Genomic DNA, 72089 nt, shown 5'->3' with positions numbered 1-72089 from the left:
ATTGGATGTGCCATATATAATTTTGGGGTAGGACGAGCTACCTTAGCCACCCAACCCACCATTAGGTCAATGGTCAAATTCCTGTTTTAATGTCGTTTTTACTCTTTATAGTAAGTTTTAGTTTGAATATAACTCTTCATCCATTGGGCTTTATGAGTTCCGCCCTACATTAAAAAGTGCTTAGAATAGTTAGAGCATCATGGTTCAGCCAAATAGGACACTTACTATTTTTGGCCGAAAACTATGCGCACTAGTTGGAATCATGACCGTCTATAAATAGTAAGTTTACTATTTATAACAAGTCGTGATTTATAAGAGTTTTTATTGTAGTTTAATTCCGAAACTTCTTCCAAAGCTTGGTATCCCTATTTAAAGGGGTGCAGACTCTTTTTTTTTTTTTTTTTTCAATTATCAATTAATTTATGAATTTTTTAAAATATTATTTCTTTTTTCATGCTTTTTTCTGCGTAAATTCGAGAGGTCTCTATGAGGAGTACAGAGAAGCTTCGTGGATTCGAAGTAGTTATTCTTGAGGAAGGCGCTAATCAACCTTATCACGTAAATCATGAGTCACGATACCTACCACTTTTGCAATTTTTAGTGCATGTAAATCAACGGTTATATACTATTTTAGTCATTTCCCTTTCAAGTATACGCCTCTCTACAGGATCGTTTCTCTATTTATTATATAGCTGTTGTGTCGTGGACATCTTATTAGAGAGAATTGATTACCTAGAGGCTCCTTGCACTGCCAGGGCAATGCAGTGCGTTTTCACCATGAATAACTAGAAATTGAAATAAGTGATTTTTATCCCATGCCCCTCAAATAACTTTTTGAGATTTTTACAGCGAAACTCTCGAGGAATTCCAGTTTCACCTAATATTGTATGATGCCTTTGTGACTGGATTTGGCCGCTGGTGATTTTTTGAGAGAGGATTAACAAATGCCATTGTATTATTATTTATTTCTCTTTTAAAATGCAATAAAATCAAGAATTGAAGGACCCATGTGACTTTATTTCAATGCAGTGCGTTTTCACCATGAATAACTAGAAATTGAAATAAGTGATTTTTATCCCATGCCCCTCAAGTAACTTTTTGAGATTTTTACAGCGAAACTCTCGAGGAATTCCAGTTTCACCTAATATTGTATGATGCCTTTGTGACTGGATTTAGCCGCTGGTGATTTTTTGAGAGACGATTAACAAATGCCGTTGTATTATTATTTATTTCTTTTTTAAAATGCAATAAAGTCAAGAATTGAAGGACCCATGTGGTTTGTGTATAACATTCAACCCGTCTAACATATGCACCCAAATACGATAATTAGCCAATAAAAAATAATCGGCATATTAAATTATTGGATAGATTAGAAGTGTATTTGAATTTTTTTTGTATGATTAAATTTTTTTTTTTTTAATGGTGTGACCATTTAATTATTAAATCCACTGTATTTTCTGCTCACCTGATCATTACTGTGGGGTGCATTTGCTGGACGCCTTGAATGTTGTATACATGCTAATTGGGAAAGTGGATTGTGTCCGAACCTTGGTTGGGCAATAAGTGGCCGCCCAAAGCTATTATGGGGCCCACTGTGATGTGTCAGTTTATCCATATTATTCATCAATTTTCTCAAATTATTTTAAGGTATAAGCCAAAAAATGAAACAAATCCAATGCTCAAGTGGGTATATACGAAATATTGAGCTTGGGTTGCATTAAATGCACAAATCATTAAATGCGGGGGTCATCTATGGTGTAGTTCGCTTGAGCCTTAGATTTGTTCATTTTTGTGCTCACACTTTAAAATGAACTAAAAAAATAAACCAGATGTCATGGATAAACTAATACATCACAATTCTCAACTTTAACACCTTCAAAAGAAAACAATAAATGAAGCATTTTGATAATATCACACCCTAAAATCACTCAGGAACTTCTAATCATGGAGGCATTATTTAGTAAAAGCATTATTTGGTAAAATCTCAATTGATAAGCAATTTTTCCTCGAGGTGATCAGTTATCTTTATCAAAAGCATAGGACAAATTTTCAAGGTAAAAAGGGCCCCACTGATCATCTGTAACATGGGGAAAACTTTGATACTTGGCTAAAGGGTAATGGATATATTACATAGGAACTTAGAAATGGCGAAAAATTAAGTCAAATTAAACTATCTGAATTATGGTTCATCTGGTAGCTAGCAATCAGACTAGTAGGCATTTATTCCACCATTAAAAATTAAAAAGCATCCAACGGCCCAATTTCAACAAACAAGTGAGCACAAATCAGAGGTTAGGATTATTCAACCAATCTAAATTTTGGATTATGACTTGGTAACAGTAACTTCTACAATTTAGTAAGTTTACTTTGAGTCAATATAAGCCAGTTACACAAATTTTCGCTGCCTGCATATCAAGCATGGTAGTCTGTCCGAGTATCATATATATACAACTCCCCTTGCTATCCAATAGTACCCACTTGCGTGGCATGGTCAACAAAGACAGCTGTTATCATGTGATAAACCAGAAAGAGGTTTGCTCGAAAACATCATCACGTGTTGCAAACAGATGGCCCGTAGGTGATTCACCAGGGTGTGACCCATATAGCATGTACCTGAAATCTAACCTGTGCACTGATGCATCCCACCGAGATGGTCAGACCGCCCAATTTGATAGATGTGTTTTATTGCTATGGAAATGAGTTTAAGTACTACAATTTGTCTCCATTGTACTCCAAGAAATTGTCGCATGTAGAAAAGAAAGAGCTGACTTGTAAACCAGTGTGGGTGTTGAAATAAATTCCCTCATATCATCCAGGAAGCGGATACGGTGCACTGAGTAAACACTGCAGGGCCCACCTTAATTTATGTATCTTATCAATGTTGTCGGTCTTTTTTACAGCTCATTTTAGAAGGTGGACCACACCATAGGAAACAGCATGAATCGAATGCGCAGCGTTGAAAACTTATTGGGGGCACAGAAGTTTTGGATCAAGCTGATATTTGGGTTTTTCTCTTATGCATGTCTGGGTGCACTTATCAACTGGTTGGATGACAAATAAACATCACTGTTAGCCCTAAGAAGATTTTGATGGTGGATGTCATTATCGCCGCTATTTCCTATGGTATTGTGAGCTTTGGATATGATTCAGGTTTAGGCTAATGGCCTAAAATTAACTGGAAAAGTGAATGAACGGCTTGGATAACATACATACATCCACGGTGGTGGAGTTTACTTAATATGCTATAGGTTTTCAATTATTTAGTATGACAATTCACGTTCTCTTATCCATGCTTCAGGTGGCAATGTGATGTAGAGTGGGTCGCAGACACTTTCATGGCAAAGATAGACTAGAGAAGGCTCGATCAGAGGAGAAAATGATCTAGGCCTTCAGAACCTTAAATATGTCGTATCTCATGAACTAAGATGAGTTTTTCGACATATTATATATGATTTTAGGGTAAGAGAACCTACTTAAGCTGACATATTATATATGAAGTCGTGCTCAACATGAAAATGACTTAGGAAAGTTAGGAGAATAACATGGTTGGTCTAAATTGGACAATTACTATTTTTTGGTCAAAAACCATAAAGTCCAGTAGAAATAGAGGCCATTTATAAATAGTAAGTTTACTATTTATAATAAGTCACGTTTTTAGTGTGTTTGAGTCGGAGTTTAGTCTAAAATTTTGTCCTAAGATTGAGCTCATTATTTATATAAGACTCTTATTCTAACCTGTACCATTCTGTAGGCTTTCGCGGTCCTCCCGATCGAATTCCGGCGACCCGCAATCTATTATCGGCATTTGTGCGCGATCTTAGGTCATATCCTGGAGATCTGAGTTGGCTTAATCCGAGACTTGTATCATTGCGACGGCGCCATCGCCGCGGTTCTGATGCCGCGTCTCATGCACCAAGACGATACCCGAACCGGGAGATATAGGCTCGCATTCAGTTCGAGGAAAAACGTCACGCGTTGCAATTCGTAGAGAATTCATCACATCAATCACTTCACTTGTCAAAGTACATCCATCAAGTCAAGTACCGTATCTCATCCCCCAAGTACACTACACCATCCCCAAAGTCAACATTTCCATCCCATCTCTTACACATCCCATCACTCCTCTCCCATCATCTCTTTCTCTTTCATTCTCTCTCATTTTTCCTCCCAAGCAACCCACGTCCAAGCTCCCCATGAGAGAGCTAGTGTGGCCCACCTTCCTATCTCCCATCTCCACCATCCTAAGTCGATCTCAACCGTTGAAGTCCATCCATTAGATCTTTAACATGCATTGATGGAAGAAAAAAGTCCAAGAAGATGTAAGGTGGTGTCTTCTATGGTTAGATCCCTCTTTCTCTCTCTCCTCTCTTTATTTCTTTTTATGATATGATGATATGTGTGTATGGCCCACCTAATCGACAATCTGGACTATCCAGATTTTTTGGATGTCCAGCGAATGAGGCCCGTCTTGCTGCCCGTTTTAGGCCAGCTAGGATGGAGGAACATAACAAATATCGGCTTGGTCCGTGTGGACCCCATCGTGATTGATGTATTTCATCTCTACCGTGTGGGGTGGCCACGTCTACGTGGGACCCACCTTGATTAATGTGGGTACGCAGTCGGTCCAGTGTCCCTGGACGTCTTCACTAAGGAGTGAACGGATGGTGATTCTCTATAAAAGAAAAAGAAAAAAAAAAAAGAAAAAGGGAAGGGTTTTGAGGCTTTTGGGAAGGGCTACCTATGTAGGCCCCACCTTGATGTATCGGTCAAATTCACACCGTCTATTCCACTTTCCAGCATGTTTTAGGTGTTGAGCCGAAAAATGGAGTCAATCCAAGCTTCTAGCGGGCCATAACATAGCAAATGGTGGTTTTTACCTTTGAAACCCACCCTCTTGGTTTTATACACCAAAAATATATTGAATATTGGGCTTGTTTGGTCCATCTTGACTCCTAGGATCCAATGGTTGGAGTGGATTCACCTGATATAGGCCGCGCATACGAAAAACCGTAAAATTTCTGTTTTTTTTTTTTTAAATGTAATACAATAGTAGCAGGCGCTGCTGCCACTGGCACCACAGGACAGCAGCGTCCTGCACTAGGCGTGAATGGGGCAGGGATGTGGTCCCAGCCGTGGGCCCCACGTGATGTGTGTTGAACATCATACCGTACATATGGTGGGCCCCTTTTAGCTGTGATCCCCACCTCAAAAATCAGCCTTATATGGAGCTCAGGTGGCCCATGTCACATGAAATAGTGGGATTGAACGTCTGCCACTGAAACCCTTCTTGGGTGTCCCTAATGTCTGGATCATTAAGAAATTTGTTTTTCCCCTTTCACCTAGGATCTGTGAGACCTTATCAACGGTTTGGATGGCAGATAAACATTATGGTGGGCCCCCCGTGGGACCCACCTATGTGGAAATACAGTGGCTGAGGTTTGTACAACAACTACAGAGCTGCTATATATACATCAGCGCCCCTTCTTGTGAGCCGTCCATGTGGCACGTGCCACATCTAAACCGTCCATCCATTTCCCACTTGTGAGCCGTGCATGTGGCACGTGCCACATCTAAACCGTCCATCCATTTCCCACTTGTGAGCCGTGCATGTGGCACATGTCGTATCTAAACCGTTCATCCATTCTTATGGGGGCCACCGTGATGTATGGGTCTTATCCACACCGTTCAAACAGTGGGCCCTCTCTTGATGTATGTGATGAATCCAAACTGTCCACCCAATGGCCAGCATGTCTTATGGCTTGAAATAAAATAATAATAATAATCATAACAAATCAGATCTGCTATCAAGTGGTCCACACAACAAAGGGAGCGGGGGGTTGAACATACACCATTAAAACCCCTCCTAGGTCACAGAAGCTTGGGACCTATATGAAATTTGTTTAGGTCCTTGTGACCTTACAAATAAACTGGATAATAAATAAATAAATAAATAAATAAAGTGGTGGCCAAGTGAAATTCTAACAATGAAAATCGTTATTTCCACTACTATTTGCGATGTGGTCCATATGATCCTTCAATCATCATTTTGCTGTTATTTGTGGTATGGTCCAAATGATTTTTGATTTGATTCATTGGTTGGATAATGCTTTAAAACGACCTCTGTAAATGGATGAATGGCTCGGCCCATCTGACTCGACCCATTGAATTGGCCCATTTGTGACGGCCCATTTGGCTCGGCCCACTTTGATATACTTGTGGCCCTTTAATGCGGCCCATTGATGCGGCCCACTTGTTGTATATGAGGCCCATTGGTGCGGTCCAATGATGCAACCCATTGTGAAGTGTATATTATACAGGTCGTTCTTTGGCTGGACCACTGGTAGGCCCAACTGTGATGTGTGCGCCCACTTGCTACATGTGCAAGGCCCACCTCTGATGAATATTTGAGGCCCACTTGTTGGCTATTTAAGGCCCACTTGTTGGATATTTGTGGCCCACCTGTTGACTATTTAAGGCCCACTTGTTGGATATTTGAGGCCCACCCGTTGACTATTTAAGGCCCACTTGTTGGATATTTGAGGCCCACCCGTTGACTATTTAAGGCCCACTTGTTAGATATTTGAGGCCCACCTGTTGACTATTTAAGGCCCACTTGTTGGATATTTGAGGTCCACCTGTTGGCTATTTAAGGCCCACTTGTTGGATATTTGAGGCCCACCCGTTATGTATTTTTGGCCCATATGGCATGGCCATTGTGATGTTTTGCAACCCATTTAACGATGCCCATTATGATATGCATTGGGCCCATGGGTTGTAGTCATGGGATGTATCTGAGGCCCATGTGCAGGGCCCACTTGTTGTGTATATATCCTTTGTATGAGGCCTAATGTGATGTATATTAGACCTTTGTGTGAGGCTATGGGCCCACCTTATGTTTGACTCTACATGGGCTATTGCTTTGGAGCAATGTTGGTTGAATATCCACATTGATGGGCAATGACAGTTAGATGTCCTCATTGTAACATTTCCTTAGGCCTTGTTAGGCTCATTCTCTTTGTGGGTTAACCCAAATAAGTGGGCCCCATTCGTCATAGACAGATGGCTCCGTGCTATCGGATTAATATAACCACAATCGAGAGCCGATCTTTACATTATTGTTGATTGGTTGTCCATCTATGGACCCCACCTTGTTTATATATGTTGATTATCGGTACCGATTATCAAGGCCGATCCCGAGTGTCGATTCCGAGTATTGAGGCCGATTAGCCATCAAGGTCTACTATCGTGACCGATTGTTGATTTCTGATTATAGAGATTGATATTGATTCCAATCCCGATTGTCGAGGCCGATTGTCAAGGCTGAATATCGAGGCTTATTGTTGAGGCCCAATGCGATGTATATGCGGCCCGTATTTGAGGACCGTTGTGATGTGCATTCAGGCCGTGTTTAAGGCCTAATATGATGTATATGAGGCTTATGCGATGAGGCCCATTGGGATGCATTTGAGGACCAGGCTATGGAGCCCATTATGATGTATGTTAGGCCCATGAGAAAGGCCCATTGTGATGTATTCATGGCCCATGATGCATGGCCCATTCGATGTATTCGAGACCCATGTGTAAGGCCCATATGTCATGTATTTGAGGCCCATGAGCAGGGCCCGCCTGTTGTGTATATGTGGCCCTTAAGTAAGGCCCACTGTTGTATATCAGGCCTTTGTGTGAGGCCGTGGGCCCATTACATGTTTGGCTCTATGTGGGCCATTCCTTGGGGGCAATGTTGGTTAAATGTCCACATTATTGAGGTCGATTGTCGATGCCAGTTATTAATACCGATTATGAGTATGTGACAACATAGCATTATGATACATGCCCATACACATCATCTGCATGTTTGTTATGAGACATGGTTGATCATTGCATATGTCATTAAGCATGTTGTTATGAGACTCCCTGATAGGCGGAGGTTATCTCACATGAGCACGCGGTATGCGCAGGATTGATGCATGACTGGATTGTATGACTCATGCATCTCGCATTATGATTACTGTATGCCCTAGCGACATCAGGGCCGTAACTTTCACAGGCATATCGTGGATGGCCTAATGGGACACCGAAAATGTTTGGTTTTAGCATACGGGCACCATAAATGTCCCTGGGTGAAAATCCTTAAACCTTCGTAGCCAGGAGACGCCCCGACGTCAAAACCGAGTGGATACATGAGCGCCCGAGTGTCGAATATCAGGAGGCCACGTCTCCCACTGTGTCATGGTGGATTGAGAGGGGGTGTGGCCTTACCCGCCCGAGGGAAGGGCAATACTAGGCTGAGTTTGACCAGCTCGTGAATGGGTCCACTATCGACGTGCCGAATTGGTATTGACAGACTATTGGCTAGGCAGATAGTGAGGTTTCTTACGCTCACTTGGACTGTGCGGCTGGGAGAGCGGCAGTGTCATTTGGAGTGTACTAAACACCAGTAATGATTTCAGAGATGAACTGTACTGATATGTTGATTTAGTGAGTAGGAGTTGCATACTCATTCATGTATTCATTCATTCACTATCCACTCGGGGTGGTGATGCGTAACTATTTGTTACGTGTACCTTCGCAATGGCCAGGATTTCGGTTAGGGCACGTGACTAACCTGAGATTAGGAGTTTATCACATTGAGTCTGACTATCCAAATTTAGGTATGAGACTGGTTTGGATAGAAGTCCCTTGTGATGTACCCCATAGCCTGCGATACTACGTACTATCATCCCGATTTCACACTCCAGTATGGTCATTCCATTCGCACCGCATATTACATGACATTCGCGGCATACGACATTTTGGGTTATTGTGTCTCTGCATTTATATGGTCTAGGTACGGCTGACGTTATTTGTGTTACTCATTAGGAATGCATATTGTATTACATCCTCTACATTTGATATTTAGCTATCTATAATTCCTCATTTGTATAGTTGATTTGTATTGCGTATTCTAATATTGGATAATTCCTGATCTTGTCAGTATTTTTACTTATTTCGATATTGTACGATTTATGGATTACCAGTCTTTTCAGTATTGTATGATTATGGTATTATATTGAATAATTGGCACTTACCTTGTGCACACACTTACACCACCCTTTAAGCTTTCTATAAGCTTATGCACGATAGATGCGTGCAGGTGATGTTAGGTTGCAGCAGTGTTGAGCTTGGAGCGTACAGCGGTCTTTTAGAGCATGATTTTTATTTATGTATTTCCTTCCAACATTGTACTCAACTGATTATATTAGTGGATATGTGATGATGATATTGCCTTTGAGAATTGGGTAATCTTGTGGTTATACTTATTGCGAGTTAAATGTACAAAAAAAAATCCTCCTTATAGGATCCCAAGATCGAAATCTGGCATATGGACGTTAGGAGCCGAGAATGGGGTACTACGGAGGCTGTCGGCACCAGATTCGGCGATTGGGATTCCTGTAAATCCGATTTTCGGGTTTGGGGCGTGACAATTTAAAGGGTTGCAATTTATTTATTTATTTATTTTATCATCAATCAAATTATTTCAAATTTATTAGGAATTATTCTTGCTTTTATTCCTTGCGGATTTGAGGAAGCTCTGTGAGGATTCCAAAGAGCTCCATAAATACGGATTAGTTATTCTTTGAGGAAGATTGTGATCAACCTCATCACGTCCTTCCCTATGCCACAATGGGCCAGTCGGCCCCACCCTATGGGGTGAAGACTTGGGCCCCTAAACTTAGATTGCGGGCTGGGTTCGTGCTTGAAATCTAGGGCTCACATGTGGTCTAGACTAGCCAGTCCAATGAGGTCGGCCTTGGCAGGTCCTATCATAAAGGAGGCTAATATTATACTAAAAGAATGGATGTTTAACGGAGTTTGTGTGCCCTATCATAAAGGAGGCTAATATTATACTAAAAGAATGGATGTTTCACGGAGTTTGCGTGCCCTATCATAAAAGAGGCTAATATTATACTAAAAGAATGGATGTTTCATGGAGTTTGTGTGCCCAATCACCATATATGTTTAGGATAAAGATCGATTGGATTCAGATCCTAATTCAATGATCCAAATTGTTTATATGATCAAACTCGTCATGATACTTAAATAATTTTCTTGGATGGGCTAGGGCTAGGGCTAACCTCTTTCTGGCCAGCTCGGATCGGTTTGGTCAGCAGCTCGGGCCGAGTTCACCATTGAGGCATTTTCACAAACACCTGGACTGCGCCTTCAAAATCTCACTGTATTTGGGATAGCAGCAATGGTTTTACAAGTATTTTATCAAACACCTTCTAAGCAACATAAAAATCAAGAAAAAAAAAAAGGTGTTGGTTTCAGATACATACCTTCCTCGCCACCAGCCATACTTCTTTAAGTCATTTTATTAAACACTTGGTGAGCAACATCAATATCAAAGTAACCGAGTCACCGAATTGGTTCTTTCTGAGTTCGATTAGAGCTGGGTTCAATCTGAGTCGAGTCGAGCTGGGGCTAGCTCGAACTCGACTCGAACTCATTTTCGAGCTCAAAAAATCAGCTCGACTTGGCTCAAATTCAGCTTTGAATCGAGCGTTTTCGAGTCGAGTCGAGTTGAGCAAGCTAACCAAGCTAGCTCGGTTCGTGTACACCCCTAGTTGTGGATGGAAACCATTCCATGCAGCTTGTTTCATTTGCACTCGCAGACATCCAGATCCAGCATCTGGACCATCCATTCGGTGATGTCCCTGCTTCCTTATAAGATGCCTTGAAAAAATGATATTGGTTACATGATCCAAACCATCCAGTCTTTGCAATGCATAAATGTATGAAGAAGATTGTTTATACAATATTAGCCCATTCATATATGAATTGGGTATTTCTAAACATCTTTGCCTTGATAGGGAAATTGCTAAAATTGTCTTTCAATTAATGTCTGTACAAATTCTATTGAGCACTTGGGGGAGACCTTTGCACATTCTACTCTAAACATGGACCATGTTTTTTCGACTCGCAGAAAGATTCTGTGAAAGACAAAGTATTTGATTTAAGTGTAATCATACTAACGCACATTGGCAATTGAAAGGCACTATTTATTTTGTATAACATATTACGGATCAACGATATTCACTATGGATGGGCGATACACTAGATGACCCATACACGTTGCGTCTTGCTGATACTCACTGTGGCTCGTCGAAACACACTATGGATCGCCTATACTCACTTTGGATCGCAGATAGTGCACTGTATTGGCGAATCGCAGTGAGTATCGACAATTTGCATTGTGTATCGGCGAACCACAGTGATAATGATGATCCCCAATGTGTATCAGTGATCCAAAGTACCTTTGTATTGAAGTGTTCTAAGCAAACACCAGGTTTTCTCATCATAAACAAAGATTATGTAGTGCCCGAAAGACAAATAAATAGATTTACGTGTAATCGCATCAATTCATATAAAGACATCATCCATAAGTTATTAAATGCGCAAGGACTGTGGATCGTCGATATTTGGTGTGGATCGCTGATAGTCACTTTGTATTAGTATGTCGGCAAGCCACGGATCATATTGGTCAGCCTCATATAATATTGGCGATTCACAATCCTTATCGGTGACCGCCAGACTCTCCCCATACATACATCATCCATATAAACACCACATTCTCCTCCTTTCTACAAACTCAAACCATTTAAACATGAAAGAAGCAAACAAAAATAAAAACAAACAAACAAAAACACAAAAAATAACTATAATGGGGATCATGATATCACACTTTCCTCCCTTTCAAAAACTCTCACCATTGCTAGCCACCAATAATAACAAAAACAACATACAGACACAAAATTACCTTTGGGCGCCGGCGCCGTAACTTCTAAAGAATGTAGTCGGATAACTTCAAAAGAAAAAAAAAAAAAAAAAAACATTCTTTTTCGCCCAAAACTTTCTTGTTGTTTCACGGAAATTGGTCAGAGTTTATCGTCGTCGCTGGGAGTGGGTTGTCCATCCGTATAACAACCAACCTTTAATAGGGATTCAGCCCTTCATGGTGGTCCCCTCCTCTTCATGTACATGTGGTCCACTGCTTTGTAGAGAGAGAGAGAAGAAAATGCCAAAATGGCATTTCATACCCAAGGGCTCCACCTATTGAACCCATCACATGTCTTATGTGGGGCCCACTTGCATGTTTCAGAACAATTTCAAGATGTCCACGTGAAATGAATTTTAATTTCATGCCATAGGACGAAGTTTGAGCGCATAACTCATGATGGGTGGACCACACAGGTGAAAATTGTCCGAAATTAGCACACAATGATCATGCAGTTGTGTGCCACAAACAGCTTAAAAAGAATTGAAATGATCCTAACGTGGGTTCACAACTATCAAATTAAAGTGAACAAACCAGATCGGCCGATGAGTGGCCTAAATAGCTGATTTATTGGAGCCCATGCCTCCTCCGACCCTGTTGACTTCCGCAAGACTATCATCAATTCGAAGGAACAATTGATAAAAGGACATTTTGATCCTTAAAAAATATAGAGAGTAACCAGGAGACTAATAAATAATAACTTCGTATTCTGACGTTAGCGCCTTTATTAGGTCTTAATTGGAAATTATTTTAATTAAAACGCTCCTCTGAAATGCTAGTTGAAAGCAACATTGGCTGCTGTGGTCTCTCCTCATAGGTTACATGCCTACGTGACATATATGTGAGAGACCCAAGCCATTCATCATGTGGGGCCCACAGTGAAAAATTCCCAGCCCAAAGACCAACCTGCTCAGAATGAGTCTTCCTTCCCAGGTGCATGGCACGTGACATTCACTTAGTTCAATATGATCTAGTAACCGAGTTCCTTAAAGGAAACAAAAAAAAATAAAATAAAATAAAAAAATCAATTAAAATCCATTCATCCAACTAATATTTCAACCCCATAAGCAATCACAACCACACAACGCATCGGATGGCTAAACTATCACGAAGAAAAGCTCGATTGCATTGGAACGTTTAACATATAAAAGCATCCTACGACACTCTACCATAATACGACGTAGAATAGTCATCGGTTAGCACACACCCACCTCGCTTGCAATATCTTCAGCCCGAGATACATTGATCTGATAATCCTAACCGTGTGATGAATTAGGAGCACCTCTCAGGGCTTCTCTGTCATTTGATTTTCCTCAAAAGCAATGGGCTCGGAGGCGGCTTTGGCATCCCACCCGAAGGGTTCGAGGTTATTAGGACCATTTACTAGCGGCATTCCTGTCATTTGATTTTTCTCCAAAGCTAAGAAGAGATCTTCCATACTCTATCAGACGACATTTCTGTCACTTGATTTACCATATTCCCCCATGAGGGTGTGTAGCTAGAGTTATTACGAACATCTCCCAGGGGCATTCCTGTCATTTGGCTTTCCTCCGAAGTTGAGAACGGATCTTCCATATTTATATCGCACCCAAAGGATGTGAAATCAGCGTTATTAGGATAATCTCCTTGGAGCATTTCTGTCATTTGAGGGAAAGTTCGAAACGAATCTTCCATATTCGCATCGCACCCAAAGGGTAGGAAATCAAGGTTATCAGGACCGTGTCCCAAGGTTATTTCTGTCATTTGGTTTTCCTCCGGTATTTCCATACTCGCATACTCAAAGGGTGAGAAATTTGGGTTATTAGGATTATCTCCCAGGGGCATTTCTGTTATTTGATTTTCCTCCCAATCTTGTAACCAATCTTCGATATTCGCATCGCACTCAGAGGATAAGAAATCGGGGTTATTAGGACCAACTCTCAAGGGCATTTCTGTAATTTGGTTTTCCTCGGAAGCTGGTAACAGGTTGATTTTCATCAAAAGGTAGGGACGTGGATTCTCTGAAATTCTCCGTAACCGCATCCGAATCAGAGTTATTAGGACCATCTCCAATGGACATTTCTGTCATTTGGTTATCAGGACCGTGTCCCAAGGGTATTTCTGTCATTTGGTTTTCCTCTGGTATTTCCATACTTGTATACCCAAAGTGTGGGAAATTGGGGTTATTAGGATTATCTCCCAGGGGCATTTCTGTTATTTGATTTTCCTCCAAATCTTGAAACCAACATGCCATATTCGCAATGAACTCAGAGGATAAGAAATCGGGGTTATTAGGACCAACTCTCAAGGGCATTTCTGTAATTTGGTTTTCCTCGGAAGGTGGTAACAGGTCTCCCATGCTCGCATGGCACCCAAAGGATGGAGGATCGGGGTTATTAGGACCATCTCCTGGGGGCATTTCTGTCATTTGATTTTCATCGTAAGTTAGGGACGTGGATTCTTCGAAATTCTCCGTAACCGCATCCGAATCAGAGTTATTAGGACCATCTCCAACGGACATTTCTGTCATTTGTTCTTCCTCCTCTTGATTTTCGTCGGAAGCTTTCTTGTTCTCATAAATCTTACAAAGAACAAAGCCCACCTGCAAATATATAAAGTTGAATTAGTAAATAACCTGCAAAAAAAAAAAGTGTAATCTCTTACCCACTACAGAGAAGGAACAATGTGGTCCACTGGATCAACGGCCCACATTCATATAGTCCTTCCACGTGTACAGTGGAGAGAGTGCTCTATCATATTTTAGTTCAACCATTTTCACCGTATCATTTTCCTGTATGAAATTGTAACCAATGGATGCAATTTGGGTGGGTCCCAACCCGAACCCGACCTAGAGGAGCCTGAGGCCCGGTACTACCCCACCAGGACCTAGCGAGTGAAGGATGGTTCTATCTTTCTGGGAATTTGTGGGGCCCACCGTAGTGCATATGTTTTAAACATGCTGTTCATTTATCTTTCATTTATCTTGACAAATCATTTTAAGGCATGTTTGGTTGCATGTAATTATATATAATTTCATGTAATATGCATCAAATCAAGTAATAAACATAAACTCTAAAACTTGGGTTTTAAGTTTTAATTAGGCGAGAAGTATCATGTTGGGAGGCACCTTCTGCAATCTCTTATCTACATTTTACTGTATGGATTATACTGACCAGTGATTGCATGACAATTGATTTCTTGTGCATTTATGATCTATGCTGTTTTATATTCAAACACTTTTAAAAATTCATAATTACGAATTTAACTTGTATCATTCTAAAAAATATATATATAATTATAAGCAACCAAACAGGCCAAGACATGAACTAAAAAAAAGAGGCAGATTGAAGGCTAAGGTGGATCACACCATAGAAAGTGGTGGGGATTAAATTCTTACACTTGAAAATTTACTACGGCAACCAAAATGTTTATTTTTCATCCATCCAGATCACGAGGTCATGTATACTGTACGAGAATGCGACTTCAGTGGATCCCTAATTGTGGGGCCCACCAGGATCGACTTTCCTTTCATCCATGCCGTTCATCTGTTTTAAAAGATCATTTTATGGCATGATCTAAAAAATGAAACAGATATAAATATCAGGTGTACCAGACCATAGGAAACAGTGGTGATTAACCATTAAAAACTTCTCTAGGGTCACAAAAGTTTTGGATAAATATCAGGTGTACCACACCATAGGAAACAGTGGTGATTAACCACCAAAAACTTCTTTAGGGTCACAAAAGTTTTGGATAAAGATGATATTTATTTGGTCCTTGCATATGCGTCATTGTAACATTATAAATAGGTTGGATGGCAAATAAACATTCCAGTGTCACCTAAGATGTTTTTAATGGTGAATTGGGTTTTGTTTGCAAGTGCCCAAAAAGAGAGAGAGAGAGAGAGAGAGAGAGAGAGAGAAGAGGTGCCCAAAATCCAATCTACAATTGAGCACAGTAGAGAAAATCTATTGAACCTACTTCGTATTGCAAGTGAGCTTAACACCGCAAAGAGCTAAATTAAGCACATTTCATTCAATGCAGAAATATTAATACATCCATAAATACCAAATTGTGAACTAAAAAATAACCTATCCTTGAACGTTGTCATCTACATATGAACAAGGAAGTAAGTACATTATATTAAAAGAGATTAGTTGAGGGTGTGTTTTGTTAAAGTTAATATCATGATATTTCATGATTAATCAATCTCATTTGGTGCAAATCTCAGGAAATTTAATGATATTTGGTGCAACCAAATGAAGATATGGAAAACTGAACAAAGAAAAATGAAACGAGCATTAATCTCTTGCATGGTTTACTACAAAATTAGCATCTCACCTTTACTTGCCCCTAGCTAGAATGGCTACCTTACTGTTGAAACCTGTGTGATTTTTATCACTGACCATTGAACTGGACTGCATTACTCTGTCGAATATTGAAATGACCAGATTTTGATTTGTTTAGCATTCCATATAGAACATCCACGTTCCAACTTTGCATCATGTGACTTTCATGTTGGACATGAAATAAAAAATATCTGCAATCTGAGTGCTACTAAGCCATATGTTTGCAATGCAATTCACTAGTCAATCCAAACACAGCCTAAATCAGCTCTATAAGTTGAACGGGGACGTTTGATTCCTAGGTTGGCTCCACATGCTAAAGCGAGACCTAAAAATTTCATTCCGGCCAAAAGTAATCTAGTCCATTCTAGTAAATTTGGCCTCATGCATTGCAATGTGAAAAAGGTATGTTTGAATGTACCCTAATCACAATCTTAGTGAATATGAGAATTGAGGTCACCCTCAAATCAGTCAGCATTGTGTTTGGGGTTGAACAGAAAAATCCAAATTAGATTATATAGTTTTTTATTTTCTCACCCTTTCTTACCCACATGGTTATTGTAATTTCAAGCAAAAAGCAATGCCATGAAAATGAAGCCCTCCACAGTTATCAGCTACACTAGATTGATACAAGCATTTCACTGAACAAAACCAGGTAATGCCTTCACAAATTATGATGTAGGACATGGATCAAGCATGTTCCTAATACACACGAACCAAAAGAAGCCCAATGAGCAATTGATAAAATTCAGCATAGTTCGACCAGTCAACAGGTCAAAATTTCGCTAGAAATTTCAGATTGGTAGCTAGACAATTTTTGTCTATTTCGTCATGTTGACAGATCTTATCGATAGGTCAAAGTACTGTTCAACAAGTCAATAAATTGGGTTGACAAGTCGAAATTCACATAATTTTAGTTTTAAGTCTCTGGACATTTTTTAGTCTGTTCGATTGATCGACTCATCGACTACTCGACTCGACCCATTGACGATAGGTTGACAAATAGTGAAAATTTACACATTTTTCAGAATTTATTTCCTTATTTGATTAAAACTCTTTTAGTTATGTTTTAGAATTTATTTAGGATTATTTAAGCATATAAATTAAAAATCTTTTTTTTTTCAAATTCATTCTATTATTCAATTAATTAAAATTTCTTAGAAACTTTATTATGCCCCATGGATTCAAGAGTTTTCTGTTGTGGATTCAAGTTGTTTATCGATCGAGGAAGGCGGTGATCGACCTCATCACGTCCTTTCCTATGTCACATTGACACTTAGTTCATGCATTTCTTGGGATAGTTTGAAGGGATGAAAAGGATCCACCAAGCATTTTTTGCAAAACCTAGAAGCTACTTTGAAACAAATGATTTTCAAAGAAGATTAAGCAAATTGATAATGGTAAAGGCATCGATTAAGCTATATATTAAGAAGATGAAGAACAACCACAATATCAACTTAAAGAGAAGAAAAATTAACCAACTAATAACAAAGGTTGAAATAAAAAATCTTGAAATGCTTTTATTATTTTCTTACCTTTTTCATTTCAGCACCCTCATAACTTGTTGGATCTATTAATGAACTTTCCTTCATCACCCAATTTGTTTTTTCCCGTTTTGGTTTGCATTTGAAAAAATTAAAGGTCCTCTTTTTGCCAATGACTACATGATCTTGGTCTCTTACTAGTTCAATATTTCCAGTTGACCTCCAAAAACCGTAACCATTTTCCACATTGCGCGGCATCCTAGATTTTGTCAAATCTCTTGTGACAAAGAAGTACAACTCGTTGCCCTTCCCATAGAAGAAATTTCCTGGAAATCAAGAACAAATCAGTCCAATTTAACAAGAAGTGGGTGAGAAAATCAAAGAGAGATTCACTGGCAAGCAAATATCAAAGAAGAGACCTAACGTAGCTTAAAAAATGAGAAAGAATAAATTATCAATAACCATCGAGCACTTACAATTTTATCACACTATATATATAATGCATGAGATATAGTCTAAGGAAATGGTCAAACAGCAACCGACCTGGAGCTGGAGGCAATGGTCAAACAGGATTGGTAAGCTGAAGCATAGAGGGCAATTTTCTTTTGGCCATGTCCTCAGATAAGGGAGTGCTATGGTGGACGGGATGTCCTGATTGGGTAGTAAGCATCTAACTTTTTCCTTTTCTGGGCAGGCCTCGGACCTCCCGCCTCAGATCTGGGGCCTAATTTTGCTAGACAAAGTGGGGTTGGGTTCCATTAGGAAATTCAGGAAGGATTCCTTAGGTTAGTGTCATATACAGGCTGCCATTTTTTAGGCGTTATGATAGGCCTCCTTAGGATCTTGTCGCATGGGGAAGCCCGAATTGTCCAGGTTCTATACAACTTATACATGGAATGAAATCTCCAGTTTAATTTAAAAGAAACTACAAAAAAGCTAAGGGAAAAAGAATGAAAGAACATATTGAACACACTAAGAGAGAAGGGATTGAAGCATTATGAAAGAATGTTGATGGTAATTTTATCTTTTAGAAAAGTAAGAAGCGGCTAATTGTTACCCATTCTTCAGCCAAGGATAAATATTGTTCTAGGAGCATGGTATAAGTAAAATTATTTAGCTTCGCTCTCTTTTGTTCAATCTTGGCATGGAGATGATGACTCCTATGCATTTGCAACATGATAATCAAGTAGCTATTTATATTATTTCCAACCTCATGTTTGATGAGCAAACAAAGTATATTGAGGATTATTATTATTTTGTTTAAGAAAAGTTATTGATTATTGCTATAAGTTTCATTGATCAAGGATATAGAAACAATATCAATATTGTTAATAATATTGTTAATTTTCATAAATGCGGGGAAACATTGGGAAAACATGGGGAAAATGATGAAATTTTTCAATAAACTTCAGAAGATGCTAAAATACACATCTTTGCAAAAAGAATGCACAGCTAATAAGTTTTCATTTAATGGGGCCTAAATGTATGTATTGTCGCAAGAGATTAGTCCAATAGTGATACAACAAATACAATCACTTAAATCTCATTCAACCAACTAGCAAGCAAACAAACATCCTGATGCGCGCATTCATACATTATATATCTACATATAAATAAACATATAAACACAATTAACATACATGCCATATTTAACCATCTAACCATCCATCCATACATCTAACCATCCCTCCATGCATCAAGCCATCCCATCCAATCATCCAAACATCCATCTATCCAAACACCCATCCATCCATCCATCCCATCTATCCATCCAATCATCCCATCCATCCATCCATCCATCCATTCATACATTTTTAATAAACAATTTTTTTTTTAATTTTTAATTTTTTTATGATATTGATACATTGGTTATACATTAGCGATAATATCGAAATATCACCAATACACTGATGATACAAGCAACACCTGAAATTTAGACAGTAAAAAATATTAACAATACATTGGTGATACAAGTGACGTCTGGAATTTACACAGGCGAAAATGTTGGTGATATCAATACATCGGTGATACTTAGAAATATATTGTTGATACCTGAAATTTCTAATACTACCTAGTGTTATCGGTATCGCTATCAGTGTTATTGGTATCACCGAGTTAGAGATACAAATAATATCAAAATATCAGGGATATTCTAAACAATGGGCCCACATCATTTTACTCCTCATCTTACATGTAAGGATTAGCCTACTAAAGGTTGTTCAAGCATCTCACCTGTCAATTATTTTATCAAAGTTGGGCGTCCATGATATTTGTGCTCCATCTTGAGGGTAAGTGTGGGTGTAGATTGTCCCTTTTTGGGTGTGCATGAATTATTTGTAGTCCCGTAGGTTTTTGGTTTTTTTATTCTTATAAATCTAAGGGTTGGACAGGGTTTTCTCTCTAATCTAATTTTACCTAATAACAAGGTATATGAAGAGATTATTAACAAGTGTAAAAGAGAATGATGGAATAAAAGACAAAGGAAATAGAACTTGTTCTTGGAATAAATAAGTTCTTACGTACTAATAATTAAATTTTGATTTGATACACTAATAAGAAAGAAAACAAAAGAAGCTTCAATGAAAAATTGTTGCGACAAGGAGCTAGTTTATAAAGAGACTTCTTTTTGAATCGAGAAAGCACTTGCTAATGGAAACAATTAGTCCTCTATTCCCATAAGGGAAAATAAGAAGAATTTCACTAGCTAATCGTGATCATCTTATCATCAACCATGATCAACTGGATCACACATGATCACAATGGAAAGAAGTAAACAAGATAAAGAAAACAAAATAGAAGAATGACAAACCTAAAATTATAAGACCAAACTAAAGTATAAACAAAGATAAATATACTGAATTACTACAAAGAAGAATGATATGAACCAAACCAATTCCATATTAGTTTTACATACAGGAAACTAATTATCCATTTTCTTGAATTGTTCCACAGAGATTCTAGAGACCAATGCTGTTGGCAGCATTGCTCCTGAGACAATCTTCCATCCCCTTCTCCTAATCTCTGTGTGAATGTTTACGCTCATGGATTTGCTTTTCTTTGTGTCAACTGGGCAGCCTCTGTTATTATTATTATTTTTTTTTTTTTTTTGAAGAGGCTCCTTCTCTTGTATAAAGCTGTTATAATTAGGGGTTGGGCTAAGCTTTTGCTACCACAGGTGGTGTACTCCCACCTTTCTCGAATATATATATATATATATATATATATATATATATATATATATATATATATATATATATATATACATATATATATATATATATATATATATATATATATATATATATATATATATTATATGCTACCCTCGTCAGGTGAAAATTTTACTTTTATTAACAAAATCACAGGTGGTGTACTCCCACCTTTCTCAGAATATACAAACACACACACACACACACACACACACACGCGCGCCTATGCATTTGCAACATGATAATCAAGTAGCTATTTATATTATTTCCAACCTCATGTTTGATGAGCAAACAAAGTATATTGAGGATTATTATTATTTTGTTTAAGAAAAGTTATTGATTATTGCTATAAGTTTCGTTGATCAAGGATATAGAAACAATATCAATATTGTTAATAATATTGTTAATTTTCATAAATGCGGGGAAACATTGGGAAAACATGGGGAAAATGATGGAATTTTTCAATAAACTTCAGAAGATGCTAAAATACACATCTTTGCAAAAAGAATGCATAGCTAATAAGTTTTCATTTAATGGGGCCTAAATGTATGTATTGTCGCAAGAGATTAGTCCAATAGTGATACAACAAATACAATCACTTAAATCTCATTCAACCAACTAGCAAGCAAACAAACATCCATGATGCGCGCATTCATACATTATATATCCACATATAAATAAACATATAAACACAATTAACATACATGCCATATTTAACCATCTAACCATCCATCCATACATCTAACCATCCCTCCATGCATCAAACCATCCCATCCAATCATCCAAACATCCATCTATCCAAACACCCATCCATCCATCCCATCTATCCATCCAATCATCCCATCCATCCAACCATCCCATCCATCCATCCATCCATTCATACATTTTTAATAAACAATTTTTTTTTTAATTTTTAATTTTTTTATGATATTGATACATTGGTTATACATTAGCGATAATATCGAAATATCACCAATAAACTGATGATACAAGCAACACCTGAAATTTACACAATAAAAAATATTAACAATAGATTGGCGATACAAGTGACGCCTGGAATTTACACGGGCGAAAATGTTGGTGATATCAATACATCGGTGATACTTAGAAATATATTGTTGATACCTGAAATTTCTAATACCACTAGTGTTATCGGTATCACTATCAGTGTCATTGGTATCACCGAGTTAGAGATACAAATAATATCAAAATATCAGGGATATTCTAAACAATGGGCCCACATTATTTTACTCCTCATCTTACATCTAAGGATTAGCCTACGAAAGGTTGTTCAAGCATCTCATCTGTCAACTATTTTATCAAAGTTGGGCGTGCATGATATTTGTGCTCCATCTTGAGGGTAAGTGTGGGTGTAGATTGTCCCTTTTTGGGTGTGCATGAATTATTTGTAGTCCCATAGGTTTTTGATTTTTTTATTCTTATAAATCTAAGGGTTGGACAGGGTTTTCTCTCTAATCTAATTTTACCTAATAACAAGGTATACGAAGAGATTATTAACAAGTGTAAAAGAGAATGATGGAATAAAAGACAAAGGAAATAGAACTTGTTCTTGGAATAAATAAGTTCTTACGTACTAATAATTAAATTTTGATTTGATACACTAATAAGAAAGAAAACAAAAGAAGCTTCAATGAAAAATTGTTGCGACAAGGAGCTAGTTTATAAAGAGACTTCTTTTTGAATCGAGAAAGCACTTGCTAATGGAAACAATTAGTCCTCTATACCCATAAGGGAAAATAAGAAGAATTTCACTAGCTAATCGTGATCATCTTATCATCAACCATGATCAACTGGATCACACATGATCATAATGGAAAGAAGTAAACAAGATAAAGAAAACAAAATAGAAGAATGACAAACCTAAATTATAAGACCAAACTAAAGTATAAACAAAGATAAATATACTGAATTACTACAAAGAAGAATGATATGAACCAAACCAATTCCATATTAGTTTTACATACAGGAAACTAATTATCCATTTTCTTGAATTGTTCCACAGAGATTCTAGAGACCAATGCTGTTGGCAGCATTGCTCCTGAGACAATCTTCCATCCCCTTCTCCTAATCTCTGTGTGAATGTTTACGCTCATGGATTTGCTTTTCTTTGTGTCAACTGGGGAGCCTCTGTTATTATTATTATTATTATTTTTTTTTGAAGAGGCTCCTTCTCTTGTATAAAGCTGTTATAATTAGGGGTTGGGCTAAGCTTTTGCTACCACAGGTGGTGTACTCCCATCTTTCTCAGAATATATATATATATATATATATATATATATATATATATATATATATATATATATATATATATATATTATATGCTACCCTCGTCAGGTGAAAATTTTACTTTTATTAACAAAATCACAGGTGGTGTACTCCCACCTTTCTCAGAATATACAAACACACACACACACACACACACACACACACACACACACTCGACTTTCTGTAGCTATGGATCAATGCACAAGTGAATCGAATGAAGTAGCCCTCAATTTGCAGTTACAAAACTTTCAAGTATAACTTGAAAGTAATCTAGTTGCAATTTGGAGCCTAGACAGCTCAATGTGAATGCTAATGAAATTACAATTTGGTCACGACGGCTTTATCAAAAGAATAAATATTGCAATTTAATTTGATAGAGCATCCTAACTCACCCTAAAGAAACAAGATAGAGAAAGCAAAGGTGCAGATAGAGGAACAGAAATAAAAGATCCCGAAAGAAGAATAAAAAGAATGAGTGAAAATGCTAAAACCAACCCTAGAACCGCACCAGTTCTTACTTACGTGGAAGTTGATCTGGGCGACATGTATAGATATTATATTCATGGATCAAATCAATTGGCTGTGGAAGCCCATGATTCTTGTTCTTGAGATAAACCAGCAGTTCCTGATCGGAAGGCGTGAAACGAATGCCTACAGGAAAGTTTTGGGGGTTAATTTTAGCCATAGTTTAGGAACTCTCTCTCAAATAACTTAGCTGAATGCTGGAGATCGAAGTCGTGGAATTTAAATAGAGAGAGGGGATGAAAAAACCCATACCCAGTGTACAAGGGAAAGGGTAATTTCAACCAAAAGAAAAAGAAATAATGGAAATAGAATCATACGACGTATATCCATTATTGGACGTTACGCGGGAAATTTCAAAAACATGCTTACTAATTGCTTTGTTTTTGTTATGTTGGGACGGTAGCCGTTGGATTTGGGTCGTTTTACGATGATCTAAACTGTTTATATGATGGGCATCACCGTGGATGGGGATGGACGATAGAATTTTCACGTCATGCCACCCGTTTATCTTGAGCCTGTCTCATGTACGGCCCATATTACCCACGTGTAGCCGGTTGCAGGGTAATTAGGGAGAACATGGCTAGGAGTAATATAATAACAGGGACCGATGATTTTCTAGGAAACGGATTGGCTACTCCCCCGGACACCAGCCACGTCGGTCCTCTGTGGGCCACACCATCATGTATGTATTTCATCCATTACGTTCATCAATTTTTAAAGATCATTTTAGTGATCAATTCCAAAAATGAGAGGTATATAAATCTCAGGTGGACCACACCGCATGAAAAAAAATAGTGATTGGATATCCATCATTAAAATCCTCCTAAGGCCCACTGTACTGTTTATTTGACATCCAATCTGTTTATTAGGTCATACAGGCCTAGATGAAGGGGAAAAACAAAAATCATCTCGGTCCAAAACTTTTATGGCCCCTAAAATGTTTTTAATGGTTAATGCACACTATTTCCTGTAATGTGGTCCATTTCAGATTGGGATATACCTCATTTTCATTGTTATGCCGTAATATGATCTTTAAAAATAGATGGATGGCATGGATGAAACACGTACATCATGGTCGGGCCCACAGAGCGCCGACCACCAGCCATTGGCTGGTATAGGGGGAGTAGCCAATCCGTTCCCCATTTTCTGATACCCTGGCGGAGTATGGAAGGTTCATACTCATGAACTTTGCACTCTTATGGCGTTTGATAGCCTTTTATTTTTTTTTAAAAAAAAAAATGTAAATATGGGTCTCACGCAGACAGTTGGACGATGGGGTGATCATCCAACCAGTGCTTAATTGCCCACGTGTCATGTGTGTACCACATCTAACCGATGCGGATTTCCTGCAAAAGCCTTTAGCAGGAAGTTCCTGCACAAGGATGCTGCGTGGGGCAGCATCATGTTTTTGGGAAATATACTCCGTTTATCCGTTTTGCAAGATAATTTTAGGAAAATTAACAAAAAATGGGGTGGATCCAAGACTCAAGTGGGCCACACAAGAGGAAACAGTAGGGATTCAATGAGAACCGTTTAAACATTCTTATGACCATAAAAGCTTGGTTTCATGTTAAATTTTTTGTATTTTCACTCCATCTATGTGTTAATGGCCTTATAAACGGTTTGGATGGCATATAAAATCAAGGTGGAGCCCAGAAAGGTTCCAACGGTAGGTATTTCTTTTTCCAAATTTTCATCTTGTATGGCCCACTTTAGTTTTGAATCCACCTCATTTTTGGTCGATTTTTCTAAAATGAGTTCGCTAAACGGCGGAGCCCAACAGGTTGGGCGGCCCGTTTTCTGCAGTTTTTTCGTCGAATGTCGAAAAATCATATCTCCATCGTTATAATTCCGATTTAAGTAATTCAAAAGTCAGATTGAAGCTTGATAAGTCTAGTTTCATATAAAAATAAGTAAAAAATATAATAAAAATTTTAATATAGTTAAATATAGGTTGTTGTGACAACTGTTCAAAAATTATTAGTTTGGACAACTGCTGCTTGTAGAATTTTTAAAATTTTTCTACAATATGAAACCTAATGAAATTTAGTAGAGATAAAGTAGAATTTATTATAAACTACTAGAAAAATAATTAAAATAATATAATAATTAAAAGTACCAGAAAGGGGCGTAGAACTGCCCTAGGACCTTATTCTGTCATAATTAGAGCATAATTTAGTTAAGTATTAAATTGAATAATCAGTAGAATTAGCTTGAACCACTTTAAATACGAACTGCAAGACCTAAAATGAGTAGAACCGCTAACGCTATGTTACCTAGAAACCTAGAATCAATCTCTAAATCCAGTTGCACCCAGGAGCACTTTGAAACTCCATATCAGACCTGGACCGCACGTCGAAAGTCCGATTACCGCGAAACTATACGGTTATGACCGCCTTACTAGACTTGACTACTATCTCGAAATCAAGTCCAGGTAGTATCCAGAAACGCACAACTTGAGCCCGGAGCGAAGTGTGTGATAAACGCGAATATCTTTAGGAAATGAACTAAAACTTAAGTGAATTGAGTTGTTTCACTTGTAGGCCAAATCTAAGGATTCAGACCATCAGAATCTGACCCAATTATACCCTCGGATTAGGAAAAACTTTCAATACATGTCAGTGCACTTGTGGCCCTGATCGAGTACCGGTGACCGTTGAACTAAAACTGGTCCGCCACGGTTGATCTGTAAGTCTGATCGGACCACAAAATTAACTCGACCTATATCTAATATCAGGGAACTTAAGTCCGACCACATGCAGAAAAGGGGCCTCCAGATGTGCCCCGTTGAACCAAAACAGATGGCTTTTGGCTATAACCCAAGTATACCATGGCCATGGGGCCATTCTCATCAATTTTGGGCCTATATAAGGACCTTAAACCCACCCCTCTCTCCTTCATACGAATTTCTCTAACCCTAGGAGAGAGAAGAGAGAAAAGAGAAGGAAAGAGGGAGGAGAAGAGAGAGTGAGTGAGAGATCGTTGCCGGGATTCGTTCCTGCCACTCCACGGGCTGAATCCCTTCTCCCATGTTGCTACACTGTTGTTTCAACTTTGTTTTTGGATAAAAAAATCCTAACCCTAATCTGATTTAGGAATCCAAATAGTAGAATCGGCAAAATAGCTAACCTATTTCGTGATTCAGGTAGCCGTTGTGCTGTAGGCGAAGACTTAGTGTACTAACCGAGTTCGATGCTTATTTACCGGTGAAAGGTGCGGACTATGAACGTTTAGGTTATGGTTTTCAAGGCTTTTAATGTCAGTAATGGTTTATGACTGACTTGATTGCTATCACATGTGCTTAGATACGATGTTTTCCCTATATTACATATAGATATAAACTATGTTGAGTATAATACGTTCTATGTGTTTGTTGAAATGTCTGAACGACTATAGAAATATGATTTGTGCTTGCCATGCTTGTAAATTGAGAATATATGATCGTTGTATGAGTGGCAACTCCTTTGTGAAAGATTTGTCCTAATGTCTGTTGAAACTAATATATTACACGTATGTGTAATATGTAGTCTAAGTGTTTGACAAAATGCATGTATGAGTAATTGGTTGATGTTTTGTATTTACGAGAGTTGTTGAGATAGGATTCTCAACTACCTTAGCTATATGTATACTTTTCTTCAAGTAGCTTTAATTTCAAGTGCATGTTTTATATAGCAAATGTACATGTAGAATATCATGTTATAGGTGTTGAATAATATGCTGAAATGATATTTACATTGGAATTGGTTGTTAAATGCCATATGACTATCATATATGCTTACTTCTTGCATTTGACTGTGATTAGGACTACGACGTAGTCCAGGCAATCGGTAACAATTCTTGTTTGAGTAGTCGAGCTAGTCTCGCCACATAAGACACGTTCGATGAATCCGAGTTGTACGATGGTTGTCTACAGTGGTACTATATCGATTAATTCAGCGTACGCTCGTACCAATCGAACTTGTCAGGTAACTCGATTGGCCTACTGTGTGTTTACCATGTATGGACACTACTGCTTGAACCTAAGGTATCCCTTACCAATGTAAAGACTTGTTTAACCTTGGTATCAAGATCCGCTAAGACTCATGGTGGTATGGGACACCATGGTCGAGTTGTCGGCCTACACTGGGGCGACAAGCCTCCCTGTAGTGACCAGTGAGTAACCCAAAACTCGCAAGCTAAATACGGTGGTATGGGATACTGTATTCGAGCTGTCGGCCTACACTAGCGCAGCCTGGCTGTGGTCCCCAGTCGGGTTGGTGACAAGCCTTCGAAAATATATTATCAGTTGGTAGGGCGTTGTTGGAGTGACCTCGAGTATAAAATGGGCCCATCCCAGCGTAACCTGGCTGTGGTCCCCAATTAGGTTGGTAACGAGCCTTCGAAAATAGACTGCCAGTTGGTAGGGCGTTGGCGGTATTGACTTGAACTTGCCTATCATATGTGATTAACTAGGATTGACGACCCTATCTAAATCATCGTTTGGATAAATGATATAAAGGGAGATAACTTAGCTTCCCAAACCTGATGTATAAATAAGTCTAATTAAGAACTTTGCTAATCACGTACATGCACCGCATTTGCATGTGCCTTTGGCGTTGGAGTTGAGCACAGAGGAAGGGATGCATGCCGCAATCGTGAGATGATGTCGCAGAGGGAGTGCAGGCGAGGGCATGCATCATTAACTCATATCATCCTTGCATTAACTAGAGGACTTAGGAATGTTTGTTGTATTGCTTTATCATTACTGCTTAACTGAATTGATAACATGTTAACCTTTGCCTCAAAACTCCACTGAGTTGATCACTCACTCCCACGTTCTGGAACGGTGTTTTAAAACACCAACCAGACTCTGTTTTAGTTGCAGATGGTGGTGATGCTTATGAAGTGGAGCTTGACTTTTACGATGACGATGAGGAGTTCTCCTATATGCAACTCTCTGGTGGGTCTATGTAAACCTGGAGTTGCGCTGACGGGGCTACAGGGTTTTGGATAGAGAACATTACATATTCTAATTTTGTATATTTTGAATTAAACTTGTAATTATTTAACCTAGTGACATTCATACTCTGAGGGCTTGTTATTACTTTTGTATAGTTTATATACACATCACAGTCTTCCGCTAGCATACTTTAATTTCCTCTGGAATATGATATGCTGTTTTAATATAATCTCATTTATGTTTAAGGCATTAATACGGATAACATTTAATCATCATTATCTATGTTGCATAAGTGATGCGTTGGACTCGGGAGTTGAGTCTATACTCGACCTCCAATTTTTAGGGTGTTACAAGTTGGTATTAGAGAATGATTTGGATTAAACTGGACCTGGGTTATGGTAACACAACCCACACTGATGCACTCTGATTTAAGAAGGGGGCGATGGAATTAGAGACGACATTAGGATCCCAAGGTTTCATCGACAGGCGAGACCAAATACTGTAACTTAGGCTATAACGTATCTTCGATCATGTGAATTGACCTAAGTCGCCTCTAGGCCGTCAGTCGACGGGTTTGAGTCGTTAGTTGACGAATTTCAAACCTGAAACGGATCCGAATGGCGCGAATACGGGCGCGTAAGACCACAAAAACGGACCCAAACCAAGAATTTCAAAGCGAAGTAATGAGATAACTAGGAACTTGGGGATGAGGATTATATAAAAATTTGACAGTATAGGAAACTCAATAAATTAATAACATGAACCCTAGGACCTCTCTAACTGGTATGGGCATTTGTGAAGTGCTCGAGCACAGTTAAATTTAAGTTTGGGCAACTCAATTCCAATCAGACAACTTTTGACCATAAGCGATAAAACAATTCTTTATATTAGAAATGGTACGAAATCATCTAGCGTATGAGCATAGACTTTGGATTACGACTATTGGATTACCGCTACTCCTAACTTAAGACTAGGCTACTAGTTATACTAGGGAACGTAAAAGATTGATTATGCTAAGATGATTGAAAGATAATTGAAAGAGTGACTGGTTGGGCTTTATCTGGTGATGAACTACCTATTGGACGTTGGATGGGGTCCCATATTTGAGGGCAAGACATGTGCAAATGAGAGCACTGTCTGAGCCTTCTACGCCCACATACGCGATCCACTGCTGGAGCCTCTACAGTTCTTTGGCTATCCCTGTGGGAAGGCTGGAAGCTGTTGTCGACGTAGACTTGATAGCCCAAGTCATGGGGATCCCGCGTGGAGAGGTGCATGCTAGCGATAAGAACCTCAGGAGCGTGCGTGAAAGAGATCGCCGCACACGATTCCTTTGTGGCCGACTGGTCCACTGGAATCGAAGCAATTGCCTCCTCACGTCCGAGATGACTCATGACTTCCGCCTGCTCCACCATATCTTCACATACAATGTGTATCCCCGATGGAGTAATCACAGTGAGTGCACGTGTCTGATGGTAGACTTTTTGTACCAAGCTGGGCAGGGAGACAAACTGTGCCTTCCTACGTATGTACTATTACAGATAGTTTATACCGCATGCTCTCTTAGGACAACCATTTCACTCCCATTTGGCCGACTTATATGCAAGCTTACGCGTGAATTCGGCTACAGACTGGGTGTAAAAATTCCTACGCCAATCCATTTCATCAATGACACCACTCTCAACAACATGAATATTGGGTCACGACAACGTCAAGCCCGACTCGATGAGAGTGAGAACGAGACGGAGACTGAAGAAGAAGAGAATGATGAAGAAGGTGGAAATGAAATAGAGAAAGAAAGCGAGGAAAAGGAAGAGCAAAAAGAGGAGAAAGAGGAGGCCCAAGACACTGATGAGGGCTCTCCTCCTGCTACACATGAGCGCGACAGTAATTGGGCTACTTTAAAAGCCCGTTTGGCTTAGATCGAGGAGGGTCAAGTTACCCTGTGACAGGAGGTTAGAGAGACCCGGGCCAAGCTTGAAGAAAGTCCGGGCCTTCGTGAAACACAAATTCAAGAAGTTGTCTCACATCGTGAAGGCTATCCTGTGCTGCATACAGGATAAGGGTGCACCTCCTCCACCAAACTCGGATGATTAGACATGTGTAGTCATCCCTAACGTGTTTTTGTAATAGCATTCTTTTGGGTTAGCCTGTGTGGGCTTGAATGTTGGATAGTATGTTCTGGTGTTTAAGGGCTTTTTAGAGTAGTTACATGCATTCTCAGTCATGATTCATGTAAGACTGTATCTCTCATGTATTGTGACAATTTTGCTTAGATGAATGCATAGAGATTCTCTGTTGCTATGAGATGTATGTGTATCGTTTGGAATGTGAGTGATGTGTGGATGTGTATTGGTACTTATTCTAACTCTGACACGGGTTGCTCCCTATATTGTATATAAGGAATGCCATCTAAAGCCACGCGGAGTACGGCACGTCTCCCACTTGGCGACTCGGTTGATGGGGCATCTCCCCTCAGCGATAGCCATATGAACCCCAGTTCAGGCCCGACTCACGTTGACACTATGCCGGACTCTCAGCCGGTCACTGGCCCCACTAATGAGCTGACACCTGTGACACCACCCGTTGTACCACTGGTTCCAGAGCAAAACCGCGCATCTACCTCGACACCATACGTGCCTCAGTCGGCTCCTCCTCCTGATAGGTTGGAGCAGATAATGCTCTTGATGCAGTAGCAGCAACAGTTTTTCGCCACCATAGCAGGGGCCCTTAACCAGAATGTGAGTGTGGTTAAGCCTGCACCACCTACGCACCCTGCTAAGAACATGAATACCAGTGAACTTTTTGAGCGCTTTCAGTGTTTTCGTCCTCCCACTTTTGCGGGTACTCACAAACCCGAGGAGGCTGATTGCTGGCTAGATCGCATTTCTAAGATGTTGAAGCCGCTACACTGCACTGAGGAGGAACAAGTTGAGCTGGCCACCTATATGTTCGAGAAAGAGGCTGGTTTATGGTGGGACAGCATCCTACGAACAGCTCCCTCAGGACACGTGTGGACCTGGTATGCATTTAAGACACGCTTTCATGGGAAGTACTTCCCCCTCACTTACCATGATGAAAAGGAGAGTGAGTTCATTTACCTCTGACAGGGAGGGATGACCGTGTTAGAATATGAGAACAAATTCACGGAGCTAGCCAGATACGCTCCTTTGATACTAACAGATGAACCGATGAAAATGCAGCATTTTTCAGATGGGTTGCGGCCCGATATCCACACTAAGACGTTTTGCTCTAGCATTTCCAATTACGCCGAGCTAATAACGTGTCTCTACGAGCCGAACAAGATGGAGACCGAGTTTCTTAGACACGTATACCAATGGGCCCGAGGCCTCAACCTGAATCACAACACCAGCCAGTCCTAGGTAAGAGGCCACATGCAGACTCACCTCCTAGGCTCGCGGCTCTACCGACCCAACAAAGGTGAGCAAAACATTGGTGTACATATTGAGATAAGGGCGGACACACTGACCCCTTCTGTTTCACCAAGATGAAAGACAATGATGTCACACCACCTCAGAAGATCGACCGTCAGCCACCATGTGGTATAACAACTCCACCCCTACGATCTGCACCACCAGCACAGCCATATTACCGACCGCCTGTACCTCAGAATAGGCCACCTCAACGACCTATGGCAGCGCAACCAAACCATCTTCAATAAGCACGTGTACATGCACTGGGGGCTGGAGCATCTGAGAAAGCAGCTGCAACACTCTTAGCCTTTGGAGACACTGCTCACATTCAAGGTACCAATGCCATAGTACACATTATCGATGAAAGGAAGATTAATGTATTGAGAGGTCGTTTCCTATTTCATGTCAAGGATAGGTCCTAAATTACACCTCGTTCCGACATACAGATCGAGACATAGATTCTTGAGCGTTGAGAAACTAATTTCTAAGGGGGGTAGAAAAGTTATAAATTTGGTCGAGTTAGGTAGGTATACTCATCTACCCACTCATAAGCGCAACGAAAGCTTGGTGGGCTAATAGCCCACTGGCCCAGGATCGAAGGAAAATGATCCAGGTTAGACAAAAGGTTAGGTCACTAAAGGGTCACTAAATAGGAGCTGAACCTTTCTTAGAATGTCAATAATGAAGTTACTAGAAGGAAAGCAATTATGGTTCAAGTAGTTAACCAATTCACATTAAAGAAAGGGCCTAACAATGGGTATGAGTTGAATTGCAATATTCAAGGTCAATCTATCCACAAATCCGCTCGCTAAATACAAATTTAATAGAAGCCTTAGCTAATTCTATACTATTAGAAACTTTTTTTTTTCTTTTGGATGATCTATAAGATATTTATTAACTCTTACCACGGACATAAATTAAGACAAGGACTCTCTTAGACCAAGACCTAAAGGACAACCTTATAGATAGAAAATTTGAACCTCTCAGTGATGGGCATTCCCTAAGTTTTTAGAGTAATCGGACTACGGAGTTACTAAAATATACAACTGTGAAGCATTCGCGGCTTTACCCAATTCTCAATCCTGGGCGACTACCAACGGACTCACTGCTTTGACCGAGCAGAAGACCAGAATCTACCAGGACTAGGAAGGGATACGATGAGCCTTCGAAAATAGACTGTCAGCTATCAAGGAAGTGGGTTGCCTGTCCCACATCGGAAAGGGAATGCCTAAAGATCTGGGCTATATGTGAGGCTTCGGCCTTCAAGGGTAAGACGCGTTTTGCAGGTGGTTCGCTAACCGCTTCCACCTGCGAGAACAAAGCCGTGAGGTGGACATTGTGCCAGCCAAAGCAGATAATTTCTTACCGTTGGGATTGGGGTGTTACAGGATCTTAGATACAACTTCAATCTGCTCTACAATGTATTCACGGATATTGCCTTTTCCATCATAGGATGAGCGAGTCAATTTATTCAAAAGAATGCCCACTTCAGATTTATCAGATTTCTTGAATCGTTTTTCCATTTCAGTCAGGAAAACTTTAGCCTTATCTGTTTCAAGCATGGCATTCTTCATAGATGTTGAGGGTCAAATATTGCATATCAGACCCCATTTATTGCCTAGATTTACGAATATGGTACTGTTTAACGGCCTAATTTAACTGTGTCTATGCTGCAAGGTGTGTTTAGGAGCTTGAACGGAAACAGGGTGCTAAAAGTATGGAATTAATGCTCAAAATTCACCAAGGCAAGGGATGGACTCCATGGGACCAAAATCAACGGATTTACACGCCAGGGATCCAAGAAGATCAAGCCGTTCATGTTAAAGAGACCTGAAATTGGTCCAGAATGCAAGATCACAGGGTTTCTGCCATCAGATTGACACGAAACTTCATATATGGCCTGGGGACCATAAATTAACGGTACATGTAAAATTTCAGCCATGGGATATCTCTGGAAGTCGGTCACCGGATGGATCAGCCCAGCAATTCATTAAGTGGGGCCCACATGCTATCTGGATAGCCTCAACTTCGAATTCAACGCATTAAATGAGGAGACAAGACGGATGGATGGAGCTGATTTCCCATAACCATCATAGTAGAATCCACCTGAGTTGGGTGTGCATAGTGCACAAGTGCACTAGCCGTGTACAGCAACGAGCTTCCTTCTTAAAAACGGAAACTCCGTTTTCGTTCCAGCGTGCGTAACAGGGACTTACGCTGTGATCTTTGTGGGCCAACACTGTGCATCAAAGGTCCGATCTGGACCGTCCATGAGACTCACAAGGTCCCTCTCAGCCACGCCTAGGTAACAGAATTGAATAAGACAATGAATATTGGTTTTTCAATCGTTCAAAAGCGGAATGGACGGTAGAGCAGAAAATCAGGTGGACCGCATCAAAAGCAATCCAAAAGTAGTCAATTCCTACTAAAATTTCGAGTAGATTCTAATGGATGGCATGGATTTCCCATTAGAATTTGATCATGGGGCCCTCTGACACCACTGACTTAAAATAGAAATTTTCGTTTCTTCTGGCGTGAAACAGAGCACCTTTTGATCTTTAGTGGGCCTCCATTATGGTCCAAATGCTCAATCCGAGCCGTCCATCATGTAGAGTGGCTTGATTTAATCAAACTCATGTTGACCTTGTGCACTCATGCACGCACACGTGCTAGTTTCAACAGTTACAAACGTACAGCCCTGCACAGATTGCAGCTTGATTACTACCTTTGGCCGCGTCAATAACATTCCAAAACCACCCATATCTTGCTGAAATTTCGTGTACAATCCAATGAATGGATTGGATCTTATGAGTAATTCCAAGAAATGGGTCCCACCAACGTCCAGCGTTAGTCAGTAGGCCATGCTGCGCACGTTGCTGCGTAAGCTTACGCACGTCACCAACTGACCTCCATCGACACAGCCTTGGTTATAAAAGGAGAAGAAAGGGAGAGAGAAGGGGACTTGATTGTGGACGTGAATGCAAGAGAGTTTTTTTTTTAAAAATTTTTTAAATTTTCTTTTCTTTTCTTTTTTGAATTAGTTGATCATGTCTGTGGTTAGCTAACCTCTTAGCTAGGGCTAAGAGGTGAAGCTTGTCGTGTGATGGGTAGTGTTCTACTGGTTTGATTCATGTTATGAACTGATTTGATTCTGTTTTGATTATTAAGGAATGCCTTTAGTTGTTAATGGTTTGTTGTGACTGAAATTACAATAGATCTGCGATGGCTTGAGTATTTCCTTTTCTTCATTGTGATTATGAAGTCAGGAAGTTCTGTTGTTTACTATCATCTCCTGAGCATGGTTAAATGACGGCACCCTTCCTACCGTTCATACATCTCTCAGATTGAAGTAGATCGGTTTAATTCTGTCATTTGCTGTCTCATAGGCATGGTTTTGTGATGAAATCCATTCTAATTTACTTCAATCTTATTTCTCTAAAACTAGATCAAAAGATGTTCAGATTTGATTTTCAGGTTATATCTTCCAACTGGATGAAGATGGGACTCGAAGTCCAGTTGAGTTCATGAATTGACCATAGTTCTCCCTGATGTAAGCCCCGTATCCTAGACCGTACCGTTCCTTAGGCTTTCGCGATCTTCCCGGTCGAATTTCGACAACCTTCAACCCTTAACTGGTATTTGTGCGCGAACCTGATTCTCATGCCGTCAACCTGAGTTGACTCAACCCATGACTTGTACCTTAGCGACCGCACCGTCGCCGCAGTTCCGATGCCGCGACTCCCGCACCGAGGCGATACCGTGGTTAGGAGATGTGGGCCAGCATTCGATGCGAGGAAAACGCCGTGCGTGCGAATTTCGAGAGAATCTCTACAAGATATCACATCAATCCCATCAATCCCATCATGTCCAGTACACATCACCTTTCACCCTTTCCCAAGCAAACCCCAAAAGTCAAAAAGTTTCTTACAACCCATGCTTTTCTTACAACTTTTGTCACAAAAGTCAAAAAAGGAGCTCTTACACTCATCACTCACCACATCACACATCTATCACCCATCCCTTTCTCTTTACAACTCTCTCTCTCTCCTTCATTTTCAAATTCAATCCAAGCAACCCAAGAGCTCCTCACGTCCAAGCCCTCCCATGGTGAGAAAAATGCATGTGTGAGGCCTACCTTTCCATCCCTAGATCTCCCATCCTTGCCATCCATTTTTCATCTTTCTCCATCAAAGAGAAGTACAAGGAGCTAAGGAAGCTAAGGAAGCAAGAAGATCAAGCGGTGGGTGCTTTGATAGGGTAGTTTTAATTTTTTTAAAGATGGGCCAAGTGAGGCCAACCGATCAATAGTTTGGATCTCACTTTGAACCCTGAGATGTGGTCGATGGCCCACTTGGATCATCATGATCATTCCATGATGGGGCCATTCTCCATGGACCCAATCATGATGTTTATTTTCTTACATATTTAGGGTCATCTAGACCGTCTAATTTAGTGGAGAAGGGATCTCCACCATTGGATTTTGATTTAATGGGCCTATGTGTAATGGGACCCACTTGATGTATGATTTAGTGCAAGGGAGGGCCCATAGTGCCGGGGTCCCTCCATCACGCGGGTCCCACTCTCTATCCCTCTCTCTCCCTCTCTATTTCTTTTTTATATGTGATGATAATGAGGTTGTGTGGCCCACTTGAATGGACCCCACCACGAGGTATGTATTCTATCCAAACCATCTACAAGTGGGGCCCACTTTTTGTGTATTGTACCCACACCATACCCCATTTGGTGGCCCACCTAAGCAGGGCCCACCTCAATGCTTGTGCCAGACCAAACCGTCCAGCGTCTATGGGCGCTGGACAAAAGTAAAAACGCAAATATCAGCTTGTTCCCAAGCTTTGGGGTGGCCCACTGATCATGTAGGCCCCACCTTGATGTATGTCTTCAATCCATGCCGTCCATTCCGTTCCCAACCTCATGTTAGGCGTTGAACCGAAATATGGTGGCAACTCGAGGTCTTGGCGGGCCATACCGTAGCAAATGGTGGTTTTCACCATTGAAACCTTCCCTAACACTTTTATACATCGAAATATGCCCAATATTGGGCTTGTTTTACTTGACTGGAGCTATGGAGGGCCGTTGGACGGAGTGGATTGTCTAGATGTGGACCCCACCTGTGAAAACCAAGAAAAAACAAAAAATAAATAAAAAATAAAAATTCATCACAGCAGCGGCAGCTGCTGTGTAAGAGAGCAGCAGGCGCTGCCTGCGCACCAGCGCCCGGGCGGGCTGGGCGGACGTACAGCCACCCACGGCTGTAACCGTGGGCCCCACCTTGATCAGGTGGCCCACATAATAGAAAACAGTGTGAATTAAACTCTACCCTTGAAACCCTTTTTTGGGTCCACAAAAGTTTTGGATCAGGGTGAAATTTGTTTTCACCCTTCATCTAGGTTTACTTGACCTTATCAACAGGTTGGATGGGGTATAAACATTATGGTGGGCCCCACATGGAGCCCACAGTGATTTATGTGTTTTACTGCCACCGTCCAGGCGGACGGTGGAGCCCACTGTGATGTTTGTGTTGAGCCCATAGTGGGTGTGTTCCTGTGCGTGCGTGTGTGGGTGTGTACGTGTGTGTATATATATTTATATATATATAATATTATATTATATATAATATTGTATGTACTATATATATATATTATATTATATTATATATAATTTATTGGTGATGGGAGGCCCATCTCAGTTTAGTTGTGGCCCGTGGTCGAGGCCCACTTTAATATGTATTTAAGACCCATCTTAGTTTACTTGTGGCCCATGGGTCGAGGCCCATTTGATACATATAAGGCCCATAAGATTAGGCCCATTTAATGCATTCTAAGGCCCACAGGTTATGGCCCATTGCAATGCACATAAGGCCCATTGGTGCGGCCCAATGATGTGGCCCACTTGATGAATGTAAGGCCCATATGATATGGCCCATTTGATGTATTTAAGGCCCAATGGGATGTACCTAAGGTCCATTGCAATGTACGATCCCAACATGGGTTATGTAATGATGTTTATGTCGGGCTATACCTTGGGAACAATGGTGGTTTGATGTCCCCATTGCAAGTATAATGTTGGTTAAATGTCCACATTATGACTTTTCCTAGGGTCCATACGTGTAATGTGTAGGCCGTCTAGGCCCATCTTCGTTATGAACATCTTCCATCCTATATAACATGTTTAGTTCCATGATTCATGATCATATGCATCATACGTATGCTTGATATGAGAAATGACTGATCATAGCATATGCCTTCAGACAGATTGTTTAGGGGCTCCTGTACAGGGGGTGTTTCCCAACATGAACGCACAATACGTGCAGGATTGTTGTATGACTGGATAGTGTGATTCATGCATTCGCATTGTGTGATATGGTTACTGTACGCCCTAGCGACATCAGGACCGTAGCCTCCACAGACGTATCGTGGTTGGCAGGATTGGATACCGAAAATCTTGTTCTACATGGGGTGCTATAGATATCCCTGGGTGAAAGTTCCTAAACCCTTATGGTACCAAGAGGTTGCTCCAACGTCTAGACCGAGTGGGTGCATGAGCGTCGAGTGCCGATTACCAGACGATTGCGCTTTCCACTGTATCGTGGTCGGTAGGAAGGGGGTGCGTCCTTACCTGCCTGAGAGTAGGGGGCAATGCTAGGCTGAGTCTGACCAGCTCGAGGAATGGGTCTGCTATTGACGAGCCGAGCCCGATATTGGCAGGCGGATAGTGAGGTCTTTTCCACTCACCTTATTACGCGCGATGGGGCGGCAATCTGGCTTGGAGTGTAGTAGACCCCAGTGATATTCCAGATTTGAGCTATATTGATATGTGGACTTAGATGAGGATTTTTATGCTTGAGTTTCATTTCTCATTGCATGGCCTTGGTATAGTCGACATCATCCTTTGCACCGCATGGCCTTGGTACGGCTAATGGTATTCTTGGCTTCCATCAACATGTTCCGTATTACTCTGATACTGTATAACTGCATTACCACCTTGAGCACACACTTTCACTACCCTCTAAGCTTTCTATAAGCTTATGCACGACTGTTATATGCAGGTGACGTTAGATCGCAGCAGTGCTGAGGCAGGAGCACTTATCAAATCATTTTGGAGTTTTTGTTCATCATCATTGTATTTCCCTTTATGCTCATTGTACTTGTAAAGTTTTTGATCATAGTGAAAATGTGATGGAGTTTTTGGTTGTTGTTGTGGGTCATACCTTTAGTTATGCTTATTACGAATCAAACTGATGTTAAAAAAAAATCCTCGTCACAACATCCCAGGATCGGAACCTGGCGAATGGGCATTGGGAGCCGAGAATGGGGTTCTACGGAGGCTGTCGGTGCCGGATTCGGCGATCGAGAATTTTATGAGCCCAGTTTCCGAGTTTGGGGCGTGACACTTGATCTCTACAAGTGGATCCTCTGAATCCCTAGTTTCCTTCCTCTGAATTCCTTAGGTTTTAAATTAGTAATTCGCCATTATTCCTCAAATTACAATTGATTTAGATTTCATCATAGTCTAGTTCTACTTCTATTTAGTTTCAGATTACGTGCAGGTTTCAGTCCCTTAGGATTCGACCTCAGTCTCACCGAGTTTATTACTACATCACAACCCCATACTTGGGGAGTGAACAAGTTTTTGGCGCCGTTGCCAAGGATTGACGGTTACGTTTTTCTAGATTAAATAGTTTTAAGATTAGTTTAAGATTAAGATTTCTAATTTTAAGTTAGAATTTTTTCTGTTTTTAGAAACTAATCTATTTTCCCTGTTTTGTAGGATCTCGACATAAACTTCTAATTTGGTAATCCCTTTCTAAATTCTCTACTTTTTCTAATTTCTATTTTTAGAATTAGGGTTTTTTTTCTTCTTTTTTTCTCTTTTTTTAGAAATTTTCTAATTCTAGGCTTTCTTTTTTAGAAATTTTCGATTTTCTAATTTTAGATTTAGATTCTTCTTTTAAGTAACTTTCTATTTTTTAGTTTTAGAAAATTTTTCCTTTTTTTTTAGAAACCAACTTTCTATTTTTAGTAACTTTCTAATTCTGGAATTTCTTTCCTTTTTAGAAACTAACTATTCTTCTTTGTTCTTTACAAAATTTCTAATTTTAGATTTTCTATTTTTAGAAACTAACTTATTTTGTTTTCTTTTGCAGGATTCTAACATAGACCTCTAAATTGGTAACTTATTTCTAATTATCTCTCTTCCTATTTCTAGATTTCTTATTGCTGTAGGATTTTTCCTTTAGAATTAGATTCAGAATTAAGGCTCACCATGGAAGATTGGGTACATGTCTATGCTGAGATGGATAAGCAGTTTTGCAGAATGCCTGAGGGTTTTGGAATTCAACGTATACCTCAAGATTTTTCTCCATCGAGAACCGACATTGAGAACTGACTAGAACGTTATGCTCCATCAGCTAATAGGTCTGTATACAATCATAATTATGGGAATGAGGATTATTATCAACCATCATATTCTCTCATGTATGATCAGTATGACTATAACCAGTGGAACCATCAAAACTGGGAAGATGAACCAACAACAAGTTATAATGATTATTCTCTTGGATACCCTACCTTTGAGAACCAACCAGAAATAATCCAAGAGAATTCATTTCAGCATAACATGGAGTGTTTTGTAAAAATTAGAAAAGCAATGGAGGCACTCAATTCGTGCCTCGATCGGATAGAGGAAGCTCGCTCATCCCAACTACAATCTAATCCAGAAATACAATGCAAGGAAAGTGATCCTCACTCGCTTTTGAAGAAATCTGAAATTTGGAATAAAGAGTTGGATTCTATTAATGAGCATACGGTTCAATTCCCCAATGAGTCGATCTCAATGACTATTCAAAAGAATAGTGGAGATACATGGGTGTTTTTCAAATATAATAATGATGATATACTTCACTCACAGGATACACTAGATTTTAATGATGAGGGAGAGGTTAGTTTATGTGAACCTCAACCCAATCTGGGAATAGAATGTGAGGAAAGTGATCCCATCCTAAATGTGCACTGCACTGAACTAGAATATGATGAGTATTGGAATGACGATCATGAATGTGCAGCCCCAGTTCCCTTGGAATTAATCTCAAGTTTGGTCCAGGTCAATGATCAAGAAGTGCACGAAGTGAGCGGTCATAATGAGCTACTCCACTCACCTGACATATTTGATTTAAAAGTGGATGAGCTCATTACAACCAACCCTTCTATCTCTTGTGAGACATGTTTGGACTACTCACCTGAATTACATGATAATATGATTCGGGAGATGGATGAGTTACTCGATATGACTCTGGAATTTGAAACCACCCAGTTGAGGCCACTCACTACCTCTTCTAAATAGTATTAATGAACAGAGTCCACACATCAATACTTCGTCTACTGACCCTCTATCTGTCTGTGCAAGGCTGGATCAAGAGAGCGTACCTCCGTTTACTTTTAGAGACGATGGAATCATTGGGCAGATTATCACAAACTTTGATGTAGAAAACGAGCCATTCTCAGATGAATTACCCAACTCTTTGGACGATTGCTTGGCACATTTTTCAAATTCAAACGATCCTATAATTAAAGAAATAGTAGATGCCTTGCAAGAGAATATCTCGATAGTTGTTACTAATCGAGAGAACCCTTATTCTGAAACCTCTTCTTCCCCTGATCCTAAATGCTTACCATTAAAGGAGGAGGAGCTGACAATGGAACCGAAGTCTGATACTTCGGAATGTGTTGAGACTACATCACTTCTTGTGAAGTTTTCTGAACTTTATTTACTTGTAGTCTCTGATTTACTATGGGATAATAACACCGACACTTCTTCTGTCATAGGTGAATCGTATATACTCTGGATATCTCAGGCGAATCGACAATAAATTTTTTATGAGGTACATAAGTTTCTCTAGAACGTCATGCTCCAGAGCATCCAAGCCTATTACAAAAAGGGCTTTTGGATGATCTTGTTGAGAAACCTACTGAGAAACTTATCAAGATATTGGCCGGAAGAGGAACCTTGCGGTATGATCGAGTAGTTTTTCCCTGTTTTCATAGGACTAGGGTAGTTTGTTTTATGTTGTTCTAGGATAGACGGTTTTATGCCATTAGGTTAGTTTGCTTTTTTACTTTGTTTTAGGATATTTGTTTTTGTTAGTTTCTCTCTTGTGCTGATTTGCTTTCATGCTAAGATATTTGTGAAAAAGCCTCTTGATTCTTTCATCCAGGTACTTTCTTTCCATCACTCATCTTTTACTTTTGTTGTCCCATGTGCATAGCATGTTTATCTCTTTTACATTGAGGACAATGTAGATTTTAGGTTGGGGGTGAGAGATTAGGTTATGTAATCAATGTTTTCTTGGTCTTGAGCGAAATTTGTAAAAAAATTTCAACTTTTTCTAGACTTTCGTGTGAAATTAAAGTGATTTTGAAAGATAGTCGTGATTTGGGAAGTATAAGATACAGAATGTTGGTGATTTACAACTCTTAGATTTAGCTATCTGACAGATTCCACGGTTGAGTTCAAATTATCAATCCATGATTAGAAGTTTTAAACATTGTTTGAATCATGATTTCACATGCCACATCTCGATTACACATTGAGGTTTCAGTCGATATTGAAAGATTAACTTGGTAATCACTAAACATGAAAGGAACCAACCTAAGAAAATTGAATGGATTAGGCGAACGGTCTTCACCATAGGTTTGCTCCCTATAAGTGAGGATTCGATTCCCCATGGTTGATATGTGAAAAAGGGTTGGGTGTACAGTCTTTACCATAGGTTAGCTCCCTATAGGTGCGGATTTGATACCTTTCATTGACGTTACTTTTAATGGAAAAATCAAAAGTTGGAATAATGAAAAGATGAACTATGAGGCAGGTTTTGGTTTTGGTTGTCATGAATTCTCTTGTTGGTTACCAATCATATCCTGAAATAGAGAAGTGAATTGTAATAATGTTAAGCCGAGACTACACCATACACTCATGTAACTCAATGTTTAGAATTGTTCTAATTGATGGATTAATATTTGAACTTAATTATAAAGTTTACTGTGAGCTTGATTCCAGGAGAAAGTAATGCCCAACATTCATGAATCTTAAAATTCTGGTATCTCGATTATTCTTCATTAATCACTCATGTTTACAGGAATTGTCTTGTATTTTTGAAATTATTTTTCGCATACTTTGCTCGGGACTAGCAAAATGCTGGTTGAGGGTTGTGTTGAGGGTCAAATATTGCATATCAGACCCCATTTATTGCCTAGATTTATGAATATGGTACTGTTTAACGGCCCAATTTAACTGTGTTTATGCTGCAAGGTGTGTTTAGGAGTTCGAATGGAAACAGGGTGCTAAAAGCATAAAATTAATGCTCAAAATTCACCAAGGCAAGGGATGGACTCCATGAGACCAAAATCAATGGATTTACACGCTAGGGATCTGAGAAGATCAAGCCGTTCATGTTAAAGAGACTTGAAATTGGTCCAGAATGCAAGATCATAAGGTTCCTTCTATCAGATTGACACGAAACTTCATACATGGCCTGTGGACCATAAATTAACCATAAATGTAAAATTTCATCCATAGGATATCTTTGGAAGTGGGCCAACGGATGGATCAGCCACGCAATTCATTGAGTGGGACCCACATGTTATCTGGATATGCCTCAACTTCGGATTCAACGCATTAAATGAGGAGACAAGACGGATGGATGGAGCTGATTTCCCATAACCATCATAGTGGAACCCACCTGAGTTAGGTGTGCATAGTGCACAAGTGCACTAGCCGTGTACGGTAACGAGCCTCTTTCTTAAAAACGGAAACTCCGTTTTCGTTCCAGCGTGCGTAACAGGGACTTATGCTGTGATCTTTGTGGGCCAACACCGTGCATCAAAGGTCCGATCTGGACCGTCCATGAGACTCACAAGGTCCCTCTCAGTCACGCCTAGGTGACAGAATTGAATAAGACAATGAATATTGGTTTTTCAACCATTCAAAAGCAGAATGGATGGTAAAGCAGAAAATCAGGTGGACTACATCAAAAGCAATCCAAAAGCAGTCAATTCGTACTGAAATTTCAAGTAGATTTTAATGGACGGCATGGATTTCCCATTAGAATTTGATCATGGGGCCCTCTGACACCACTAACTCAAAATGGAAATTTTCGTTTCTTCTGGCATGAAACAGAATACCGTTTGATCTTTAGTGGGCCTCCATTATGGTCCAAATGCTCAATCCGAGCCGTCCATCATGTAAAGTGGCTTGATTTAATCAAACCCATGTTAACCTTGTGCACTCATGCACGCACACGTGCTAGTTTCAACAGTTACAAACGTACAGCCCTGCACAGATTGCAGCTTGATTACTACCTTTGGCCGTGTCAATAACATTCCAAAACTACCCATATCTTGCTGAAATTTCGTGTACAATCCAATGAATGGATTGGATCTTGTGAGTAATTCCAAGAAATGGGTCCCACTAACATCCAGCGTCAGTCAGCAGGCCCTACTGCACACGTTGCTGCGTAAGCTTACGCACGTCATCGACTGACCTCCATCGACACAGCCTTGGCTATAAAAGGAGAAGAAAGGGAGAGAGAAGGGGACCCGATTGTGGACGTGAATGCAAGAGAGAGTTTTTTTTTTAATTTTTCTGTTTTTCTTTTCTTTTCTTTTTAGAATTAGTTGATCATGTCTGTGGTTAGCTAACCTCTTAGCTAGGGCTAAGAGGTGAAGCTTGTCGTGTGATGGGTAGTGTTCTACTGGTTTGATTCACGTTATGAACTGATTTGATTATTAAGGAATGCATTTAGTTGTTAATGGTTTGTTGTGACTGAAATTACAATAGATCCGCGATGGCTTGAGTATTTCCTTTTCTTCTTTGTGATTATAAAGTCAGGAAGCTCTGTTGTTTACTATCGTCTCCTGGGCATAGTTAGATGATGGCACCCTTCCTACCATTCATACATCTCTCAGATTGAAGTAAATCGGTTTAATTCTGTTGTTTGCTTTGTTTCATGGGCATGGTTTTGTGATGAAATCCATTCTAATTTACTTCAATCTTATTTCTCTAAAACTAGATCAAAAGACGTTCAGATTTGATTTTTCAGGTTATATCTTCCAACTGGATGAAGATGGGACTCGAAGTCCAGTTGAGTTTATGAATCGATCGTAGATCTCCCTGATCTCTACAAGTGGATCCTTAGAATCCCCAGTTTCCTTCCTCTGAATTCCTTAGGTTTTAAATTAGTAATTCGCCATTATTCCTCAAATTACAATCGATTTAGATTTCATCTTAGTCTAGTTCTACTTCTATTTAGTTTCAGATTACGTATAGGTTTCAGTCCCTTGGGATTCAACCTCGGTCTCACCAAGTTTATTACTACATCACAACCCTATACTTGGGGAGTAAACAATAGATTCTGAAATCGAATACTTTATGACCTTCAGGCATGTATCATTTGATCTAAACCATGCAACTCATCGATTATATTCAGCTTCAGTGGCATTATCAAATGGTTTTGGTGGTTCTGGTGTTATTAGGGTCATATCTAATTGAAGACAGCCCAATAAAACTTCAATGATGTTCTTCCATTGAGCATAATTAGATCCATTTAGGGCATGGACTTGATTCTGATTAGTTGGAATTGAGACTAAAATAAAAGAGGTACATACATACTCACATTAGTTCGTAATTTCATAAAACAATTTCATGAATGTAAACAAATATCAGGCAAAGTTAATCAATTCAGTTGCCAAGTGAGGCATCAACTGAATTATCCAAGATGAAAAATGGGCCCAACCATCACATCTTGGTGAGAATCTATTACATCATCATCATTCCTCCTGTTGGTGGTAATAATAACATGTTAATGATCCTCCTGAACATGAAGCTAAGCGATGTCAGTCATGTAAAACTGAGACACTCAATACCTGTGGGTGAAATGAGTCTTTCAGCTTTACATTACCAACACCATTTACTTCACCCGTTCACGTGTCTGCCAAATGGTAATCGTCTATATTTTCGTTACCATACGCATGAAAACGTGAACGCAACTGTATGTAATCTGCATATCCTAATGTTACAAGTCTGTACTTGTAATATTTTCATCGATTGAGGTCACTATAATGGCTAACACAACCAAATCCAAAACTACAAATAAAGACATGATTGCGATTATAATCCTGCCTCAATGGATTATGTCTTAATTAGTCTTGATACGGCTCACAAGGTCATTGGTATTGATTATTGGAAAATAAATTAACCTCAGATGAATATGTATAATTCTCTATGTTCCAATAGTCTATATTAATTCTTTAAAGATGGGTAATGGGCCTATAATGAAACCAAATCAAGACTGCATGATAAATGAACATTACAAGTCTGACGCTTGACATTCACAGATAGAGCATTGGTCTTAAGAACATTACAAGGTTGTATCTGAACGTTTATCTAGTGGAATTGTGTGTGTTCAATAGTTTGGACTTAAAATAGGATCTCTATATGTACAATCACCTTGCCTTGATTGGGCCCAAAGATTGTTGGAGTGTGCCCACAAATTTAATTTGAAATTGATTAGCCCTCAAAAGTTTGGGCCTAGTTAAAGACTTACACCATAAGGTGATCAGACCCAAGATCCTATACAGGTCCAAAGTCCAGGGCCATGTATACCTGAATAAGCCCTAATCGAAAAATAAAAATTGTGCAACTGAGGTGCACATGTATGGCCTTCAGATGAAGGCCACTGCGTTTATGAAGGACAATATAGAATGGGCCAAGGAGTGCCGAACGGGCCCATAACATAATTCAGGCCCATCACTCCAATAAAACATGGCAGGAATCACATTATCGGGTCCAGAAGGCAGACCCAAATGGATTTCAATCGAGTCCACTTACCCGTCAGTTAAAACAGGAGAGAACCCGTCTATTTCTCTTTAACAGGGCAGTAAGCCCTAGGCTCGAGCTTGTCTCCGAAAAACTCTCTCACTGCAGGAGAGAGAGAGAGAGAGAGAGAGAGAGCGAAGATGCTCTCCTTATCCACCCGACGTATCTCGAAGGAGATCAAGTCCTTTGATTTGTTGTGTATCTTGCAGTCGTAGAAACCAAAGATGACATCGGAAGCATCGACTGCGACCGTGGCTGCGGCTGCCATTGATGAGTGTGAAGGCTCAAGACGCTGATGATGGCTCCGCATAGAGGAAGAAAAAGGTGGTGAGCCATCACCTTCGTCCGCTCTTACAAGGTCCGTCAATGGCCGCCAGTATGAATGACCAAGGTAAGAGGCTGGTAAGGGGTTCTTAAGTCCCTGATGATGAATGGGATTTTTAGTGATCTCCAGCAATGGATTCGAGAATGGAAATCCCCAATTGTGCAACTGGATTTGGGGGTTTTCAAAATCCCTGATGAATGTCCGGATTTAGGGCTGTTGGAACTGAAATCCCTAATTTGGATTTGGGTTCGAAATCCTTAATCTGTTGTGCTAGATTTGGATTCGAGAATCCCTAATTAACGGATTTGGGGATTCCGAATCTGAAACCCCTAATTTCCTAATTTGGGAATTCAGATCTGAAATCCCTAATTTCCTGATTTGGGGATTCAGATCTGAAATCCCTAATTTCCTGATTTGGGGATTCAAATATGAAATCCCTAATTTCAAACAAAATTCGAAATCCCAATTTGCCTGATTTAGGAATTCGAGTATCTGATTTAGAATATGAATCTTCAATGTATGAATCTGAATCTGATCAATTTATGCCTCTGCACAGTGGCTCTAATACCAACTGTAATCCTTTTATCTGGATGCGGAAATTTCAGAGATCGGTTGTGCACAGGTCATGAAGATCAAGGGTTCGGATGGCTTACCTAGATGAGACGCCGCCATGGAAGCCGGATAAGAATACCAGAATACCAGAATTCCCGTAGAGCTTAGGATTTTCCTCTCCTTCACACCCTTTCTACAATTCACAAGATGGGATGCGAATTCTGTCGTGGTGTAGGATCGGAGACCCAACTCTCTTATATAGAGTCTGTGGAGAAGGAGTTTGAAACCCATCACAACTCTCTCTCCCACGCTCCACATTGTAGCATCCTAGTTCAACTCAAATTGCTGTCTATGTAAGACAGCTATAGCATTTCAGCCCTAGTATGCAAAGCTACGCAGATAGACTGCACAGCGCATCACCTGAAGTGGGCCCACTAGTCTACTCAATCCTCCGGTCCAACTGAATGACAATCCAGACCGTTGATCAGTAAGGCCCACTAAATAGAGTTCTTACATCGCTTACTTCGGATCAGATTGGTGCTTGTCCATTGCTTTCAACGGTAGTACCCACTTGATTATGAGCAGCTCAAGAGACCTGCTTTTTCGTATCAGGTATTCTGAGTGGTCAGCCCACCTTTTCAACATTTGGATGCGGTACTCTCATGAAGTTATGACATTAGGCACTAATTGGACGATCACCTTATGGATCCAACTCAGGTTAAACAATTCCCTCACTTGAAGTAGATCCGAACCAATCATCAGATGGACCATGCCAATGATCATACTGACCAAACCATCAAGCTCATTGTCTTGAAGGACTTCCGTGATAATTAAGAACAGTGAACAAAAGTTCCTTTGGCTGTTGCCATCTCAGGTGAAACAGACTACATGATGAACCCAAAATCAGATTGGTTGAAAATCCTAACCTTTGATTTAAAAAATGACCATTAACCACAATTTTATCTGTAGATAGATCAATGGTTTGGATTGCTTGTTAAAAAATCATAATTTTCGCTATTCATGGTAGCAGCTACCCACTTGAATCAATGGCCCACCATGCAATGGTCAAGAAGAAGGCCCATATTCAACGACCAAACATTAATAATAAAATTGATTTCACACACACACACACACACACACACACACACACACACACACACTAATAGAAGAGTTTTGTTGCCGGTTATCCTTCATCGACAGTGGTGATCATCTTTTAAACGGTTTGGATCACCGAACATGTCCCCAGATCCAACGGTTATAGTCCTCACATATTCTTTTGCAATACTTCTGGATGTATTTTTTGAGGGGTTTTTTTTTTTAATAAAAAAAAAAAAAAGAAAAAAAAGAAGAAGAAGAAGAAGAAGAAGAAGAAGAACGAAAATGTGTACGCATCCATAGAAATAAGCAATCGCTCCTCGCTCGTGCAAGATTGCAATTCTAATTGCTGGCACATCGGCCTCCGGGGTATACATGTGCGAGATTCAGGTCGTTCATTAGACGGGTGCCCTAGAGTCAAAATTAGGATTTCTAACCAGCTGAGCTATACGAGTGATAAAAAGAGCTGGAAACATTGACCAAGAGTCAAACCCTAGCTGATGAGTGGACTAGATTTTATTTTATTTTATTTTTTTTCGACCACAGTACCCAAAAGTCAGAACCATATGATGAACGGCCCGTAGCTCACACGGGCTAGTCAGGTTTGACTTGCTCCCGTCAGGAGCAAAGGTGTATAACAGAGTAAAATGGGAATAAGATTGGAAAGATTGCTTATATCTTCTTCCTCAAAAATCAGACAATTTCACACATCCGTGGGCCACGGCATATGAAACAAGTAGAACATTTGTATGTTGTGACCTACCTGAGCAGTAGAATGGCCTGAGTTTTAGGCTAGATGGAAAGCTCAGATCTCGCACACGTGTTGCATATGGGAACATTTGTTTGCGTGTGGCTGGGCAAGGGCTCCACACGCGTGTGAAAGTGAAAATAGCAAAGCTTAGCTTGGAAGAAGAAAAAGAAAAGAACAATTGAAGCACCTGTGATGGGAGGCAGATCTCAGTTTCGGAGGGTGATGAAATTCCCGGCAGAGATGGAAGTAGAAGCCCTCCATGAGAGGGCTTATTTTCCTTCTTCTTTTGAATTGAAACACTCTTTTACTCGAAAGAAGAGAATCCATGTCTTGCATTCGTCTCCTCTCCAGAGAGAACCTGATGTATGTATGTAGAGAGAGAGAGAGAGAGAGAGAGAGAGAGAGAGAGAGACCTGCAGATGAGCATCTCCTGAGAAAACCTGATGTATGTAGAGAGAGGGAGCCTCTCCCGAGAAAACCTGATGTATGTAGTTGAGAGAATCTTGAGCATGATTCAAGCAGCCCACTCATATGAGAGGTCTGGATCAATGAACGTGGCCCCACTTTGCGTGAACCCAACAGCATCGCGTACTTCAATAATCACCTGCATTTTTTCTTCCGGCCACAGTATTTTGTTTATACTACTTTTCATGGGGTGCGACCCTGATCGTGGGGCCCACCTCGATGCATGTGTTGTATATCCACGCGGTCTATCCGTTTTTCCAGACCATTTATGGGGTGGTCCCAAAAATGAAACAGATCCAATTCTCAGATAGACCACACCAGAGGAAAACAGTGGTGGTTGAACGCTCACCATTAAAGACTTCGCAGGCCCCACCGTAATCTGTATTTTACATCCAACCTGTTGATTAGGTCACACAGGCCTTGATTAAGGGAAACATAAATAGCAGCTTGATCCAAAACTTTTGTGGCCCAAGAAATTCTTAATGGTGGGAATTCAATCCCTAGTGTGTGGTCCACCGAGTATGATGATACGCATGCACTGTACACGTGGCATAAATTAACTCAATAAACCGTTGAATATGTGAAAACGTTTGTCATAAAGTCACGGTTCTAAAAATCAGGTTGATTGAATAATCCTAGCTTCTGATTCATTTGTTGAAATGTAACCATTATTTTTCATTTTTAACCCGTCCAGTAAACGTCCACCAATCCGGCCATGAGATTTAAAAAATAATAATAAATAAATAAATAAAATGTTACATCTAAACTGGGATGCCTAATTTGGACAGTTCAATATAAGTTACATATATGTCATGTACGCAATTTCAAAATAATTTCCATGTGCCTGATGCCCCGGGCAATCCTAACCGTTCTAATAGTGGACTTCGAGGGTTCGTGTTTTCCAATGGAGCCATTTCAACAAAACATGCCCACTCAGGTGTCGAAAACCTACTGGACCACATACTCTAGATTTAAGATGTATTGCAGTAGGTACTGGGGTCTCTAGCCATTGGATTGATCCAGGCCATTTATATCATTGGCCTCACTATTGAAGGGTTGATTATCTAAAGTTGATGGACATCATTCAAAGAACTGGAAAAAGAAGAAGAATAAGATAAAAAGAGCTAGTGATTAATATTAGTATGATGCAGAAATTTGGATGTCCTCCTTGAACCTCTTAATACCTGCAAGAGAAGACAGAGATGGAGACTCTGGCTACAACAGGAGACCTTCCAATGCGAAAGTCAGATATGCAAGATAGGTCTTATTAAACATAGAGTTTTTGGGTTTAGAATTGTATGTACCTTTTGCCATTGAGAGTACTCCTATTTATAGTTGAAGAGGGGATGTGGCGTAAATAGTGATCTCCATGTTTAGTAGGTGCATATTATAGAGGGAATCGTATCCTAAACGTATCGCAGTTAGCTTTCGGGATCTTCGGCGGAAATCCTGGACAGATATTCTTCAATAATATAGGAGTGATCGAAATCGGGAGAAACTTGTAGTAGGAGGCCGAGGTCGAACAGCCGAGGTGGTCCACATAACCATTCTGGGGAGTAATCCACCGTATTGGATTCTCTTATGTGTCGTGGTTGGGCTTAATGAGTAGATTGTTGGCTTGCCGACCTGCATCTGCGTGTCGTGTTTGAGTATCGAGGCCGAGCTCCCTTCCTTAATAGAATACAAGACAAAATCTGGGATGATCATCCTTTTTATCTTTATCATATGGTGCAGGGGTTCTTTGAGTGTAGTAGCTACCTCAGGAGCCCTTACCAAGAGATGTTTTGAGAGGCAGATAGAAAATGGATGGGACTGTAGAAGGACTCAGCATTTGATGGAAGTGAGGATGCTTCATTTTCTGATGGCCAAGCTCGTGGAGTAGGCTCTTTCCTTAGCAGTAGATTACTGTTTTTTGGCCATTGAGGGGCTCTTTAGTCGTGACTGACGCTGGTTAACCATACGAAAAGCACAGATGTCCGAGCTTACCTCATACTTATGACCAACTCATTTTTGCCCCTAACAATTCTAATGTTAAAATTTTTTGTTTTCTAATTATATCATATCTAATTAGATGAAGCCTATAAGTAAAATGATTTTGATTACTGAAAGATAGTCTCACATGTAAGAAACTAGGGTCCCGATGTATCCTCTTATAAAACAGCAAAATGCATCATAGCCTCCTAGTGCGAATCGCCAAGCAGAAATAATAAATAGGGATGTGGATTAATGCAACAAACTTTGTGAGCCCATTGTATGTATGAGTTTTATCTAACTATTCATCCATATCCAAGCTCATTTCAGGGCATGATTCCAAAATTGAAGTATTTCTAATGCTTAAGTAGACCACATCAGAGGAAGCGGTGACAATTAAACACTTACCATTAAAAACTTTTTATGGGCTATAAAAGTTTTTGATAAGCTGATATTTGTGTTTTCCTTTTATTTGTGTCTATATAATCTAATTAACAGGTTGAATGGAAAATAAACATCATTGGGCTCTAGGGACGTTTAACCTGTGGAGGTTTATATCCCCGAGTTTTCATGGGATGTGGTTAGCTCCTTTTTTTTTTTTTTTTTACATGCACCCACACCACATGGGATGTCACTGCACGGGTCAAATCTATCTACGCATGGGTTCATGGGATGTGGTAATTGGAGCTTTGGATATGTCCAATTTTAAGCTGGTATCCTAAAATGAGCTGGAAAAATATTGGATGGAGCCTCGTAGTCTCTAGCCATGACTGGGTAGTTTTGGGCGGGCTTGCCGTGATTTATTTATTTATCATGCCGTGCAACCCTATTCTCTAATATCTATCCCTAAAAATGAGACAGATTGAACGCTAGGAAGGACCACACCAAAGATGACCATTGCATTTAATGCAACTTGCATTCAATGCTTTATACATTCAATGCAACCCAAGCTTATTATTTGGTGTGGCCAACTTGGGCATTGGATTTAGCTCATTTTTTAGCACATACCTTAAAATGATTTGAGAAAAGGGATGGACGGCTTGGATAAACAGATGCATTACAGTCGGCCCTCTCACAGAACTGCCCGTTCCTGGCCAGAGGGCAAGTGACTAGCGTTGACTTCATTTGTATCCTTGCTGTTCGGCTCTCATCATTATCTGCAAACGTGGCACACGCCTGGGATATCCCATCCGTCCATCATTCGGGTCTCACCCTTTGGATTCCCCTTATCAAAATTCAGGACAGTTTACGCGTGTTATTGACCATCCATGCCTGTTAAATGTGAATCGTCAATCCATTTTTTAGAACCTTCCATTTCTTTTGTCCACGTGTGCCATCCCACCTGATAAGAAAACATGCCTGATTTTCGGATGAAGGCCTCTACATGTGGGGGCCCATATGATGAGAAGTGCAGATCTCGTACTTTCGGTGCATTGACATGCATCAGTGGCTAATACCAAAGGATGGCACTCAGCTGATAGACTTATTTGATTAAAAATAATTTCCTTATTATGTAAATGAAAAATATAGTCATATCCTGCTCTTATTCAGTAACGAGATAGTCAACCAGGCATGTCCAAGGCACGAGAGAGATTTGATGCTAGCAGTGAATTGTGCGATGAGTGGTGCACATTGCAAGTTGAATTATCATCAGGTCCATCCTTCTACTGGGCCATAATAAGGATGTGTTGTAAAAGTGTTGTTTTTATATATTTTTTAATTAAAAAATATAGTATATATATATATATATTTTTTAAAAAAGTTTGCAAAATACATTTTACAAGTGTTATGGGAATAGTCTCATGTTGGAAAAAGAAGAGAAAATTCTTTAGTTTATATAAGAGAGGTGAAGTACCTTTATGTTTATTCATTTTGTCATGTCCCAAACTTGAAAACCGAGCTCATAAAATTTCGGATCGCCAAATTCGGCACAACAACCTCCGTAATACCCCATTCTAGGCTCCCAACACCTATACACTAGGTTTTGATTCTGAGATCCTACAATAAGAATTTTTAATGTGAATTTAATTTGTAGTAAGCATAACCCACAAACAATAACCAATACACTATCACAAAATTCACTATGATAAAAAACTTTAACGTATAATGTGTATAAAGGGAAATACAATGATAATAAAGCCAAAACTCTGGAAGCTCTGCAACACACTCCTGCTCCTGAACAGCTACTACCCAGCGTCACCTACACGCAACGGTCGTGCATAAGCTTATAAAAAGCTTAGAGGGTAGTGAAAGTGTATGCATATGGTGGAAATGTAAGTTACAATATTAGAGTAATGGGAAAATGTCGATAAGTCCATGAATACCATCAATAGTACCAAGGCTATGCAGTGCAAGACATGAATGTTATCGACTATGCCAAGGTCATATGATACTAGCCAATATCATGAACAAAAATGCAGCTCAAGCATACCAATCTGCACCATATATCAATACGGTTCCTCTGCATAATCACCGGGATCTAGTACACTCTACACCACATCACCTCCCACTAGACGCGCAACCATGCAAGTGAAAGAGACCTCACTATCCGCCTAACAATGTCAGCTCGGCCTGTCAATAGCAGACCCATTTACGAGCTGATCAGGCTCAGCCTAGTATTACCCCCTACCCTCGAGTGGATAAGGCCACACCCCTTTCCAACCGACCACGACACAATGAGAGATGCAGTCTAATGGTATACAATCCTCGTGCGCTCATGTATCCATTCGCTCTCAACTTGAAGTCATTCTCTGGTACCATCGAGTTTATGAATTTTCACCTAGGGACATCTATGGCGCCTCGATGATAGTAACAGTATTTCCGATGTCCGATCCTGCCATGCACGATATGTCTGTGGAGGCCACAGCTCTGATGTCGTTAGGGCATATAGTAATCACGTCATACGAATGCAAAGTGCATGAATCACACTATCTGTCATGCAGCAATCATTCGCGTACCACGCGCTCATGTAGGGCAACTATGCCTATCAGGGAGCCCATAAACAATCTGCCCGAAGGCATATGTTATGATCAGTCACTCCTCATATCAAGCATACATATGATGTGTATGAGCATGAATCATGGAACTATAATAAGCATGTTATATGGTGATGGACTCTATTCATAACGAAGATGGGCCTAGCTGGCCTACACACAATAGGTATGGGCCTAACAATGGATCCTAGGGAGAGTTACAATGCGGACATTTAACCATCATTACTCTTACAATGTGGACGTCAAACCATCATTGCTCTCAAGGCATGGCTCGCCATAAACATCATTACATATATCATGGTAGAATCACACATCGCAATGGACCTCATATACATCACATTCAGCCTCACACAAAGGCCTCGCATACATCTCATTGGGCCTTACTCATGGTCCTTATATATCATATTGGACCTTTACCCATGGGCCTCAAATACATTAAGTGATCCGCATCAACGGGCCGCACCAATGGACCTCATATACATCAAATGGGCCGCACCAATGGGCCTCATGTACATCAAATGGGTCACATCAACGGGCCACACCAATGGGTCTCATATACATCAAATGGGCCGCATCAACGGGCCACACCAATGGGCCTCATATACATCAAATGGGCCGCATCATGTGGGCCTCAAATACATCACATGCAACACATTGGGCCTTACCCAAATGGGCCACATCATCTACACCATTCACCTAATTTAAAGGTCATTTTAGAGCATTTCCATAAATAAATTATATTGAAAGATCATCTGGACCATACCACAAATAACAATGGAGATAATGATTTTCACTGTTTAAATTCGCGGGGCCCATCATTTTATTTTTGTCTAACCTGATCAATAAGTCACATGGACCTAGATTAAGAGGAAAAATAAATTTCATATTAATTCAAACTTTTGTGACCCCAGAAAGGGTTTCAATGGTGGATGTTCACTCCACACTGTTTTCTGCAGTGTGGTCCACCTGATCACCAGTTCTGCTTCATTTTTTGTCCCAAGCCTTAAGATGAGCTAGCCAAATGGGTGGACGGTTTGGATGGAACACACCCATCATGGTGGGGCTGCTAGCCGTCCAGCAGATGGACGGCCCTGATATAACACATGACATAGTGGGCCCACAGAATTTGCTAACGTATACAGCAGTGGGACCCACAGAACTTGCTGACGTCAATACATCAGTTATAGGCTGGTGTGAGGTGGTCCAGCCAATCACCATCCAGAGTTTGGACGGTGATGATACAGGGGTGGGTCTCACCCGTCCAGGGTGTTAGACGGTATGGATTTAACACATACCTCATGTTAGGGCCCACAGGACCGTCTAAGCACGGACGACCTGGATATGAAACACACATATCATGGTGGTCCCCACCAACTAGCTGACGTAAAGGCAACAGCTATTTGCTACTGGCGTGGGTGCTCCAACGATTCAACCACAATAGGTGGGTCCCATGTGGGGCCCACCATAACATAATAATAATATTATATGCATATATATATATATATAGTTGTTTGTTGTGTTTTCCTTTACACAGTCCAACAGTAGAGGTTGTTGGACGTCCAATGTATGGATGCAATACATTCATCAAGGTGGGGTCCACGTACACGTGGCCCACCAACCACATATATTGAGGTGGTCCCACTTATACGTGGTCCTTAGATGGACGGTGTGGATCTAATCCATTCATCACAGTCGGGTCCATACGTCCCAAAACGGACGGTATGGGTATAATACATACGTTATAAGTGGGCCACTCTCATCATCATCATCACCAAAAGAAGAGAGAGAGAGAGAGAGAGAGAGAGAGAGAGAGAGATCGGTGTAGTGGAGGGACCCCGCCAATACGGGCCGCTCATATGATTACAACACATAGATCAAATTGGGTCCCATCACAAGTGGGCCATTAAATTGAAAATCAACAGTGGATCACCCACCTATTAGCCTTCTTCTTTAGCTCCTTGGACTCCTAGGCTCTTTGGCTTGCTCTTTGATGGTGGATGATGAAGATCGGATGGTGGAGATGAGAGATTGGGTGGTAGAGAAGTGGGCCACACTTGGGTTGCTTAGGAAGTTGGACGTTGGGTCTCTTGGTTGTTTGGGAAATTATTTGAGAAATGAGGGAGAGAGAGAAGTGATGGGATAATAAGAAATGGGTGGAATGGATGTTGTAAGAAAGGGATGGTTAGGGTATGGGCTTGGTTGAATTTTGGGTGAGAGAGGAATGGGTGGAGAGAGAGAGAGAGAGAGAGTTGACTTTGGGTAAGGTTGTGTAAGAGAGGGATGGTTACTTATACTTGTGATAGGATGTGTACTTGATTGATTAATTGATTGATTGATAGGATAGGTTGTAGAGATTCTCTCAGAATTCGTACGAGCGACGTTTTTCTCGAAATGAACGCGGGCCCACATCTTTTAGCCTGGGTATTGGATTGGCGCGCGAGTCACGGCGTTGGAACCGCAGCGATGGCGTAGTTGCTAGGATATAAGTTTCGAGTCGAGCCGACTTAGATTTACGGGCTGCAACTTAGAGTTGCCCGCAAATATCGATTTTAGGTTGAGGATCGCCAGAATTCGACTGGGAGGACCGCGGAAGCCTCTGGAACGGTATGGACTAAGATACGGGTCTTATAAACTTAGACCGGGGTGCATCGGACTTACATATTCTAGTATACGCATGGGCTCACTTACGAGCTCGGTGCGAGGGCGTGGGCATGTGAGGCAGTGTGGTTGTAGAAGTGCTAGTGGCACACTTCGCACGTCCACAGAGGGTCGTTCCTTCATGACCTTACTGAACCGGCACGAGACGAGTGCGACGGAGAAGTATGACGAGTGGTTGGAAGTCTAGAGGACTGAATGAGGTTCCTTGACTTATATAGAGTCTGGAAGTAGAGTCGTTGCGGGGAGGTGTAACTCCTCATGCAATTGATTGTTGACCATGCAGAAACTATTGTATATGGCTAGCCCAACAGCTAGAAACAGCTAGCCAGTGTCTCACAACAGTCTGCCAATAACAGCTAGTTTCTCCCAACAGCTAGAAACGGTCATTTGGATTAAATTCCCTAGACCATAACTCCTAGCAACCATAGCCTATATATATCAGGCCTGGATGGGTTTCCAAACCATCACAACACACTCCAACAGACTCATATCCTCTCATATAAACCATAAAGTTCCAGAAAGACAACAAGGTTCATATGAACCATTGTCTAAAGAACGGACTAGCGGTATAGTCTAGAACGATTCATCTGAACCATTAGTTGAAGATAAGACCAGTGTAGTGGTCTAACACAAATTTTCTTCTTCTCCTTTCGGGTTTTTTCATTTTTTTTCTGCCAGAAATTATGTAATAGAGTTTCATTAGTAGGTTTTCTTGTTTGCTGAACGCAGATCTACATCGAGCTTGTCGTATCCTAGAAGCGATTTGCCTATAACCTTTCAGCATACTCAATCTATTTGAGCAAAGGCAAATTATGCTTTAAAGACGGCGTTCTAATACATGTTTCACCCTGTCCTAGTTTCAAAATATTTTCAATTTACGACGTTCTAATACGTGTTTCAGCCTGTCCTGGTTTCAGAATATTTTCAATTTTCATATTTTACAAAAAATATTATTTCTATATAATTTCTCGACGGGATGCTTATATTTTAGAAATTAAACTTTTAGTATGGACGGATCCAGTTAGTAAGTAAATATGCTAAATTCACCACCGGTGGGTATTATGGCACTTGTAAGCACGTATTATTTATGAGGTTTGGTAGAATAAATTCAGAATTATTATGTTATGCTCCTGAACTTTAGGCATTCAATCTACTTCTTTTTTCAATGATCCAAACCGTTTATGTAATTGGACATCCTATAGATATGTAGTTCCTTTTTCAACCCTTACATTAAGTGGTACACACTACATGAAATAGTAGGGATGGGAATGGCTACTATTGAAACTATCCCAGACCCACCATTATATTTATATGCCATCCAAACTGTTTATAAGGTCATTCTAAGTGGGATGAATTGAAAAGACAAATATTATCTTGATCTAAAACTTCTATGTCCCTTTTAAAGTTTTGATGGTGAGGGTTGGATCCCCACTGTCTCCTATAATGTGGTCCACTTAAGTAGAGGATCTGGCTCATTTTTTTGCATCAATTTCTAACATGAGTTGGAGAAACTGATGTATGGGGTGGATTTCTCAGACTTCTTGGTGGGTCCACGAAGCTTCGGACCGCAGAACTTCTTGTGGGCAAGGTAGGTCGCAGGCGACACCCAGTGAAGCGTTCGAGTATCCATAGGCAATGAAATCCCACTACGGTGTGAGTGCGTGGGCGTGTGTGCGCGTGTAAAAAAAAAACAAAAATAAAGTAAATATGTGCAAGCTTGACTAACAATATGAATCGTAACTATTGATCATGTAGGCCTCACCGTGATGTTTGTGTGAAATCTACTCCTTCCATCTGTTTTACCTGATCATTTTAGGATATGGACCCAAAAATTATGCAAATCCAAAACTCCGCACGACATGAAAATTAGGGTAGGTAAAATACCTACCATTGAAACCTTTTTAGGGTCCACTGTGATGTTTATATACCATCCATACTATTCATAAGGTCGTTCCTATTATGATGAACTGAAAACACAAAAAATAACCGGATACAAAATTCAAATGCTACAAAGGTGAGCATTCAATCCACTGTCATGTGTCCCACTTGAGTTTTAGATTTGAGTCATTTTTGGCCTCTACTAACATAATTTAACAAAACGGCCCACTTAAGTTTTAGATTGGAGTCATTTTGGGCCTTCTACTAACATAATCCAGCAAAACCAATGAAACAGGGCTGATATCCCACAAACACATAAAGGTGAGCCCATCTCCATCTCCCTTCCTGTCCTGAGAAAGGCTTTCGTAGGCAATCCGTGTCCACTATTTTCACTGCCATTGCAGTGAAATGCCTCCCACCCACGTGCTTGTCAAGTAACATTTGGACTTGAAACCCAAACCTTCAGTGCTTGGCTCTTTTTGTCAAAAGCAACGGAATAAAAAAGGGCCCACTGATAGCCTTTCCCATTTGAAAAACTTCGATACTTGGGTAGAATGTAATTGATGATCGTACACTAGTTTTGAAATTGCTTACATGGCATGCAACTGAAATTAAACCATCCAATTTATGGCTCATCTGACTATAATATTGATAAGCATTTATTGGACCATTAAAAATGAAAATATTCAAATCTCAACAAACAAATGTGCATGAATTGATTTCAACACAGTTATAATGGACCTCTTGTACAATGGGCCTATTATTAAAGCGAATTAATTACCAACCGACGCGGATACCCAAAGCCTCTACAAGAACTTCCTGGGGAGGGAAAGCTAGGTGGGACCTACCGTGATATTTAAAGTAAATACACTCCGTCCATCCGTTACAAGATCATTTTTTAAGGAATGGCTCAAAAATTACACAAATCCAAAACTCCAGTGGGATGTACAGACACCAAAACGTGTGTAGGTAAATGCCTACCATTTAAATCTCTCTGGGGTCTATGATGATGTCTATATACCATCCATACTGTTCATAAGGACATTCCTACCAGGGTGAACGGAAAACACAAAAATTAGCTTAACAAATGTTTCAATGGTGAACATTCAATCCTCTGTTATGCGGCTCACTTGAGTTTTAGAATTGCATCATTTTGGGTCACTAATGTTAACATGATCTAGCGAAATGGATGGACCGAGTGGAATTCCCACAAACATAACGGTGAGCCCCAACTATCCTCCCGTCCTTTAAAAGGCTTTCCTAGGCACACTACTTTCACTGCTAGTGCCATGAAATGCCTTCCACCCCAAATAATTTTGAAAATAAAATAAATATTATTTATGCCGTGCTCGTCAAGCAACTTCTTGACTGGAAACACAAGCCTCCAGTGCTTAGCCGCCTTCGTCAAAAGCAACTGACGAAATTTCAAGAAAAAAACGAAAAAATAGGTCCGCTGAGAGTTTGTCCTGTGTGAAGAACTTTGATACTTGAGTAGAATGTAATTGATGATCATACAAAGGAGTTTAGAAATTACTTACATGGCATGTAACTGAAATTAAACTGTCCAATTTATGGGTCATCTCACCGTAGGATTGATAGGCATTTATTGAACTATTAAAAATTGAAAATATCCAATGGCCCGGTTGCAACAAACAAATGTGCACGAAGTGATTTCAACAAACAGTTATAATGGACCTGTTGTACAACGGGCCTTTTATTAAAGTGAACTAATTAACTATGGACGGGGATTCCCTGCCCATCATTACCAAGTCATTTTACAAAATGGCTCAAAAATGATGCAAATTCAAAACTCTAGTGGAATGCACAGACATGGAAATGTAGGTAGGTAAATGCCTACTATTGAAATACCATCCAAACCGTTCGTAAGGCCATTCCTACTGGGATGAAATGAAAATATAAAAGTTATCTTGTTACGAAACTTTCGTGGCCACATGAATGTTTCAATGGCGAACATTCAATCCTCCGTTGTGGGGCCCACTTGAGTATGCATCATTATAAGCCCCTTATCCCCTTATGTTAACATGATCTAGCAAAACGGATGGATCGGATGGATTTCTTACAAACATAACTGGTGAGCCCCAACTATCTTCCCGTCCTTTGAAAGGCTTTAGTAGGCAATCCGAGTCCACTATTTTCACTCCACTAGCAGTGAAATGCCTTCCACCACACATAATTTAGAAAATGAAATAAACATTATTTATGTGTGCTCGTCAAGTAACCTCTAGTCCTTGGTTTTCTTTGCCAAAAGCAACCGACGAAATTTCAACGAAAAGAGGCCCACTGACAGTCTGTCCTCTGTGAAAAACTTTGATACTAGGGCAGAGTGTTATTGATGATCATACACAGGAGTTTAGAAATTACTTACGTGGCATGCAACTGAAATTAAACTGTCCAATTTTTGGGTTATCTGACCATAAGATTGATAGGCATTTATTAGACCATTAAAAATGAAAATATCTAATGGCTTGATTTCAACAAACAAATGTGCACGAATCACATTTTAGGATTGTTCAATCAATTTAATTTTTGGACCATGACTTGGTGACATTGGACTCTACAATTGAGTCGGTTTAATTCGAGTTAATGTAAGTGAGTACACAATTTCTCACTGCCTGTATATCAAGAATGTTACTCTGCCTGAGTATCATACAACTCTCCTCCGCATTGATAGTATGATACCCACTTACCGTGCATGGTCAACGAAGCCGGCTGATGCTCCGAAAGGGAAACAGACATTGAAAGGGACTCTAGCCTTTGAACTGTGTCATATTTCAAAGATGCACAATGTTCATACGACAAGTTTCACGTTGAAAAGTTTTTTTTTTTTTTTTTTTTAAATGCTCTAAACCTTTTGATAATTTATCTCTTTTGTCTTGAACATGAACGGTCATGATTATCCCCACCTAACATAAGAGGAGGCCCACCGTGTAGATGATCCGGCCAAAATGCATTATCTTGTGCCCGTCAGGTAACCCAAAATGCTTTTCAGGCCCAGCCCATGTAGAGCATTGTGAAACCCAAGTGGCATGTGTATGAAATCTAACCTGTGTAACAGGTGCATCTTGCCGTGATGGTCAGACCGCCCAATTTGATAAATGTGTTTTCTTGCTTGAAATGAGCTGGACTACAATTGCAGCGGCTTGTATCTCACCAATCCAAACTATTAAAATATGGACACCACCCTCAATGGAGAGTAGATCGAAAATTATGATTATTGGTAGAATTTTATGGGTTGGGTGGGTTTAGAAATTCAAGCCCATCTTGAGTGGGCCGCACTAGGGTCTACTTCGGTTAGATCCTTGAGTACTCCTAAATCTTTGCTGTGGCAGTGAGCCACCAGTCATCGTGACTCTTTTCTGGGGCCCATTCACATAAAACCACCTTATGAATGGCTCTGATCACTGATGGTGGGCCTCTTTTTAGGTGGAAGTAAAGATGCAACTTGCATCGGGCTCAAGCTGAAAATAGAACCTTCCAGGGTTAGGCTCGGGTTGAGGCCTCGTGCAATCTGAACCAACCGAACCGATCCTATGTCATAGGAGTTTTGTTAATACCTTTTCTACGGTGCCTTTTTAACAAACAAGTGTCCACTAATCTGAGGTTAGGATTCTTTCGAAAAAGCTGATTTCGGGACTGTCGCTCAACGAAGGTGTGTCCCACAACAATTTAGAAATCGGATTGAGTAAACTCAGTTGGATTGAGTAAAGTCAGTTGGGCCTACTGTGAATGTGGAAACAGTGGGAATAATGACTTCCACCGTTGAAACTTTGTTAGGGCCCACAGTGATATTTATTAGTCATCTAACATGTTCATAAGATCGCATGGACATGGATAAATGCAAAAATACAAATAACAGATTGATCCAAAAGTTCCGTGGCCCTCAGGAAACTTTCAACAGTAGAATTTCAATTCACACTGTTCACTGTTTCTGGTGGTGAGGTCCACTTGGGATTTGGATATACTTCGTTTTTGGGCTGCGGCCCTCAAATTATTTGTTGAAATGGATGGACCGAGTGGATAAAATATGTAAATCATGGTGGACCCCACGGAGTTTACTCAGTACGATCACCCTGCTGAGTTACTCAGTACGCAATCCTAGGACTTTTATTTCCAGCTGTAAATAAGAAAACAAAAGGCGTTGTTTAAAAAGAAGTGATTTAGTATGTAATTTTTTCAAAAACCATGGCGAAAATTAGGGGTGCACATGAACCGAGCTAGCTCGGTTAGCTCGCTCGACTCGACTCGAAAAAGCTCGATTTGACTCGGTTCGAAGCTGAGTTCGAGCCGAGTCGAGCTGATTTTTTGAGCTTAAAAATGAGTTCAAGCAGGCCCAACTCGACTTGATTCGGATCGAATCCAGCTCGAATCGAACTCGGATCGAACTAGTTTAGTGACTCGGTTACTTTGCCATTGATGTTGCTCACCAACTTTTTGATAAAATGACTCAAAGAAATGTGGCTGGTGGCATGGAAGGTATGTATATGAAACAAATACCCTTTTTCTTATTGTTTTTCTTGTTTTTTTATATTGCTTAGAAGGTGTTTGATAAAATACCTGCAAAACCATTGCTTTTATTTGTAAAACAGTGAGATTTTGAAGTTGCAGTTCAATTGCTTGTGAAAATGCCTCGATGGCAAACTTGGCTCGAACTCGGCCTGAGCTGGCCTGAGTTGTTGATCGAGCCGAGCCGAGTTCGAGCTGAGGTTAGCCAGTGGCTGAGCCGAGTCGAGTTGAGGCTAGCTCGACTCGGTTTGACTCGATGTACACCCCTAGCGAACGTAATCAACAAAGAGATTGAAATTATGGCAGTATAATTTGTGAGTCCCATTGTTATGCATGTGTATGATCCACGCCATCTATCTATTCTACGTGCTCATTATAGGGCATGAGCAAAAAAATGAGGCAGATACAAGCTTCAAGTGGATCAAACCATAGAAAACAAAAAGAATTGTGAATGCTTACCATTGAAAGTAAAAATGAGCTAAGGGCCCATAGGGATGTGTACCTATCATCTAACTCGTTCATAGCATCACACAAACATGGATGAAAAAAAAGCACAAATATCAACTTGATCCAAAACTTCCATGGCCACAAAGAGGAAATGAATGATAAATGTTCAATTTCTCCTATCTCATATGGAGTGGTCCACTTGAGTTTTGGATCTACCTCATTTTTGGGCTCATGCCATAAAATGAGTGGGAAAAATGGATGGATGGCATGGATCAAACACATACATAACAATGGGCCCCATAAATTTTAACAAGAAAAAGCCTTCTTTACCTCTTTCAACGGTAGAAGCCTTTCAAATAAGCTTCCCATCAACATCACGCAAACATCAAACAAACTTTTCAAACAAGCTTCCCATATGAACATCCGGTGACCCAATCCAAACTATAGCCAACTCGATCCAACTCGATATCTGTGACCGATTCAGACTCTGTTTGGATCAGCCCAGCCAAGATTTGGTTCAGATCGAGTTAGGTCTGCTAGACTCGATGCCGAGTTGGATCGAGTTCAGGTCAAAGTTTTCCCAATACCGGATCGAGTCGAGTTGGACCTAACTTGCTCCGACTCGACTTGATGCCCACCTCTAGCCACACACATGACCGACTTCAGTGGAGTGTTGATGTCACTAGTTCTGTGAGCCCCACCTTGATGCACATGCATGTTATATCCAAACCGTCCACCCATTTAGCAAGATAGTTTTAAGGTGTGAGTCCAAAAAAGAAACAAATCCAAAGCTCAAGTGGACCACACACACATCCACATTTTTTAGGGAAATGATATTTGCATCCGCATTTTACCACATGCATCTTTCCTTTATGGCACGACTTACTCTATAAAAAAACGACCACTTCAAGGGTACCATATGTAGGTTATGCACAAATATAGTTTATTTTACCTTGTTTCTTAGCTAACTCTTTGGAGCCCACCGTGATGTATATGTTTTATTCACACCATCTACCTATTTTTACAAATCATTTTAAGTCATGAGACATAAGAGGAGGTAGATTGAAGGCTCGAGGACCATACCATAGAAAACAATGTGGATTGAATTCTTATTATTGAAAAGATTTTGGGGGCCCAACGTGATGTTTATTTGCCATCCAACATGTTCACAAGGTCACATAGACCTGTACCAAGGGAAAAGGTAAATATCAACTTGATCTAAAACTTCTGTGGCCCCTTCAAGAAGTTTTTAACAATAAGTTTTAAATCTCCATTGCTTTCTGTAGTGTGGTCCACTTAAGCCTTTAAATCTGCCTTCTTTTTGAGCTCATCCATAATTAAAATGATATTTTAAAATGGATGGATGGCGTGGATAGAAAATATACACCATGGGGGGCGCTATAGAGCCCTTGACAAGACAATCCGTTTCTAGTTAGGTCCTAGTGGGGTAAGTAATCGACGCCCTAACCGGGGGGACTTAAACCGGATGAGAATGGACCAACTATTAAATCTTACATTAAAATTTCTTTTACTATTTCTCTAAGTAATATATTATCGACAACTTCTGAACATGGATCAATGGTTTTAATTGTTTGTAAAAATTATTATTAACTCTTGCCTATCCATGGCAGCAGCTAGGACTTCAATGGCTCTGATCATCCATTCACATGAGCAAGTAGCCGGTTACGATTTCACTGCAGTAGTCCACAATCTACATAAGGCGGGCCTCAAAAAAAAAAAAAAAAAGAGGCTCTTAGAAATTAGCTGGCATTTAGATTGCAATTTACAAATTTTTTATTTTTTATTTTTTATTTTGTTAAACACACGCACATGACACACACCCACACACTCACACTACAACTAGTGTGGTTTTTCTCCACAATGATCACCCGAACCCATGACTTCTTGTTGAAACTCTCATGAGTCTACCACTAAAGCATGAATAACGACCCAATCTTGAGTTACTTAAGGTAAGTTACTTATTCCTTAAGTGGTTTATCTTGGTTTCTACTTATTAAGTTAAAGATATCTTTAAATATAAATTTTTTTTGAGTTAGCTTGTTAGTACACACCCCACTACTAGCCATACCCTAATCTTAAAACCAAACTTATCTCAAATAAGTTACTTATCTATGGCTTGCTGTAGAAAAAGTGACTTATTTGGGGATATCCAAACAGACCCTTTGGTCCAAGGGATTAAATTATATGAAATTGTTTTAGATGGATTGACACCATAATTGCATAATGATTGCATGTCTATAAATATCGTGGTATTTTGGCCATTCAATCCCCATGTTTGGGATAAAAATCTTGTTATAGGAAAAAAATTCTTGTTATAGGAAAAACAATGGATTAAGAAAAATTCAATTTGGTGAGCTAAGAAATTGTACTGAACGAACCAAATTCACAACAGCTATGTCAGTCACTTATACACATATAAACAAAACGTCATGTGTAAAAGGTGTATATGATGGACAACATCAATAAGACACATGCATTAATGTGGGGGTCACGTATAGTGGATTTTAAAATCCACATAAATCCACAAATACAATTTCATCCCACTTAATTCAAACCCTTCCCATCCTCCCCAAAAACCAGTTAAAATTGGCACGGACCAAATGCAGTTCCATCGACCTAATCTCGTATTATTGGGGACCGTTGCACAAAACCTTAGGATCTAGCCTCCCAAAAATACCAGAATTATGGGATAATAAAGTAATGAAATAAATCAAAGCACAAACCACACAACACAAGAGATTTTTACGTGAAAAACCCTCAAAGAGGTAAAAACCACAGGACCTCGTCCAGATCAACAATCCACTATGAAGTAAAACGTTACAACCGATCACAAGCACACACCGCTTGGATCAAACCTTCTTCACTCATGTAGGAGTGAATAAATAATAAGAGAATAAAAAAAGAAAACGGAGAAATCTCACCGATCACGAGGATGTAAAAGCGCTGAGAGGTCGACTCCCTTCCACAAGCTTCCTCTATCTCTCTCTCTCTCACCTTTGATAGCCCTAAACCCTTTGGCAAACCCTTACAAAGCTTTAAGAAACTGTAACGCCCTGAAAATCGGAGGTCGAGCAGGTGCCCAACTCCCGAGTTCCAACACATCACTTATGCAACATACATAATGATGATTTCATGTTGTCCATGTTAGTGCATTAAATTGAATGATATTAAACTAAATCAGTAGATCATACTCCAGGGACAGTTAAATTTACGCAAGCAGAAGACTGTAATCAGAATATAAAATATATAAATTATTGTAGGTCCCCAAAGTATGAACGCATTGCCAGGTTAAATAGTTATAAGTATTGATTCAAAATACAAAATATCAAAAGAGTGGTAGTCATCTACAAGCATAAACCCTGAAGCCCCGTCGATTCAGAACGGTCTACGAGAACCTGCCTAAATACTGCATATATGAGAATGCCTCCTCATCATCATCAAAGTTTGGCTCCGCCTCGCAGGCTACGCCATCATTTGAACCTACAACAGGGTCTGGTTGGTGTGTACAACACTGTCCCGTAACGTGGGAGTGAGTGATTAACTCAGTGGAACAATAAAGCAAAGGTTAACATGTTATCAAACCAATCAAGAAGTAATGATAAAGTAGCACAATCAGACATCCCTAAATACTCTAATTAATGCAAGAATGATATGAAATAATGATGTATACCCTCACCTGCGCTCCCTTAGCGACTTCATCTTATGATCGTGCATAAAACACTTCCTCAGTGCTTGACCTGCTATGCCAAAGGTACATGTAATGCGGTGCATGAGCGTGATTACCAAGTTCTTATTAGTCCTTTTCATACAGCATGATTGGAAAGCTAAGGTACCTCCCTTATATCAATTCCCAAACAATGATCCATTCTAGGGGTGTCAGTCCTAGCAATTCTTATACGATGTTGCAGTTTTAGGTCACTGCAAATGGCTCGTCACCTTATCAGTGCAGGCCTAATTTATACTCTAATCGCTATGGAAAGACTCGTCGCCTCTGCGCAGTCTTAGAGTATGCTCGAGGTCACTATGAATGGCTCGTCACCTAGACGTAGGCCGACAACTCGAATACAGTGTCCCATACCACCGTATTCGGCTCACGAGTCTGAGTTGCTCACTGGTCACTACGGGGAGGCTCGTCACCCCAACGTAGGCCGACAACTTGACCACGGTGTCCCATACCACCATGTCCGGCTCACGAGTCTTAGCGGATTGAAGTACCAATGTTAAAGGGGTTTTCACTGGTGAGTTTGGTACCTTAGATTCAAGCAGTAGCGTATATACATGGTGAACATACATCGGGTCAATCGGGTTACTTGACGAGTTCGACTAGTACGAGCGCACGTAGACGTAATCGACATGGAGTGCATAAGCATTCCACGTGGCTTAGCCACTGTCGTTAAATGACGTACGACTCGGATTCGTCGAACGCATCTGTCTTAGCTAAAACAGTTCAGCCACCGGTCATAAATCATTACCGATTGCTTGGACTACTACATAGCCCCAAACACACTCCAAATCATAGCATTCAAATGTAATAGCCAAGACAGCATGTAACAACATAATTAAAAATAGATCCCATATCAGCATCTCAATGAACACATAGAATATATGTTAACATACATGAGCATTTAATTCATAAATCACATAGTAGTAAAATAGACTACATGAAGGAAACTGTAACCCTAGATAAAGGGATTGAGAATCCTATCTCAACACCCTCATTAAGCACATTACATTAAGCATTTTCTCACTCAGGCATTTTATCAAACACTTGGACTACACATATTACGTACATGTAATAAATTAGTTAAAATGCATATCGTAGCAAATCCTTCCACATAGGAGTTGCCACACGTACAACCATTATATATCCTCACACATAAATCATGGCAAGCACAAATCATGAATCCATATTCATTTAGTCATTTCAACAAACACTTAGTTTACATCTATGTGTAATATATGGGAAACATCGTGTTTAAGCATCTGAGATAGCAATCAAGTCAGTCATAAATCATTACTAACATTGAAAGCCTTGAAAACCATAACCTAAACATTTATAGTCTGCACCTTACGCCGGTAAACACGTATCGAACTCAGTTTGTATACCGAGTCTGTGTTTACGTCACCACAACAACCTATATCAAGGAATGGGTTGGCTATTTCATCTATTACAATAGTTAGAAACCCTAGAACAGGTTAGGGTTAGGATTCCTTACCCAAGTACGAAATCGAAATTGTCCGTATAGTGATACAGATAGGGTGTCTAAGTGCGTGGAGCAACGAGATCAAATCCCAGGATGAATCTCCAACTCTCTCTCTCTCCTTCTCTCTCTTTCCTTTCCTTTTCCTCCCTCTCTTTCTTAGGGCTTAAAATTCGTATGGAATATAAGAGAGAGGGTTTAAGGCCCTTATATAGGCCCAGGTCTAATGGAAATGGCCCTAGGGCTAAGGTGTACTTAAGTTATATCCAAAGGGAGTCTGTTTCAGCCCAACGGAGCACTTCTGGTGGCTCCTTTTCCACGTGCGGTTGGACTTAAGCTCCCTAACCATGTATCTAGGTCAGGCTGAGTTTTCGCTCCGATCAGGTTTACAGATTGACCGTGGCGGACCAGTTTCAGTTCAACGGTCACCGTCACTCGATCAGGGCCACAAGTACATTATCTTGTATGAAAATTTTTTCCTGATTTGAGGGTGTATTTGGGTCAGATTCTGACAGAATGAATCCTTATATTTGGCCCACAAGCGACACAACTCAGTTTACTTAAACTCGAATTTTATTTCTAAAGACAAGTTTCTCACATACTTTGTTCCGGGCTCAAGTTGTGCATTTCTAGACACAATTAAGACTTAATTTTTGAGGGAGTTGTCAAGTTCAGTAATGCGATCGTAACTGTATAGTTTTGCTGTTATCGGACTTTCGACGTATTGTCCAGGTTCGATACGGAGTTTCGGTGTGCTCCCGAGAGCAACCGGGTTTAGGGATGGATTCTACATTTCAGGGTAATGTAGCGTCAATGATTCTGCATGGTTTGGGTCTTGCAGATTATATTGAAAGTGATTAGTGTTAATTTCATAAGTACTCTAGTTTAGCACTTGCTAATATTAACCTAATTTCTAAAGGTTTCGGTCCTGGGTGATTTCTGTCTGAGGTGGTACTTGGGTCATTGTACAGATTTTTCCGAGATGTTACAATCTACCCCCCTTAAAGAAAAATTTCATCCTTGAAATTAGTACCTTTTCATACTCATCGAGAATCTGGGAGTAGTTCTTTCGGACCTCGGCTTCTGTTTCCCAAGTAGCCTCTTCTTCTGTGTGGTGCGTCCATAGCACTTTCACAAGTGGGATAACCTTGCTACGCAGCACCTGTTCCTTCCTATCTAGGATACGCGTCGGTCGTAGTATATATGTAGCATCCTCGCTCAACTGTACCTGCTCCCATCTGATAATGTGGGAAGGATCGGGAACGTATTTCTTCAACATGGATACATGAAATACGTCGTGTACGCCTACGAGTGGTGTGGGCAAAGCAAGATGGTATGCTACCGCCCCCACTCGATCAAGTATCTAGAATAAGCCAATGAATCTAAGTGTGAGCTTCCCCTTCTTCCCAAACCGGAGGACTCCATTGGGGAAACTTCAAAAATACATGGTCCCCAACCTCGAACTCTAATGGTCGCCGTCTCGTATCGGCGTAGCTCTTCTGTTTGCTCTGTGCTGCCAAAAGTCGGCACTTGATAATGTCGACTTTCTCTGAAGTCCCCTAAACTAACTCTGTGCCAATCAGGCTCTTCTCGCCAACCTCTGCCTAGTAATGCGGTACCCTACACGGACGCCCATACAGTGCCTCGTAAGGACCCATGCCAATACTCGCCTGGAAGCTGTTGTTATAAGCGAACTCTGCATAAGGAAGACAGTCATCCCAACTGTCCTTGAAATCCAGCACACAGGCTCGCAGCACATCCTCCAACACCTGGTTTACCTATTTCGTTTGACCATCAGTCTGTGGGTGGAACGCGGTACTGAACTTCAACTTCACACCCATTGCTTCCTGTATACGAGTCCAGAAGATAGATGTGAATCGCGTGTCTCGGTCTGACACGATCTCCAATGGAACTCCATGCAGACGCACAATTTCCTTGATGTACAACCTGGCCAACTCGTCCGCAGAGTTCAAAACTCTGATAGGGAGGAAATGAGCCGATTTCGTCAACCAGTCCACGATCACCCATATGGAATCATAACCCTTCCTCGTCTTCGGTAATCCCAAGATAAAGTCCATAGAGATGAAATCTCACTTCCATTCAGCTATGGGCATGGGCTGAAGAAGTCCAGGAGGTCGGCGATGCTCTGCCTTAACCTGCTGGCATGTGAGACAACGGGACACGTAATCTGCTATGTGGGCCTTCATATTGTCCCACCAGTATGTTCTCTTCATATCGCGATACATCTTCGTACTTCAAGGGTGCATCGCCATCTTCGAATTATGCGCAGCCTTGAGAA

General features: G+C 40.3%; 1 protein-coding gene and 1 long non-coding RNA gene across 2 annotated transcripts; both read right to left on the bottom strand.

The window, feature by feature from the left end:
* Nucleotides 1-13724: 13724 nt before the first annotated feature.
* On the bottom strand, nucleotides 13725-17735 carry LOC131236117 (uncharacterized). Its single transcript, XM_058233250.1, has 2 exons — nucleotides 17679-17735; nucleotides 13725-14399 (listed from the first exon to the last, which is right to left on the bottom strand). The coding sequence occupies exons 1-2, from the start codon at nucleotides 17733-17735 to the stop codon at nucleotides 13725-13727; spliced, it is 732 nt and encodes a 243-aa protein (XP_058089233.1).
* LOC131236118 (uncharacterized) lies at nucleotides 17734-50228 on the bottom strand. Its single transcript, XR_009166545.1, has 3 exons — nucleotides 49820-50228; nucleotides 23645-23773; nucleotides 17734-17953 (listed from the first exon to the last, which is right to left on the bottom strand). It is a non-coding gene; the product is annotated as an uncharacterized LOC131236118 (long non-coding RNA).
* Nucleotides 50229-72089: the final 21861 nt, after the last annotated feature.

The sequence above is a fragment of the Magnolia sinica genome, unplaced genomic scaffold (assembly GCF_029962835.1).
Source record: "Magnolia sinica isolate HGM2019 unplaced genomic scaffold, MsV1 ctg233, whole genome shotgun sequence".
NCBI lineage: Eukaryota > Viridiplantae > Streptophyta > Magnoliopsida > Magnoliales > Magnoliaceae > Magnolia > Magnolia sinica.
This window is presented reverse-complemented; position numbering and strand designations above follow the sequence as displayed.

Bases quoted from the DNA above. Each gene is read 5' to 3' on its own strand.
- LOC131236117 (XM_058233250.1), bottom strand. From the start codon at position 17,735: ATGAAGGAAAGTTCATTAATAGATCCAACAAGTTATGAGGGTGCTGAA. The intron at 14,400-17,678 runs GTAAGAAAATAA...ATATATTTGCAG, and splicing joins AGGGTGCTGAAATGAAAAAG to GTGGGCTTTGTTCTTTGTAA.